The 72,089-nt window shown below is 40.2% G+C and overlaps 1 protein-coding gene across 1 annotated transcript; it reads right to left on the bottom strand.

The window, feature by feature from the left end:
• Positions 1-32,643: 32,643 nt before the first annotated feature.
• LOC124795212 (aurora kinase C-like) lies at positions 32,644-57,941 on the bottom strand. Its single transcript, XM_047259128.1, has 7 exons — positions 57,681-57,941; positions 57,494-57,589; positions 56,454-56,645; positions 56,246-56,380; positions 55,977-56,135; positions 41,336-41,567; positions 32,644-33,042 (listed from the first exon to the last, which is right to left on the bottom strand). The coding sequence occupies exons 1-7, from the start codon at positions 57,764-57,766 to the stop codon at positions 32,944-32,946; spliced, it is 999 nt and encodes a 332-aa protein (XP_047115084.1). The 5' UTR covers positions 57,767-57,941; the 3' UTR covers positions 32,644-32,943.
• Positions 57,942-72,089: the final 14,148 nt, after the last annotated feature.

Genomic DNA, 72,089 nt, shown 5'->3' with positions numbered 1-72,089 from the left:
GTCAATCCAATTAACATGATTTTTACTACAGTATGTTCTGCAGAGCCTTCCAATTTCCCTCATGTACCTTTCTGCTGGGTTACTTGATGGGTGACAAACCGAAATCAAGATATGTTTTATTCCTGTATCTTCAATAAAATTTTTCCATAATTTAGATGTAAACTGTGACCCATTATCAGACATGATGGCCTGGGGAATACCAACATTTGTGAAATAATGATTCGTCAGCTTGATGATAATTTGTTTACTGGTTGCTCTCTTTAATGTATACAATTTTATAAATTTAGAGAAAACGTCAACTATAACGAAGACGTAACTATACCCTCCCCTTGACCTTGGTAGTGGTCCATATAGATCAATAGCTGTTAATTCAAGGTTTTTATTTGGTAAAATGTTTTGCATCAATCCTTTAGATGTTTGGTTGCTCACTTTTACTCTCTGACAACGATCACAGGTTTCTAGTTTTTTCTTCACTCTCCTACTGATATTATAGAAGTATACATTTTCCTGTATCTTCTGTATACATTTTGTTGCCCCGCAGTGTCCGAAGCTTTCGTGTATGTAACTGATTAACGTGTCAATACATTGCTCAGCCCAACATAGTTTCCAATTGTCTAAGTCAGGTCTAGGTCTCCTAAACAAAATCCCTTTTTGTACTTTATAATACTGATCTACCTTTTCTCCTCCCTTTTTCCCTATATAACTTTTAACCAACTTCCAATTTTCATCATGGTTTTGGTTTCTACGAATATCATTACAGATTTTCAGTATTTCAGCTTCATCTTTTACACCCTTTAAGTACATAAGTTTGAACTCTTTCTCCTCTTTTCCATAAGTATTTTCAATATCTGCACCTACTGGTAGTCTGGAAAGGGCATCTGCAATGACATTATGTTTACCCTGAATAAATTTGATCTCGTAGTCAAACTGTTGAAGGAATAAAACCCACCTTGTTACACGGTCATGATAGAGTCTGCACTCCTGAATGTACGATAGAGCTTTATGGTCAGAGAAAACAATTACCTTGTGGCCTAAAAGATAACTTTTAAACTTATTAAATGCCCAGTGGATGGCAAGTAGTTCCTTCTCTGTGACTGTATATGATTTTTCATACTTTTGTAAAACCCGGCTAGCAAAAGCAATAGAATGGTGTTCTAATTTTCCTTCTACTTCTATGTTTTGAAACAAGTGTGCCCCTAAACCTGTCTCACTACTATCTGTCATTATACAGAATGGTAACGACATAACAGGTCTATACAACATTTGACTTTGGGACAGTTGTTGTTTTATTTCCACAAATGCATCCTGACATTCTTGTGTCCAATCCCAAACAGTATTCTTTTTTAGTAAGTTACATAAGCAGTTTGCATTTAAAGCTTGGGTACTAAGAAATTTTCTATAGAATCCAGTGAGACCAAAAAAGGACTTGAGTTGTTTTTTGTTCTTGGGAGTAGGGAAGTTTACAATGGCCTCAAGTTTATCCTTATCATGTAAGATTCCCTTTTCTGAAATATTATGCCCCAAAAATTTCAGTTCATTAACTCCAAAACAACATTTTTCCAATTTTACGGTCATTCTCCCTTCCCTCAATTTTGAACAGACTTGTCTCAGAAGGTTTAGATGATCTTCCCAGGTTTTTCCAGTTACAAGAATGTCATCTACATATACTATTAATTTTGAAGACAATTCATCACCTAATACAAAATCCAGTGCTCTGATAAATTCAGCCACCGATACATTCAATCCAAAAGGGACAACACAATATTGGTAACTTTTGCCACCATACAAAAAGGCAGTATACTTCCTAGAATCAAGTTCAAGTGGTATTTGGTGAAAACCAGATGTCAAGTCTAGGCTACGCATAAATTTTACATTATCAAATTTGTGCAGGAGTTCATCCATATTGTCAGGATGGTCATTTTCTCTAATCAAAAACTTATTAAGGTGCCTAGAGTCAAGTACAAGTCTAACCCCACCATTTCTCTTAGACACAACTACTAATGGGTTGTTGTAAGCACTTCTACTCCTTTCTATAATCCCCCAAGTTTCCATTTTTTGGATTTCCCTTTCTACATCTTTTTTCCTGGAGAATGGAATGCCATATGGTTTTAGGAAGAAAGGATGATGATCTCTGAGTTGAAGTCTGCACTGATAGTCTTTTACCTTCCCTGGTCTCTCACTGAATGTATCCTGAAATTCCCATAACACTTCTCTTAACTGATTTTTCTGACTTTCACTTAGATTTACAGCTTCCTTCAATTTTACTTCGACTAATTCTTCGAAATTTTGTTCATTTATAAGATCAAAGGATGTGTTATCACTTATGGCTTGACTATCTACCTTGCTTACAACAGCTTTGATATGGTTGCAAGAATTACTGCAGTTAAGGATGTACATTTCTGTTTTCAGAATACTATTTTTCTCAGGTTCAGTAATTATAACAATCTTATCTTCCCAAGAGAAGCTTACACCCACTTTTAAGACCCAATCCATGCCAAAAATGATATTTTCTTCTAACCTTGGGACCACAAGGCAACCCTGCTCAAACTCCACATTTTCAATTTGAAACGTTAACAATACTTGACTCTTAACTACCTTACTTTGCCTACCAGTGGCACCTCTGATTTTTACCCCTACAACCGGCATTTCTACAAAGTTCTTACCATCTCTAATTTTATCTCTAAATTTTTCTGAAATTGCGCATATGGGGCTTCCTGTATCAATAAGACAGTGCCCTTCCCACTGATTTACTCTTATTTTAATGTATGGACAGCCTAATTCCTTTTCATCTGCCTTCCCCTCGGGGACTTCATATAATAAATCTTTTTCAATTTCTTTATAATTTCCATCTCCTTCCTCCCTTTCAGTCTTCATCAGGTTTACCTGATTTTCAGATTCTAAGTTACTAGTGTAAAGTTTACACTTTGGCTGCACACAAAATATCTCCTTACTGTTTATGTACCTTTCACTCAGACTCTTTCTTTTACTCTCCCACCAGCGTGGGCATAAAACTCTACTAATTATACTTAGACGATACCAAAACACTTTGCTACTACAACTCTCATTATACTGGTTCCACAGGATTTCTAAGAATTGGCTTCCTTTACTTTCAATAATATCACGCAAATCTAATTCTTTCACAATATTTTCACTTTTGTTATCACCACTTTGATTAACCATGAGCTCATCAGGAAAGGCATGTAGCAATTGATTTTCAGCTGTCACTTCATTATTCTTATCATATTCCTGTACTTCGTCACCACAACTATCATCAAGTTCCAACACTTCATTATTTATTTCAATAAAAACATTGTACTCACTTACTGGTTTGCTTACCATACTTTTCACATCAAAAATACTAACATCATCACTACTATGGTATACTTTACTGCCAGTTTCATATATTTCTCTCTGTTTTTCACTTTCTATGGTTGATTCTTTTTCCTGTTGCTTAGGTTTATCATCAGCTGATTCACTATTACCTTCTTGTGTGAACAACCCCCCCAATTCTGAACTAAAACATTTGTTACTCTCTTCATTATTAGCTTGCTCTCCCCTTTTTGCCCACCTGTAAAAATCATTTAACATCTCCTCATCCAGAATTGAGTCAGAACTTTGGTCTCTCCTATGTTTATTTTGTGGTGGTCTACTGTGCCACATAGCATCCCAAAATTTTTTATCAAAATTTATATAATTCACTTGGTATTCCTGGTTTTTAACCTGTTTGTTAATGGTACAGTTATTTACAGTATTGGGTTTTGTGTGAAAGTTAGTGGTCCTATTATGTTTAAATCGGTTCGCCCCAAAGCTGTGGACCTTCATTGAGGCGGTCCGGAGTTTTCCGGATGTCTACCTCTATTGTCACTCCTCCAATTTGTATTCATTCTGTTGTTACCTTCCCATCTGTTGTTCCTAGTTACACCATTGCTTTCCCAGTTACTCCCTCTCCAATTAGCATTGTACTCTCTTGTTCTATCATATTGGTGTTCATTCCGAAAATCTCTATCATCCCTTCTAGGGTTCTCTCCACGGTAATCAGAATTCCACCTCCCACTGTAATGGTTTCCGTTACTAAACTGTTGCACATTTCTCTCCATTGCCCTGTCTAATTTGTCTATATATTTTAGAAACTGGTCTAAACAGTCGTCAGGTCCATGCACTAATTCCCACTGTATTCTTTCAGGTAACCTCCTTTTAAGGGCATCAATTTGCGTCATTTCGTCAAAGGGTTTATCTAGATGCACCAATTTCCTAAGTTGATCCCTGCAAAAGTCTTTCATTGAGTGGTTTCTGCCCCTGAAGATAGGCCCATTTAAAAATTCACTTTTTATTCTACCCTGTTCAGTCTCAGACCAAAACTTATTTAAGAAACTCTTCTTAAAATCATCAAACGTTTTCCACTCATCAAAATGTTGGTTTGCCCAAGACAAAGCTTCTCCCTCAAGAAATTTTTTAACAAATTTAATCTTTAGATTATCAGACATGCCAGTAACAAGGTTGTCAGAGCAGTGTTGCAAAAAATCTACAGGGTGTAAATTATCACAAGGAAAACTTTTTACAGGTGAATTACTCCACACACTTCCACCATTCATACATAAATTTCTAGACACAAAATTATCTTGCATTTCAGTGAATCTCTTGTCTATTACACTTAAATTACATGTTACAGACTCTTGTATCTTATTTAATTCAGCATCTAAGGAGTTAACTTTTGATTCTGTATCTAGACTTAATTTGTCTACCCTCTCCTCCACAGTTCTTTGAGCTGCAGTTAACCTTTCAATCTCTTTCCCTTGACTTGAGCTAACTGTGGCTAACTTATTTTCTAAGGTCACAAACTTATTCTCTATAGCTTCAATTTTGGAGTTCACGCCCTTCAAACTTTCTCCTAATTGAAGTTTTAAATTTGAGATCTCTTCTTTCAGTACATCACCGTTGCTTTTCATTTTTGCTTCCAGCACTTCACTAGATGCATTTATTTTCGATTCTAGGAATTCACTATTTGAGTTCATTGCCCTTGTTAATTCGGTCTGCATTTGTCCCATTCTGGCAAAGAGTAAACTTACCCAGTCCTGTTGATCCGGTTTTCTTTCGGTTTGTGAGTCATCTGGATCGTCACTTACACCACACACGTTCGAGTCTAACATTTCTCCAACTTCCTTTTTAATTTCTTCTGATAGCGTCATGATGGCACCACGTGTTTGGATACAGTTTTGACGAAAAGTTTAAAACACACTACTTTTTCTGGTCCAGGAAACGTGTACAATGTTATTCACGTTTTACGAATTATAAAGTTTGTAATGTTCCGCAAACGAAGCGCAATTAGTCCCATCGCATTTAACTGTAATATCCCGGACGAGCCCCCAAGTTTAACAGACCTCTTCCTATGATGTCCACTGTGTATAAGTTGTCCTACTCCTTTGTCCACATGGTGACTTCAGGTACTACAGGAGATTCAAATTTATAGTCCGAGGTCGTTAACAAGTACGAACAGTTTGGTACTTAACTCATATCGATCGCTGCGTTGTTGTCTTCGTGAAGTCTAGAGGTGATTCCACTGCGATGTTCCCGCGGTTTTCTTTGTGTTTGGATGAGACTAACTGGTTTGTAGGGCGATGTGGTATTTTGATTTTTAGAGAGCAAACGTTACATTAGTTATGCAAATCACTATTTAATTCATTTATTCACATTTAACACTTCTACAATAATATGCAATAAGACATTGTTTTACACCACATCTGTATTCGCACCTCCCCTAGCCCACGCTTTCTCTCCAAAGTCCTTTAACCACCTCCCCCAAAGATCGACCTCCTTTCCGCATGTCCAAAGATAACTGTCTCTTAGTCGTTAAACTCGCAGTCAAAGGCTATATTTACATAAAACATTACACGTAAAGAAATTACTGACATACACGAAAATTACTGACATACACGATCTTACGTTCTGTTACAAGAGGATAGTGCTTGAGATGTCTCTGGCACAGGTATCACAGGTACACGATTCTCGGAAGCTCTTCCAGCACACTGATTCGGAGCAGCCAGTAGCCAGGGCGATTTCCATCTGTTTATGAGCGTCAATCAACTCATCTCGTGTTTGAGAACATCATCCACAGTGGGGCAGCATTTTGGCTGGTGCAATGTATTACAAGGAAATGAACAAATAACTTTAAATTAAGTCCACTGATTAGCTTTTAATCTGTTGAGCTAAAACATTGCTAATTACCTATAAGACCCTAAGATTGGCGAACTTTTACAGAAGCTCGAAATTCAGCGCGGACTTCAATGCGAGATGCTTATAACAGTTTCCACAATGAAACTTTGTCTCGAAACCTGGCAGAAAAACCAAAGAGATTCTGGTCGTATGTGAAGTGTGTTAGCGGCAAGAAACAATCAATGCCTTCCCTGCACGATAGCAATGGAGATACTATCGAAGACAGTGCTGCCAAAGCAGAGTTACTAAACACAGCCTTCAGAAATGTCTTCACAAAAAGACGAAATAAATATTCCAGAATTCAATTTGAGAACAACTGCCACCATGAGTAACGTAGAAGTAAATATCCTGAGTAGTGAAGAAACTCAAATCATTTAATAAAAGCAAGTCTTCTGGTCCATACTGTATACCAATTAGGTTCCTTTCGGGGTATGTTGATGCATTAGCTCCATACTTAACAATCATATACGACCGTTCGCTCAATGAAAGATCCGTACCCAAAGACGGAAAAGTTGCACAGGTCACACTAATATTCAAGAAAGGTAGTAGGAGTAATCCGGTAAAAAGCAGGCCCATATCGTTAACGTCGATATGCAGCAGGATTTTGGAACATATATTGTGTTCAAACATTACGAATTACCTCGAAGAAAACTGTCTGTTGACACACAGTCAACATGGGTTTAGAGAACATCGTTGCTGTGAAACACAACTAGCTCTTTATTCACGTGAAGTGTTGAGTGCTATTGACATGGGATTTCCGATCGATTCCGTATTTCTGGATTTCCGGAATGCTTTTGACACTGTACGACACAGGCGGCTTGTAGTGAAATTACGTGCCTATGGAATATCGTCTCAGTTATGTGACTGGATTTGTGATTTACTGTCAGAGAGGTCACAGTTCGTAGTAACTGACAGAAAGTCATCGAGTAAAACAGAAGTGATTTCTGGCGTTCCCCAATGTAGTGTTATAGGCCCTTTGCTGTTCCTTATCTATATAAACGATTTGGGAGACAATCTGAGCAGCCGTCTTCGGTTGTTTGCAGATGACACTGTCGTCTATCGACTAATAAAGTCATCAGAAGATCAAAACAAATTGCAAAACGATTTAGGAAAGATATCTGAATGGTGCGAAAATTGGCAGTTGACCCTAAATAACAAAAAGTGTGAGGTCATCCACATGAGTGCTAAAAGGAATTTGTTAAACTTCGGTTACTTGATAAATCAGTCTAATCTGAAAGCCATAAATTCAACTAAATACCTAGGTATTACAATTATGAACAACTTAAATTTGTAGGAACACACAGAAAATTTTGTGGGGAAGGCTAACCAAAGACTGCGTTTTGTTGGCAGGACACTTGGAAAATATAACAAATCTAGTAAGGAGACTGCCTACACTACGCTTGACCATCTTCTTTTAGAACACTGCTGCACAGTGCGAGATCCTTACCAGATAGCACTAACGGAGTACATTGAAAAAGTTCAAAGAAGGGCAGCACGTTTTGTATTATCGCGAAATATGGGAGAGAGTGTCACAGAAATTATACAGGATTTGGGCTGGACATCATTAAAAGAAAGGCGTTTTTCGTAGCGACGGAATCTTCTCACGAAATTCCAATCACCAACTTTCTCCTCCAAATGCGAAAATATCTTGTTGACACCGACCTATATAGGGAGAAACGATCACCACGATAAAACAAGGGAAATCAGTGACCGTACGGAAAGATATAGGTTCGTTCTTTCCGCGCGCTATACGAGATTGGAAAAATAGAGGATTGTGAAGGTGGTACAGTGAACCCTCTGCCAGGCACTTAGCCGGCCGCGGTGGTCTAGCGGTTCTAGGCGCTCAGTCCGGAACCGCGCGACTGTTACGGTCGCAGGTTCGAATCCTGCCTCGGGTTCTAAGTTCTAGGGGATTGATGACCACAGATGTTAAGTCCCATAGTGCTCAGAGCCATTTGAACCATTTTGCTAGGCACTTAAACGTGATTTGCAGAGTACCCATGTAGATGTAGAAGCAGATCCACAAAAACGAGATTTCCATTAAGGCAACACAAGAACCAGTGGTGAAAATTTCTAGTTTCCTAATACGTCGTGAGGTTAATTATAGTTGTTACAAACTCGAAAACAGAGCTAATTTACGATAAACGCAGATATTATGGGTCTACGCCTCTGTAAGGGAAAATTAGATGTAACGCAATATCTTGCTTAGAAAATCTGCAGAACAACTAAATCATATACTTTGATTTGCTACAGATTGCTCGTAGATTACGCAAAGGACAAAGGTAGCTTCTGAAAATTCTGAAAAAAGCACGTTCATTTGCGTTGATATACACTGAAATTCACCAGTGATGTATTCTTTGGCTGAACTGTAAACCACAGTCGCTAATTGGAGGATGCTAAGTTCACCCAACCTGCATATGACGTGACGTCATTATGACGTAACACGCTTTAGTCGATTAACACACCTATCGACTTTTACGAACGTTCGAGATTCTAAACTACCGTCAGCTAGTGGTTTGTTTTGACACGTGCGATTCTGATAACAGCTCAGTGTGGCAGCGTATATGTATTTCACCAAAATAAAAGAGCTGGATATTAATAGAAATATTCCTGACCGTGGCCTTGAAAACACCACGGACAACACGTTTCGTAAAAAAGTGAAGTCTTCTTGTGTCCTGACCAGATTAGATTGTTGTATTGAACGCTTACGCCGAAAATAATATTTATTTATTATCAATATTTTAGTATGGTTTCATACAATTGGTCTTGTCAGTACATATTAGATTGTAGCAGCATACTCTTGCTGACTTTTTTTCTTAATTTATATAGCTGAAAGAGAACTCGTGCAAGTTTGTTAGCTAAGTAATTTATATGTCCATCCCAAGATAGTCTTTTATCAACCATAATTCCAAGTAATTTTACACTCGGACCGCAGAGACAGGTACCTTAGTGTCCAGTAATGACTGTTGTATAGAATTTCGAACTTAAAAAGAAAAATATGAGGCATTGTTGAAGAAAAATCGTCGACCGGAGATGAAATACGAGGGGAAGTGGATTTCTCAATGCAATCTTAACGAAAGGTTAGTGTCTTGACGCATCTAAAGATTTTGGCTGCTGAGTGCTTCTTCTCACCGAGTACAAATAACCGACGCACTTCAGCTGGGTCAGAAGTACATCAATTTTTGCTTGAGATTCACAATAACCACGCAATTGCCCGTCGTCATCGATGCTGAACTCTTTCAGATTTTCTCTCGTTAGTCTCTCGAATGCTGAACACATAATTAGAGACGAGCAAACGAAAAACAACGCACAGGACATAAACACAGTACAATACACGATTTAAACGCAAGGAACGCAAAACACATTTCAACGAATGGTGCAGAGCACAGCGCTACCCTGTCACAACCTCTCGAAAGCTCACAAAAGTCGAAATACGGTTTCTATCGTTTTCGATGTAGCGTGTATACGTCATAATGACGTCACATCGTATCCAAGCCCGGTGAACTTAGCATCCTCCTCGCAAATTCGCTACTAGCTAGAAAACAAATGGCGCATCCACAAGACTCGTACTGGTAACTTACAGTAATGTAGTTTTGTAAGCTACCGAAAATTCTCAAACTTACCTATTTCTCACGTAGTCGTACAATGAAATAAGAGAGCGATTGTTTTGAACGAAGATAGGCCTACTGTTCTGAAATTAAAAAAAAAAAGAGCAATTTAGTTGACGATAACAGTACTTGTTTTCTCGCGGCACTCGCGAATGTTCGAAATTACACAATATATCAGAATACAAACAGGTATTGATACAATCAATGGAAGATTACTCAGAATTCACTTGTTTACTTTTGATTTAACTCTGAGTTGTAATTCGTGGTTGTTCTCCCCTGCTAGTACATCGGTAGTAGAGAAATGATGCTGATGATCTCCTCAATATTCTCATTTGGTCTGTCTTAGGCTGGGAGAGCTAGGTTAATTTCTTTTCTCTGTTGGCAGATTCCCTGCTGGCAGACATTGTACTGGAGGTTTGGAAACAGATTTTTTATGTTGGAACTTCTGCTGTTGTCGGACAAGCTCCACTATCTGTTATAGTACTTTTAGGCCTACTGATACATTTTCTTTCATTGGTGATTCTTCTTGTCTTCTTCCTAGTTCCATTGACTTGGTACATAAGCTGTGAGTTCTATGGCAGATGAGTCTGTTGGAATTTCAGGTACTGTCAGGGCTTCTATTGTCTGACCAGCTCTATCAACTAGTTCTGCAATTATCACATTTTCTTTTGTTGCTGACAATACTTGTCTCTTACCTGATACTTTTTGCTCAAAACAAGATAGTAAAGAGACTGCAAGTTCTCCCGCCTATATACCTATTAGATCTGCTCCATTGTCTGATATAAATGTAGTATTGACGGTTGGTTTTTGTATACTGGGCAGTTCTGGACGCCATTTTCCTTCTCTAGGTATATCTTTGTGATCAAGCTAGGATCTAAAGGATGTATCTTCCCTCCTCCCTCTTCTTCTTCTTCTTTTTTCTCAGCCAGAATGCAGCCAAGCAATTACTCGTGCGGGATTAGCCGAGCGGACTAAGGCGCTACAGCCATGGACTGTGCGGCTGGTCCCAGCAGAGGTTTGAGTCCTCCTTCGGGCATGGATGTGTGTGTTTCTCCTTAGGATAATTTAGGTTAAGTAGTGTGTAAGCTTAGGGACTGATGACCTTAGCAGTTAAGTCCCATAAGATTTCACACACGTTTTGAACAATTACTGTTGTACAACAATAATTAATAGCAGCATAGATAATATGAAAATAAGGAAATTACACATGAAAAGAATTAAAAGATTATCTATAGATAACAAAAGTTAATGAGTAAGTTTATGGTTGCAGGTACCAACCCATTAATGCATTTGTGAATAAGGATGTAAGCAAACCCACTTGTTGCTGGCATTGCGGAATGTGACTGCTTCCTTCACTTGTTTTAAAGCTTCACTACTCTCATGATTTAATGAGGATCATCCATATAGGTTAAGAGTTAATGAGTGGACTTTTGGATAAAGATAGCAACCAATTAGAGCGTTCCTGAATAATAAAGTGGCCAGATACATTTGTTGCATTGTGCACAGTGTGACTACTCTCTTCACTTGTTTCAAATCTTTAGCTCTTCCATGATTTTTAACAATCTTTCAATAATACTTCTGGCATCTCTTACGCACTTCTCGTTGTCTTTCGTCTTTCTCTTGTATGACTGTCAGGCAATGGGGCTACATTCATTCTCAAACTAGTATATGTGGTTGCGTTAACTTTGGTGGCTTGCGTTAATTCTCAACATTCCTAGTATATTTCTTATGTATCCATCCTGAAGTTTATAATTTAGGCACAAACCTCATGTTTTCTTTGTTGGCTTGAAAAATGCATTTGGTAGCCTCCAAGAGAGTAGGATCAAAAGTCTAGATGACTTTGGTTTGTTTAAAAAACTTGTTCTGGAACCTCATAAAAGTGTGCTTATCTGACACCTCAGCTAGAATCAGAGTTTTAAATGGCAGAAGTTTTCAAAATCAAAATCGGTCAGTGCATGGTGATTGTCTTTGACCAGTACTATTCAACCTTGTTTCAGAGAAGATTACGAGAGAGATAACATCTAAAAACCTGAGACAATTTCCGAATGGAAACGAGAGCATTTAATGGCTTTGATATGACAATAATTTAATGTTACTAACTCAAGGGAGGAACTCTGCTTATAGCCTGCATCACGTAGGATGGCATTTCCGCAGATTGAGGCAGAGGGATATGGAAGCATCGAGGGGTGAGGTTTGCGCATGCGTAGTGGCAGAGAGCAGGCAAACAAAGTCCATGTTGCTGAAGTGTGTTGCTGCGGACAACAATTAGGTTCATTGGCCTTCGGTACATATTAATCCAAGAATTCAATTCGCTATGGAAAAGGAAATCAATGGTCACCTGAACTTCTTAGATGTGACTGTAATCAAATGAGAGAACGGATCATTGGGTTATAAAGTTTTCAGAAAAGACACAGACACTGATCGTTATCTGCAGAAAGACTATAACCACCACCCAAGACATAAAAGAAGGGTGATTAAAACATTAATAGGCAGGGCGCACGAAATATGTGAACCAGCTCACTTAGGTGATGAGATTGAACACCTTAGAGGGACCTTCAAGAAGAATGGGTATTCCAACAGTGAGATAGATCGTGCATTACGCCCTAGTCTGACAACCAGGATGGACGAGGATCGACACCATTTATCAGGAAGGTCAGTGATAGCATTGGAAAATTTTTAAGCAAGTACGATGGGGAAACTGTTTTCAGACCCACCACGGAAATAAAAGAATGTTTCAGGTTTGCTAAGAATAAACGACATCCTCTAGCTACACCAGGTGCCTATAAAATTGCGTGCCGTTGTGGAAAGGTCTATATAGGCGCAACAAAAAGAAGCGTCAACACCCGTCTGGGTGAACATAAAAGGAACTGCCGCCTCGGATATATTGATAAATTGGCTATAGCGGAACATGTGTTTCAGGAAGGTGATCATGAAATAAAGTTTAGTGAGATGACCGTCATAGCAAAGACGTTGCATTATTATGCACGAATGTACAGAGAGGCCATTGAGATTGCCAAACACGGCAATAATTTTAATAGAAAAGATGAAGGCATTAAGCTGGATAAGATAAGGATGTCAACATTGCAGCAACAGCGTGACAATCGATTAATTTCAATTCAGAAAGTTGGCAATATCAGAGATCATAGCACAGCCGACATCACCCTTCGACCATAGATATCTATGGTCGAAGACATCACCTGATTCTGATTGACAGCGGTGCCCTCTGGATGGCTTATATATACGGCACTCACTCGCGGTTGTGATGTAGTTTGCCATTTGTCCTCGGAGGATGCCTTCTGCAGTCGAAGGCGAAACGTCAGGGGAGAGTTTTATGAATGGACCATGGCATCTCAGCCCGGAAATGTTAAGTGATGACAACACCTTCCATGAAAGCCTTCATTCTATAATCATATAATGATTATTACTGAAATCTTCCGATTAGTAAGAAGTTTATGTATTTATGTGTATATGTAAAATGATGATGAGTGTAAAATATAAAAATTACTAACTACTAAAAATATGTAAAAATTAGTAAAAACCATACTTTTATGAATATGTAAAATGTATTTTGATGAAGCCAATTGCATGGTAAACATGCAGAACAGCTAATAAATAAACACATAGACAAACATGCCATTTGTCAACACCTCACCGAGTTTGAACAAGGTCGTGTAATAGGGCTACGAGAAACTTGATGTTCCTTCTGTGATACTGCAGAAAGACTAGATAGATATGTAGCCACTGTACGTGACTGCTGGCAGTGGTAGTCACAAGAATGTATGGTCACAAAAGATTGAGCTCTAGACAGCTATGTGGCACTATGGAGAAGGAAGAACATTGTGTTGCACATCATATTGCATTTGTGGCAGTAATTTGAGCAGCAGTTGCCACTGCAGTGACACAGTGAACTGTTGTTACAAACTGATTACTTCAAGGACGGCTTCAAGCCAGATGCCCTCTAGTATGCACCCCACTGACCTCAAACAGCTGCCATTTGCAGCTTCAGGTGTGCAAGCGAGAGCCCATTGGAGGGTAGGACGGAGGTCTGTTGTGTTTTGTGATGAAATCTGGTTGTGCCTCAGTGCCAGTGACACCCATGTGTTTGTTAGAAGTAGGCCAGTTGAGGACCTGCAAACAACCTATCTGCCTACTAGACACACTGGACCTATACCTGGAGTTATGGTCCGGGGTACAATTTTATACGACACCAGGAACACTCTTGTGTTTATCCCACTTGCCCTGACTGTAAATTTAATAATAATAATAATAATAGCATTATCCAACATCGAATGGTACACTGAACATGTACAATGAAACAGTAATGATACAGTTATTTGTACAATACACATTCTTCTGAATACGTCATTAATTTACAACAAAATTACAATAAGATGTTTACTGATTTCTATTTACATAATTTCACAAAGCATTTGTTGTTCTTCATATAAGTATGTTGCTCTTCTAATGTGTAGAAATGGTATTTTACTAAAAATTTATTAAGCTGATGTTTTAGTTTAATTGTAGAAACAGCCATGACTGCACTAGGCAGTGCATTAGCTAATTTTATACCTGTGTACTGAGGCCCCTTTTTGTAAAGTGCTGTTCTGTGGCTGCCGATTTAAAATATTTCTTTATTTCTAGTATTGTACTGGTGGAAAACTGAATAAGTGTTTGGATGCAGTCTTTTCACAAGCAATATGGCTTTTAGAATGTATGTGTCTATAACAGTTAACACCTGTTTCTGGAAACAATTTGCGACAAGATTCCTTATATTTTGCTCCACAGATTATTCTCTCACCCCTTTTTTGAAGAATGAATAGCTTATTTAGATTAGCTTTGGCTGTTGCCCCTCACATTTCAATACCGTAGAGCAAGTGAGAGGAGAAAAGAGCATGGTATGCAGTCTTTAGGACTACAGTGTCTTTACAGAACTTTCTAATAGTACTGATTGCAAATATGTTATTTTGATAACTTAGTTGCTAGTGAGTCAATATGTGTGTCCCATTTCAGGTTGCTTTGGATTGTTAGGCCAAGGAATTTTACACTAGACTCTTTCTTTACCAATTTGTCGCCAATGTATAAGGTAATTTCATTATTCAAACTACTTTTATTAAACTCCATCAAACATGTTTTACTGGTGCTTACATTTAAGTGGCTATAGGAATGGGATTGGTAATCAGGATATAGAAAACTTAATTCCCATATATGTCGTAGCTCATATATATTTACACTTGACACTGCGTCCGTACAGAATGAAGTATAACAAAGAACTGACTAAAGTAAAGTTAAGATGGAGGCTTGACAGAGCACTTAGAGTTCACAGATATTATGTTTCACGGTCGATACAAACTATCGACGCCTCATGGCTGTCACTAAAAAAACTGAACAATTTCTTTTGTCACATTATTACACTCAGCCTCTAGTTCATTACATGATTCCTTTTCACACACAATGGACGTGTTATTGGCATGCAGAACAATTTAGGAATTTATAGTACAGTATTTAATATCATTTACATTGATCAAGAACAGAAGGGGGCCCAACACTGTGCCCTGGGCACGCCATATTTTATGTAAGTAATCTCTGGTTTGTAGACACCACTTTCCATTTTAAGCAGAACAAACTGTTTTCTATTGCTCTTATAACACTTTATTAGATCATAAGCACCGTCTCTAATGCCCATGTTCCATAGCTTGTCTAAGAGGATGTCAACATTCACACAATCAAAGGCTTTTTCCAGGTCTAGGTATACACCCGGCAAATGTTCCTTGTTTTCGATACCCCCTTACACCTCTTCAATTAGTTGAGCAGCTGCAGTGCTAGTTTATTTACCTATTAGGAATCCATTTTGATTTTCAAACATTAGGTTGTGTTTGTTAAGAAAGTTTATAATCCTGTTGTATATAACCTTCTCAAATATTTTGCAAAAGACAGGAAGGATCAAGACTCATCTGTCCTTTTCTATTTTGTTATTTTCCCCTTTTTTTTAAAAATGGGTGTTACCTGTGCTATTTTTGGTCTATCTGGAAAGGTGCCTGATTCTATTATATTGTTGACTGCTACAGACAGAGGTACAGAAACATTTTGGCTACAGGATTTTAAAACATTAATGCTTAGGCCATCATGCCCAGCGGAATTGGAGGGTTTTAGAGAGCTAATGATGTCCATTATTTCTGCACAGTTTGTGAGGCTAGATATATACTATGGTCACATGCATTACCTTTAAACCTGTAGTGCATGTTTTTATGTTTGTCATTTCCTTCCTACAGAAGAAAAGTATTAATTAAAAATATTTACAATTTCCAGTTGGTCTTTTATGAGCATGCCATTGTGGTTAATAGTAAAGTCCATACAGAATTTGTCACTGCAGGTTCTAAAGCTGTTTATGATTGCCCAGATGCCAGCAGTTACGTTGTGTGAGTTTTGAAGCTTATTTGCAACATAGTTCCTCCTGGTTTGTGTGAGTAAGTCCTTATAGTGGGCTTGATGTACTTTGAAGGCTTCCTTTAGCTCAGAAATCTATCTATTATTCAGCATTGCTCTTTGGAGTAGTTTTAATTTTTCCCTAGCTTCAATCACATTACTGTTTATCCAAATATTTTTGTTTATTTTTTTGTATGCTTCATTTTTGTGCTTACGACTGGGCATGTGGCATCAAAACAATAATAGAAGTCAGCAGCAAAGCTATCATATGAAAATCTGTTATTTTCAAACCATTTTATATGTGCTAGCATGCAGTTTAGTCTATTTATGTTAACATTATACATTATTCTTTTAGTTACAAATTGTTGCTTTGTGGTGACAGTGGGAGCCTCATGGAGCTCCAATTTGAGCTGTACTGCATGGTGATCCGAGATGGCTAGTTTTAAAACAGATGCACTGTGGGATAGGTGGGCCATGTTTGTTATTATGTTATCAAGACATGTTTTACTATTGCTAATTTCTCTAGCCGGTTCCCGAATGAGTGGGGTCAGGTTAAATTCACACAGGAGATGTAACAGCAGTTCATAAATCTATATTTATATCCCCTGTAACTATAATATTTACATGACCATTTGGCCCAGAAAATATTGTCTCTATATATACAAGCAAGTCAGAAAGATTTACAAAAAAAAAGATATCTGTATCCGCTGCAGGTGGCCCGTAAACACCTATAACTGTTATGCTATCTCTACCCCATATTAGGTTTATTGCAGCAAATTCTGAAACTCCTTCCAAGCAGAAGGCACTCACATCACCAACATTAAAATTACTTTCATTAACAGTGAAAATTGCTACACCTCCCCCAGTCCCCGAGATTGATGTTACCAGGAACCCACATAAATATTACAGTGGATCTATCAAGAGTGAGCAAGTGACAGCTTTCCAGGAACCATTCCACTAAGGAAGGACGGTATACAGGACACAGGGACTTTGAAGGACACTGAGAGAGTCAGAGTAGATGACGCAATTGAAAAGCCTGTCGCTGGATGTACTTCGTGGCCTGATACAGGACGAAGAGCTCTGCTGTAAATACTGAGCAGTGTTCTGGGAGCCAATACTAAAAAACATTGGTGCCAGTGACGAAGGCACACCCGACACCGCATTCAGTCTGACAGCCATCACTGTACACAAAGGTACTATCACAAAGTCCCGTGCGAAGGTTGGGGAACTGAAGGCAATAGAGTGAGGCTGGAGTAGTGTCCTTGCGAAGCGAATGAAGGCCAAAGTGAACACAGGCCGCCATGCGAAGCCAATGTGGTAAAGAGTTCACACCCATCAGGAAAGTGGCAGGTAGTGTGAAATTAAGCTGCCCGAGCAAGAGCCAGAAGGGAGCTCCAGGAGCTGGAAGAGAAGAGGGACATGGCCCACACTGGTGATCAAAGGAGTCATTGATGAAGGAGGCTTAGGAGGGGTGCCCATACATGGTAAACAAGCGGTACACGTATCTGCTGAGGAGAAAGTCACAGCGATAGGACAGCAGCAGTTTGGCAGCTTCTGCATACAGACCCTTCACTGGGCTAGTGTAAACGGCCCCAGTGACCAATTGGATGCCACAATGATGAATAGTATTGAGACAGCATATGAGGGACTGATGTTCAGATGCATAAATGAAACACTCATAGTTGAGTTTTGAACAGACAAGGGACTGGTACAAATGGAGGAGGGTGGTTCAATCGGCTTCCAACAAAGCACCACTGAGGACACGCATACAGCAAGCTGCCATATAAGACACGTGAGAGGACCAGAAAGTTACGTATTGAGCATGCGCCCCAGGAATTTTGTAGTTTCAATAAACAGAAGAGCAACAGGCCCAAGATGTAAGGAAAGTGGGAAAAAAACAATTGCACCGCTAGAAATTCATACAAATGGTTTTGTCAGTGAAAAAACGAAATCCAATGTTGATGCTTCATGAATGTTGAAGATCCAGACATTGCTGAAGATGCCCCTCAATGAGACACATCCATGGAGAGCTGCAATAGATGGCAAAATGGTAACGAAAAAGGGAGCCAAAGATGCCCGGCAGGAGAGAGGCCATTATAGGATTAATGGCGACAGCAAAAACGACAACATCCAGGATGGAACCCTGCGGCACACCGTTTTCCTGGATAAAGGTGTCCAACAAGGCAGAAGCCCCCCGTACCTTGAAAACACGGTATTTTAAAAATTCTTGAAGGAAACGGGGCATGTGGCCACAGAAGCCCCACATGTAGAGAGTATGGAGGATACCAGTCCTCTAGCAGGTGTCGCAGACTTTCGCCAAATTGAAAAACCATGGCGACAGTCTGGGATTTCCACAGAAAACCATTCATGACATGGGTGGATAAAGTGACAATATGGTCGACTGCAGAATGGCGCGCTCGAAATTTCCACTGTGCGGTGGTTAGTAAATTGCGAGACTCGAGCCACCATACCAGCTTGGCATGTATCACATGTTCCATCACCTTGTAAACACCGCTGGTGAGAGAAATGGGGTGGCAGCTAGGAAAGTGTTTGTCCATACCAGGCTTAGGTAGGGATATGACAGCGTCTTCATGCCAGCCTCTGGGAAACATGCCGTCAGCCCAGATGCGGTTTCCTGTATGAAGGAGAAAGTGCTTGCCTGCAAAGGAAAGATGCTGCAACATCTCAGTGTGAACATCATCTGGCCCTGGTGTGGAGGATCGGGATGAAGTGAGAGCGTGATCTAGCTCCTTCATAGTAAAGGCAGTATTGTAGCACTCTCGATTCTGAGAAGAGAAGGGTATTGCCCTAGCCTCCTCCGCTCATTTTCAATGGAGAAAGGCAGGGTGATAGTGGGAGGAGCTCAAAATCGCTGCAAAATGGCGGCCCAGGGTGTTGGAGGCAGCAATAGTCTCCACTACAACATGGTCTGCAACTGTCAGACTGGAAACTGGGGAATGGATCTTGGTCCCAGAGAGCCATCAGAAGTTGGTCCACATGACTGAAGAGGGAGTGGAACTGTGAAAAGAATTAGTGAATGAAATCCAGCTAGTTTTTTTGCTATCCTGAAGTACATGATGACAATGTGCATGTAACTGTTTATAATGAATGCTGTATGCCATCATAGCATGACAGTTAAAAATGCGGAGAGCACGTCTCCATGAGCAAATTGTGTTGCGGTCTACCTCGGTCCAGCAAGGGACTAGGAGAGGGCGTGGTAAAGAAGAGGTACGATGAATGGAACATTCTGCAGCGGTAAGGATAACGTTTGTGACATATTCTACCTGGTCATTCCAACTGGGGAAATGTTCATTGAAGGTTGCCAGGGAGGAGTAAAGCCTCCAGTTGGCCTTAGTAAGCTGCCATTTGGGTGTTTATGTAGGTGGGGTAGGAGTCAGCAAACAGGAAATGGTCACTCGACTATGCGTCAGAGAGAACAGACCACTTGAGGTGATGGGAAAGATGGGTAGCGCAGAAGGATAGGCCCAAATGGGAATAGGTGTGCGTGGAGTCTAAAAGGAACCTGTCCGAGAGGTATCCTCTTGGCTGACCTACTCAATCAACTTAACCTCCTCTGCCTTAACACCCAAAGGGGATGGTGCACATTGATGTTACCTACTGGCGGAAAGGAGTGAGGTAGCTGCCCAATAAGCTGGAGGTGGTCTACCCTAGTGACATCGATTGATGGAGGGTACCAAGGGAAAAAGGCCAAGTGAGGAAGGAAAAAGCGAACTTTAACAGCTTGAAAGTGGGTAATCAGGGAGATGGGTTGACTATGAAAATCATCCCATATGAGCAGCATGACTCTCCCATGAGATGGGATGCCATCTTCAGGGGATGGGGGTGGGGGGGGGGGGGGGGGTGGGGGTGCCCAAACCGGACTGGGCTCAGAGCGGTTGTAAGGGTGCAATTTTGTATCCCGGAGGTAGAGAACAAGTGGATGCTGTGAGTCTAACAGCAGCCACAAATTCTCTTTGTTTGATTGAAGACCACAGACATTCCATTGAAGAAGAGTCATAACGAAGAAAGGGGGGGGAGGGAAAAAATAAAGGAGTGTTACCTCGGTTGCTTCCGAACATCAGCCTTTGAAGACTCACTGCTACAGGGCACAGAGGCTGGAGGATCCTGCTCCATGAGATCCACAGAGGTGTCGGCATTTCTCCCTCTGCCAATCTGTGGGATCCAGGGCAGAAAAACGATGGGCAGTGCACACCTGCGACATGTAGGTCAGCCAGGCAACGGTATCATGAGGTGACACTGTCAAAGAGGATCTCTGAGTCGGCAAAAGAGAAGACCATTTACCTTTGTTTGACTTCTTGGAGTCTTTACGGTTGGCAGAGGAAGACTCAGATGTTTGTTGGCTGGAGGGACATAGGAAGTCTTCGTGGGAGTACTCTTTCTGGCCTACCGGTTGTGTATTAGGTGACTTCACCCTGGGAGGCGAATTTTTGGTGGCTTGTTGTACAGCTCGATGAGGAGAAGGCGATGCTACCATGACACTGGGCGCCCTTCATGGAGCGAGATGCAGCAAGAACAGTACTGTAGGTGCCAGATGGTAGAATGCAGGGTTTGTGACTCATCAACAACTTTCGAGTGACCGGGTAAAGCACTTTTTCCTTTACCTAGATCTCCTGGACAGCCCACTCACTGAGATACATGGGAAAATCTCGAGAGAAGGCAGCATGGTCACATTACAGTTGATACAGTGGGGAGAAGGAGGTGGGCAGTTGTCCTCGTGTGCGTCCCTACCACAGGTTACAGGTTTGGCCAGGTGTCGACAATACATTCGAGTGTGGTTGAAATGACGACACTGGTAGCAGTGCATTGGGTTCGGAACGTATGGTCAGACTGTGATAACTTCATAGCCTGCTTTGACACTGGACAAAAACACCACTCTCTCAAAGGTGAGAAAAAGAGTGCATGTGGGCATTAGGGATGCATTTACCTTTTTCATCGCCTGATGGACAGCAATGCCACCCTGTCCAGAGAGGTATGTTTTAATTTCTGCGTCAGTCAGACTGTCGAGCAGCCTAGTGTAAATAACACCACTGGAAGAATTCAAAGTCCTATGGGCCTCAACACAAACAGGATAGTCATGGAGAAATGCAGTGGCAAGCAGTAGTTGTGCTTGAAAATCAGTATTAGTCTCCAAAAGCAAAGTGCCATTGTGTAAACGAGAGCAGGATTTTACAGTGCCGCCAATTGCATGAACACCTTTCTAAATAAGAATTGGATTTACCGTTGCAAAGGACTGACCATCTTCGGTATGTGAAACTACGGGGAACCATGGTATAGCTGGAAGTGTCTTTGAATTGGGAGCTTCATTCCATTTACATTTGTTAGACGTGGAGTGAGAAGTTGATGATTGGCTTATTGCTAGAAAATCCCCCATGATTGCCAGTGTCTCCAATGGCGCATTCAATCCAACTGAGGTGCCCCCCCTCCTCCCCCCCTCACAGGGGATCGCATCTGCAAGAGCCTTGTGGTCAGTATAAATGGTTAGAGGGCATCTTCCAGTGTCACCTGGAAATAGCGGACCACCTCATAGATGGCCAAGAGCTCTCTATCAATATCTGACCACTTCTTTGGAGTATTGGTCAACTTTTGAGAGAAGAAATGCAGCGACTGTGTTACGTTGGCCATCTCTTGTTGGTAACATGCCAGTTATGTGGTCGCTGGTGTCTGCAGCGATCACAAGGTGTGTGTCCAGGGACAGAAGGGTGAGGGTGACAGTCTGCGCAAGGTCGATTTAATCTTGTTTAAGGCCATTTGCTTTTCAGGTGTCCACATCAGGTGTTGTTTGCAGGTGGTTTCTTCCCATGCAGTGGTTCAGTAAGAGGCAAGAGCATTTCAGCAGCATATGGTAGATGCCACCTGTAAAAACTGATCACTCCAAAGAAACATCATAGCTCTTGATAGCCCGAGGGGTGGGGAGCGGGAGGGAGCACATGGATTTGTTCCCTTTTCTCTGGCGTGTGGCGAATCCCTGAAGTGTCAACCAAATGTCCAACAAAGATGACACATGATTGCCATAATTGGCAATTGTCGTTATTAATTATGAAGCTGTGTGCAGCTAAGTTGTCCATCAAGGTGTGTAAATGAATCTCATTTTCATCGGGAGACTGCAAGAAAATTATCACATCACCTAGGAAATCAGAGCAGAAGAACATGTTAAATAAGAGGCCATAAATAAACCTCTGCCAGGTCTGGGCTGCATTTTTGAACTCATACAGATCAAATTGCATGATTATTGGAGATTTTTATTTATCCTTGTCAGCCATAGGTATCTGTAAATATGCCATTTTACAGTCAACAACACTGAATGTAGTGGCACCAGCACGTTTGTGTGCGTAGTTTGGAAGTTCAGTAGAGGGTTGCCGTCTATTATAGTCCAGGCATTGAGGTACCAATAATCGCCACAAAATCATCAAGTATTATCCTTTTTGAGTACGAGCTTGATAGAAGCCCAGGCACTGTCAGATGGCTGTACAATACCAGCACGCAAGAGTTCATCCATGGCGGCTTTTGCCGTTTTGCATTTGTTGGGAGGTAGGAGGTGGGGCGATGTCAGACTAGGGTTGGCGTTGATGCGATGAACTGTCCCATCACTGACAGTACAAGTACAATGGAACCTCACTTAGTGAGCACCTCCCATAAAGCATAATTCACATAATGAGCAAAACAAATTGTAAATAAATTACTCACTTAGTGAGCACCTCCCATAAAGCATAATTCACATAATGAGCAAAACAAATTGTAAATAAATTACTCCGTTAAGGAGTGATGTTTTGCATAACAAGTGACGACGATTTCATGTGATGTCACCAGCTATTCGTGCACGGTGGGTGGACATTCAACAATATGAACATCATTCATTGTCGGCAGTGGCATATGGACAATGTCTTTAGTACATTCTGCAGTCTGGGTTTAGTGCACTTTCTGCTATCATCTTAGTGCAGCTTATGATCACACATTTTTCTTGACTTGTGTTCACCCTGTGTTTTTTGAGTGCAAAATTTTAATAACCTCCATAGAAATGCCCCTGAACATGAAGCCACAAGAGGATGACCATAAGAGAAAGAAAATGATCTTAGAAATGAAACATAAAATCATTGAAAAATGAGAACATGGTGTGGGCATTGCTGATTTACCACCCACATACATTCGGTCTACATCAACTATTTGTGCTATCCTCAAGAACAAGGACAAGGTTAAGGAGGTAGATACTTAAAAGGGAGTGACAAGAGTATCTAAAAAATGGTTTCATATTGTGATGTCAAAAGGTTGCTCCTTATATGGATAAACAAAAAGCAATTGCAAGGTGACATTATTAATGGTATCATCTTGTGTGAGAAGGTGAGAATAATTTTCGCCATTGTCGTTAAGAAAATGCCAGGATTATCAGAAGCCAAAGAACTGTTAAGGGAAGTAGTGGGTGGTTCAAGAAGTTTAACAGAAGAACCGGCATCCACAGCGTTTGGAGGCACGGTGAAGCAGTCAGCTCCGATACAAAAGCAACAGAAACTTAATCAGAAACTTCAAGATGCTCATAAATTTTGATGGTTATCTGCACCACATTTTTTTTTTTTTTTTTTTTTTTTTTTTTGATGGGTACCATCTGTTCCTTTATAACAGCAGAGGAGAATGCATTGCCCAATCACAAGCCAATGAAAGACGGTCTCACACTGCTATTCTGTGCCAATGCACATGGCGATTTGAAACTTAAACCACTCCTTGTTTACCATTCGGAAACTCCACGGGCTTCAAGAAGTGCAAAGTCCAAAAGAGGAGATTAATGTGATGTGGAAGCCCAACAACAGGCTGGTGTGCACATGGTCTTTTTTGTGATTAGATCAACAAAGTGTCTGGTCCTTCAGTGAAAAAATGTTTGCTTGAGACGAAACAGCCACTCCGTATCTTGCTCATTATGGACAATGCTCCTGCACATTCTCCAGGCCTACAAGACCACCTCCTTGAAGAATTTAAATTCATGAAGATTCAATTTCTGTCTCCCAACACCACTCTGTTACTCCAGCCTATGGACCAGCAGATTATTTTTAACTTTAAGAAGCTCTACACTAAAGCACTCTTCAAGCATTGCTTTGAGTTGACTGAAGCTACCGATCTCACTCTCAGAGAGTTTGAGAAATATCAATTCAACATCGTTGCCAGCGTCAAGATGACCAAAAAGGCGTGGGAAGGGGTTACCAAGAGAACTCTCACTTCTGCTTGGAAGAAACTTTGGCCAGAGTGTGTTGTCGAATGTGAGTCTGAGGCATTTGAGTCAGTAGCTTAGGAGAAGTGGATAACAATGATATTGATGAGCTTGTCAAAGATCACAGCCAAGTAATGACCACCGAAAGAGCTTAAGGTGTTGCAGTGTGTTTCACAGCAGGAAGCTGTGGAGAAGATTTCTTCAAAAGAAGAAGAGGAGGGGGAGGAGGAGGAGGGGGAGGAGGAGGAGGCGATAACAGCAAAGCAGCAATCTTCTGGTGCAATAAGAGAAATGCTGAAAGCATGTGAAACGGTTGCATTGTACATTGAAAATTGTCAACCCCACAAAGCAGTCGCTACATGCGCTACTTATTTATTTGGTGATAATGCTGTGTTGCTTTTTTGCCAAGTGTTGAAGCATCAGCAGAAACAAATGACTATAGATAGCTTCCTAGTAAAAAAGAATTCGTAATTTATCGGGAATAATAAAGTACATAATACAGGGTGTACATGAAGTCCAGGGACACTTTCAATTATTTATTGCACAAGATGTCATACATATTGCATTTTGAAGAGAAACTCTGAAAGCTTTATTTACAAACATTCGATAGGTGAACCATGAGTGACCCGGCAGACGTCAATACGGTAATCTAATTCTTGCCATACCCGTCGCAGCGTGGCATCGTCGACTGTGGCAGTCACTTCCCATATTCTCTCCCAGAGCTCAGTTACATCACATGGTAGAGGAGGTACATACATCACATCTTTAATGTGTCCCCACAAAAAAAAGTCACACGGAGTGCGATCTGGTGATCGGGGAGGCCATCTCATAAAACAGCTGTCCCCTTCTGTAGCACGGCCGATCCATCAGTGCAGCAGCTTCATGTTCAGGTATCCACAAACTTCACGATGAAAATGGGGTGGGCCCCATCGTGTTCAAAGATGAACGGAGAGTCCGATTGCATTTAAGGCATCAGCCCCTCTGCAGCGTGTCAAAGTAGGAATATCCAGTGACAGTACTCTCGGCAAAGAAGAATGGCCCGTACAGTTTTCAATGCGACAAGGCACAAAAAACATTTACCTTTGGGAAATTGTGCTCAAATTCAATGCATTCGTGTGATTGCGTTGTACCTCACATTTGACAATTATGCCTGTTCACTTTCTCATTAGTGTCAAAAGTGGCTTCGTAACTAAAAATTAAGCGATCAACAATGCCATCCCCATCCTCATTCAGTTGTTGCAACTGTGAACAAAACTCAAAACATTGTTGCAACTGTGAACAAAACTCAAAACACTTGTCTTTGTCATCATCATTGAGCTTCTGCACTAGCTCCAATTTGAATGGTTTCATAGACAGCTTCTGTCGCAGAACTTTCCACACTGTCATTGGAGCCATTTCAAGTTCAGAGGATGCACGAAATACCGATTTCTTTGGACTCATTATGCGTGTCACTTGTACGCACTCCACATTCACTTCACTCACATTGGGATGTCCACTTCTCTTTGGCGGGCACAAGCAATCGTTGTAACGAATTTTTTATGCCAGTAGTAAATGGCCTTCCTTGTTGGTTCTAAACATCTGTTGAACAGCGGTAGCACACTTGTTTCTGTCAACCTCCAACACACAGAAAGCTTGCTCCGCACATGTACCCGCCACGTTTGCAACTAGTGCTGAGTATCAGCAAATTATCAAACTATGCTGTGGCGGTATACACACAAAAAACTTTCAGGGTTTCTCTTCAAAATGACGTATGTATGATGTCTAGTTCTTGCGCAATAAATAATTGAAACTGTTCCCAAACTTTATGTACACCCTGTACTATATGTATAATTTTCTTTGAATAAATGGCATGAATAAGAAAACTTTTGGTAGTTTTTTCTGGATGGAACACATCATCATATTTTACATTATTTTATATGGGATAAATGTTTCACTTAATGAGTGTTTCGCATGGTGAGCAAGATTGTCGAATGAATTATCGTTGCTAAGAGAGGTTTCACAGTAGTCTTTGACCGGATGGGCTGTCATGAAGTGGAGGTGAGGGCACAGCGATATGTGTTATTGCAACATCATTTTCAACAGAGAAACTGGTCATGGAGGAACAGTCAATAACACTGGCTGTGGTCGGGTGAGTACAATTTGGCAATGGCAATTGACTGATCCATTTTGAGGCTGACATAAGGTCTTCGTTGTTAGGCAGTGGGTGTAGATGTTGCAGAATGGTGACTTGCTGTTGAGCCATATGAAGCTTGGTAAATATCTTGGCAATACTTGAGTGGGAAATGTCGCTGGTTCCTTCCATATTCAAGTTGGAACGCCAGAGTTTGGAGTACATGCCAGATATCATCCAGTAGCACTTCACATTTCGTCTTGACTGCGAAGTAGGAGATGGCGGCATATCATTGGCAGGAAGGGAGATGCTGATCTTGCCACTGATTGACCGTTGGCCGTAGTGGCACAGAAACAGAGTGTAATTTGGGTCAGGTAGTAAACGATAGTGCCCGAGAAAGTCAGCTGCTAAGACAGGTTCCAACGTTTCAGTCACCAAAAACATCCAGAGCATAGGTGTGTGTGTGTGGTTGCCAAGATCGAAAATCGAAAGTGGTGGAGGCGGTGTCAACCACCGCTATCATGGAATCATTAGCTGCACGGCACTGCACTGGCGACGGTGAAAGTGTAGCGGGAGCGAGAGGCGGTGGAATTGTGCTGATGTTGGCTCTGGTGTCGACTAGAAGATGAGACTTTAGTTGGGCATCAAACAAAGAGGTGAGAGCCATCTAGTCGTAGATGAGACCTGTGGATGCTATCACGAATTGCGACAACTTGAAGAGGACGAGCAACCTGGTGTGCAAGTATCAGGCTGCAAGGTCAGTTTGAGTATAAGCAAGGATGTCTGCAACATAGCTCATTGGAGCCAAAGTGAGCTTGGAACCGCATAGGTGGTGTGCGTGACTGGGCGTAGGCCCAGCCGACTTGCATTGTTACGACTGGCATGCATGGGTCAGTGACCGGGCAGAGGTGCACCATTTGTAGTCTGCACTGTAGGTGTTTGTTTATATGTTTGTCTCCCTGGAGACCCCATGGAGCAGTAGCGGGTGGCTGCTCGTCATTTTGGTGTTCCGCTACACATCGTGTGGCCTGCGTCTGTGCTGTAGGTGTGCAGTAGTGGCCGAAAGTGCAGGTGGGGCGTTAGGCTTGTGTGATGTCGGCGATGTAGGTGGGGATGCTGTCAGCTGTAGCATGGTCATGATGAGAATTAACCAATGAGCAGTGCTGTGCGAGCTCTAATATTCTGTCAACCAGGCATAGTTTGAAATCTACTGGAGCATCCTTGTGTGCAAGCATCACTGTTGAATGCTCTCTGAAGTTTTAATAGCCACAAAGTCCACAGGGCACAATCCAGGAGTAGGCCACAGGGCGGAAAGCATGCTGTGACCAAGTGAGGTTTCACTTATTACTAGATGAAGCTGTTGCTCTGGTGAGTGCGACAGGCATTTAAGTAGAAGTGTCTTGAGAGTTTCATACTTGTTTAAGTGCACACATCAAACAGCAAGTCGCTATTGAGATCAACGTTATCATCAATGTGGTTGAGAAGCACTGCAAATTTGTAGTTGTTCTAAGTGATGCCAGTGGTCTGCATTATGCATTCCCTAAGCGTAAACAGTAGCATAGGCCAGTTCATGTTCTACAGAGGGAGTTTCAGCTAAGGACATGTGGAGTGGTAAGAGCCATGGTTATGTGAGGCTGGCACCATCATTAGGCGAGTATTGCCTGGTACAGTAGCTGCAGCAGAAGCAGAGGCGTCACTCAAGTGGAGGTGTTGCGGAATGGTATGATGTAAAGCGACCAAGAGATATGCAGTATGGTAGGCGTGGCGCGCATGGAAGCATGGGGTAGCAATGCGTTGTAAAGCATTGAAGAGAAACACAGCACGGTAGACATGGAAGCATTGCATTCCGATGCTTCCATGCCTACTGTGGTGTGTGATGAAGGTATGTGCAGCGCTTTAGACTGAGCCGAGCATGAAGGTGGGCATGACCAGCAGTATGTGGTAAGTCGTGCTGGTCCATGGGAGCTGCCAGATGCTGAATCCAGGCATTAGACACGCATGGAGAAGTTGCAGTCTGTGCATGTTGTGCGTAGTGGTTGCAGCTGCAAGCGAACTCGGGGCAGGTGGCACAAATGTGAAGTCACTAAGGTGACATCGTGGCAGTCGCAATGATGATGATATGGGCAAATGCTGCACAACCACATAATCCACGTCAGACAGATTCCTTTTATGTCCAGAAAGATCACTGTAACCCATCTTAATTTTGTCCAGGAGGTAGTAAGTAGTTGAAAATGGTTTGAGGATAGTCTCACAGGGCCACTGTTGACCCACTATTGCAGTAATCTGGTGGATATCTTTATAGTTTTGCAAAACACAAGGAATGTTAATGCATGTAGATTCACTGGCACTAAAGAAGTGTCCATGGGAATAAGTGTCATTACTTCCCACTTGTAAGCTCAGAGCACTACGTGTACTGATAAATAGGGTGACAGGAAGCCAATGTTTGCCCAGAATCACTTTTGTTTTAGCAGAATTGCTAGGCAGTCACTCAGCATTCACAGGCGTTAGCAAAGAGGTGAGGTCAATGTCACTTGGAGCAGGAAACAGTTGAGCTGGAGGTAGCTGTGACATTGCAGGGCAATGGACTGGTGCAAGAGATTTTTCATTTTAAATGGTTAAAATTTCAGGGTCTCCACTGTAGGAAGTACAGTACTCATAGTTGTTATATGCAACAACTAGCAGGTGATACGATTCCATATAAATGTTTTATTGTCCAAGGTACAAAGCATTGTATCACAAACATCGATCAGAACGAACTAACTGCAGGTCCAGAGAGGTTAGTCAAGTTACCTCAGGGAAGAGTTCTGGGCAACTCCACCGAGTTACATCCCTACATACCCATTTTCTCCATGTAAATGATTCATTGAAATTTGTATCTGCTGATTAGTTATGAAGTATGTATGGATTCTGTTCTCATATTATGGAGATGTGATTAAATTTGCAGAGACTATTTATATATGAATACACGACTGCATTTGAACGTGAGTAGGTGTGTGACTTAGTATGATGAAGGTGGAATGTGTCAAGAATTATATTTTACTTTTATACAATGAGAAGAAAGTGCTGGTGTTTACAGCCAATTTACGTTGAAGTGAGAATTATTAAATGAGTGCAAACTAATTTGCAGGCCGGGAGGAAGGATTTAATAATGCTGAAATTGTATTTAAATTCTGCATTACTCCAGGGCAATTATTTTGGTCTACTTGACAATCTGTTATCAAGAAAATTATGTGCAGTAATCATCCTTTATCTAATTCTATCAGTTTTGCCTTTTCTCATGCAGTTAAATACCGTGTCTGCAACATTGGACTGAAGCGTAAAATTACATTGACACCATACAGCTGATGCCTTTATGACAAAAGGCAGGTGACACTTCACTTTGCACCACAAAACTATTACTTCCGCCATAACATTCACCGCTTTCCCGAAGATTAATGCAATAATAATGTCAGTGTACAGATCACCATGTGGTGATCCTGAAATTTTTAGAAATAAGTTAGAGGCATTGCTCAAAATATTATCATACCAAATGTACAAAAGAACCTTCTCCACAAATAGTTGCAGTCACTTCATAAATACACTGACTAACCAATCATGGGCAGAAGTACTGTTACAAACTAGCACAAACACTGCATATAATGTTTTTTCTTCCCTGTTTATGTTGAATTTTGAAATGTGTTTTCCTAAGAAACTTGTCAAAACAAACACATACGGGCATACACATCCTAACTCCTGGATCACAACAGGTATTAGAAATTCCTCCAGGACCATGAAAATGCTTAACTATAGACTGAAAAGTTGGACTGACCCAAAGTTTAAAGAATATGTAACAAATTACAAAAAAATATATAGAAAAGTAATTACAAAAGCAAAATTACTAAGTAATGATAAATTAATACGAAAATCAGGCAATAAATCAAAAACTATTTGGGAAATTGTGAAAAGGGAAACAGGTAAGGGCCTCAAGGATCAGGAAATAGTACTCAAAAATAGTGAAAATATTGATTTAAAAGATGAAACTCTGGCAAATTACATTAATAATTACTTTTTAAGTGTACCAGTGTCATTAAGCAAAAACTTTACTAAACATGAGAAATTAACAGCCCCAAAAGTAGACAGTAGTATGTTGTTAACTCCCACAAATGATAATGGAATACTAAAGGTGATAAAGGGTCTAAAATCAAAAATGTCTGCAGGTGTGGATGAAGTGCCTGTTTCAATAATAAAAAAAGTTGCCCAACAAATTATAAAGCCCCTGGTACATATTGCCAATTTGTCTTTCAGCGAAGGTGTGTTTCCTGGGGTTGAAAATCTCTAAGGTTAGACCTCTGTTTAAAAAAGGAGATCCATACAAGGTAGAAAATTATAGACCAATATCCCTTCTCCAATCATTTTCAAAAATTCTAGAGAAATTAATGAAAATCAAACTCATAAATTACTTAGATGCTCACAAACTTCTAAACTGCAATCAACATGGCTTTCACTCGGGCCACAGCACAGAATCAGCTATCCATGCCTATACCAAAGAGACTGTCAGGAGTCTCGACACTAAAAAATGTGTAGTGGGAATTAACTTAGATTTATCTAAAGCTTTTGATACAGTAAATCACAAAATTCTGTTAAACAAGATGGAGGCAATAGGTGTAAGGGGTGTTGTGAAGCAGTGGTTTGAATCTTACCTTCAAGATAGAACTCAGGTGGTAGAAATCATCGCAGAACATAAAAATCGGATAATCAAGTGGGTCTCAGATGCAAAGAAACTGGAAATAGGTGTCCCACAGGGCAGTGTTCTTGGTCCCTTATTATTCTTGCTTTATACAAATGACAAAAAAAAAATCCTAATATTTCTACCAAAATAATGTTGTTCGCAAATGACACTAGCATTATTATAAGTGATGATAAAAAAATCATTAACCACCACAACTGATATAGTCCTGAAATATATTGAACATTGGTTTAATGCTAATGAGTTAACAATCTAAGTAAAACAAATTATATACAGTATGGCAAAGCAACTCAAGATATGGACCTCCAGTTAAAACTAATGGATAAGAAGATGGAGAGTGTACAATCCACAAAGTTTTTGGGCATGCACATTGATCAAACTTAAGCTGGAAAGACCATCTCAAGAACTTATTCCACAGGCTCAATTCGGCATGTTTTGCATTGAGGATATTATCTAGAGTATGCAGCACAGACTGTACTAGTCTAGTGTATTTTGCTTACTTTCAGTCCATCGTGTCTTACGGCATAGTGTTCTGGGGTAAAACTAAATCAAGCTTAACAGATATCTTCAAATTTCAGAAAAGAGTTATACGAATCATAACACGTAACTCTCCAAGAACTCATTGTAGGCCCCTTTTCAAAGAACTGCAAATACTCAATACCATCACTGTATATTTTTAAAAGCATTCTGTGTACAAGAGCACATGTGAAAAATCTACGTACAAATGAGGACTGCCATAATTATAATACTAGAACTCGTAAGAATTTGTATGTAGAAAGGGTAAGGACAACACAAACCCAAAAGCATGTAAGTTATTTTGGAATAAAACTCTACAATGCTCTGCCAGTGTACATGAAGGCAATAATAGATGAAGTAATTTTTAAGCTCAGTCTTAAATTTTAACTTTTAAGCAAAACTTTCTATGACGTAGATGAGTACTTTGTGTGTAAATTTATTGCCAAAAATGTTAATTTATATGTCTAAATTTGTACTTTTAAAAATGCCTTGAAAGTGATATTCCATTATTGTCTGTAGTACTAGTATGATAACTTTGTTGTGACAATTCCTACATCATGTAAACGATATACAGGAAGATAATAAAATGAAATGAAAAGCTTTCCAGAGTTTAGTGGGAAGGAGCAGTTGGGACAGCAGGGAAGACTTCACGAATTAAATCATTCCAGCAAAATGTTAGGTTTTTTAATACAATGAATTCAATAAATTACAAATCAAACTTAAAACCAACATCTGCACAATGAATAATTCAATAAATACTTTTAACAAAATTTACATTTAATTGATATCTTACATTTGTATACATAATTAAAAAAAAAAAATTTCAGCTTGAAAGTTAAAATCTTTCGACAGTAGGAAGTTAATCTGGTGAACTGAAGAAATTATTACCTCTGTAGGAAAACAGACAACAAAATTGGGATCAACATCACATCCAAATATTATTAATAAAAACAAAAGTCAGAAAATTACAACGTTATTAAGTAAACAATCAATAAATCACATAAAAAGGGATTTGTTGTTAATCACAGTAATTCAGTGCAGTTTCAGTGTCCTAGATCCATTCAGTATCTAGACTGTACTGTTCACAGGTAACTGATTCATGTGCCTTTCACTTGTTGCACCAACAGCATAAATCTTATTTTACATTCTTTTCTGTAACAGCATTTTTAAGAATCCATTGGTGTTTCAATACTTCTTGCAGAGGTAGTCTGTTCTGTGGCACAACCACAAGTAGCTGCAAAAAAGAGATGAACTTTGTTAGCTCAGATGTTAACCTACAGCCAGTAAACCATTCAATTCCAATGGAAATAAAATTTAAAAATATCAAAATTTAAAAAATTTAGATGAGGCAAACTAAGACATGTCAGACTGATCAAAATGAGAGAAGGTTGCCAATCATCAGCTCATTTATATAATAACCCAATGAATAGCTATTTCTGACACATAGCATATCACACATTACTGCAAGACAACATTCATCTCATTGACTTTAATTAAAGCTTATACTCAGTTCTTTGTGATAGGTAAAATGTTGGAACTCTTCCATCTGTTATGTTTTACTGCCATGCATAATTTTTTTTCTATTTTTAGTGCAGTTGCATATGTTATATGTAATGTGTACATGAAAGTGTAAAATTGTTATTTAGGCAAAGTTCTATTTCAATGTATTGACTAGTTCACTATATTGATCTTCCCCATTACAATGATGCAATTAGTTTTACATGTTCACATAATTAAAAGTTAAAACAAACTGACAATTATAAAACAGAACATAGCAAAAAACAAACATTGTGACATGATAGGCATAATCTTAAAAGGTGTTACCATTCCTTTGAAAGTTGACAATTCACTCTTCTTGCGAGTATACTTTAATTACCTGGAACTAAAAAAAAAAAACACACACACACACCTGACATCAAAAGTTCAAACCTTCATAAATACAGTTGCCCATTTTGCCTCAGTGCAGTGTACTTCGACACTGTACTTTCTTAATATATTTTTTCTAAGTCAGATGATACCCCATTATTAATTGATGAGGTCGTTAACAAAAATTTTGCATGATTTATCATAAGGTAAAATTACTTTCAAGCTGGATGTCATACTTCTAGTTACAGTATTCCCAACATAGAAGCATAACAATTTTACTTTTACACTTTACAAGTCTTCAACATTTTTCGTAAACCTGGTAACTGAAATCCTATAATCCATCCAAAATCTAACTTAACCGATTGTTGAAACATTATGTAGTTCCTCACAACAAATATTTGCATGCCTTCTTTAAATAGTCCACCCAACCCTAAAATCACCAGACCAGCTTCAAATATGAAATGCGTATCACCTATTTGAAAGGGGGCAGTGGCCAGAAAGCATAGAAGAAATTACTATGTCAGTCCATGCAGGAAAGTTCACTGCAGTCATAACAACTCATAAAATGTAATGTGTTCAAGTCAAATATTATATTCTGTCATTTATTAACTCAATGACAGTATCTTGCAATTACTTCACACTGTAAATTTGCATTCAACTTTGATGACTGATTCACTTTGATGATCGCCACTTAAAAGATGTCGATGGCTAAAAAGACAGTGCCCTATCCGGAGTCTAGTTAAAATTACCTCCTCCCGACGACGCGTTCAGGAGGAAGAGGTCCAAGCACAAGGAAGAGCTTTCATGTCCCGCAATTTATTATGGGTAAGTGTCTACCAATGCGTGTGCCATAAATGAACAACACGTCGACATAAAACGCTCCGTAGATCGGCGAAGGGAATCGATTGAATAGCTGGCCGAGGAAGAGAGACTGCAGCCTTGGCTGCAATATCGGCCGCCTCATTTCCACAGATACCAACGTGTCCCGGGAGCCAGAGGAACGCCACTGAGACGCCCCCCCAGGTGGAGCAAGCGCACAGTCCTGAATCCGGTGGACCAGAGGGTGCACAGGATGAAGAGCTTGGAGACTGAGGAGAGACCTGAGAGAATCTGAGCAGATAACGTACTGTATCCGCTGATGGCGGCGGATGTAGTGGACAGCCTGGAGGAGGAGGAGGAGGAGGAGATTAGTGTTTAACGTCCCGTCGACAACGAGGTCATTAGGGACGGAGCGCAAGCTCGGGTGAGGGAAGGATGGGGAAGGAAATGGGCCGTGCCCTTTCAAAGGAACCATCCCGGCATTTGCCTGAAACGATTTAGGGAAATCACGGAAAACCTAAATCAGGATGGCCGGAGACGGGATTGAACCGTCGTCCTCCCGAATGCGAGTCCAGTGTGCTAACCACTGCGCCACCTCGCTCGGTGTCGACAGCCTGGAGAACAGCGTAAAGCTCCGCAGTATAAACCGAACACTGGTCGGGAAGCCGAAAGTGATTTGGGGTGTCGCCAACAATATAGGCACTCCCTACAACTAACGATGTTTTCGGGCCGTCAGTGTAAATAAATGTGGCGTCCGTCATTTGTGCACATAGAGCAGCAAATGCCCGACGATAAACAAGTGAAGGGGTACCATCCTTGGGAAATCGACAAAGGTCACGGAGCAGGCAGATCCGGGGACGGAGCCAAGGCGGTGCTGTACCCCAAGTTGTCAAGAAGGTTTTAGGAAAGCGGAAGGAAAGAGAATGGAGCAGTTGACGGAAGCGGACTCCCGGTGGTAGTAGGGAGGAGGGGCGACCTGCATACCCTACATCAAAGGAGGCGTCGAAAAAAAGGTCATGGGCTGGATTAGCAGGCATGGAAGACAGATGGCTAGCATAACGACTCAGAAGGACTGCTCGCCGATTGGACAGCGGAGGTTCAGCAGTCTCAGCACAAAGGCTTTCCACAGGGCTGGTGTAAAAAGCTCCAGACACTAAACGTAATCCACGGTGGTGGATAGTCTAGACGCCGAAGAATAGACGGCCGAGCAGAGGAGTAGACTATGCTTCCATAGTCCAATTTTGAGCGCACTAAGGCGCGATAGAGGCGGAGAAGGACCACTCGGTCCGCTCCCCAGGAGGTACCATTCAGGACACAGAGGGTGTTACGGGATCGCAGACAGCGAGCCGAAAGATAGGAAACGTGGAAGGACCAGCACAGTTTTCTGTCAAACATAAGACCCAAGAATTTAGCGACATTTGAAAACGGAAGGTTGACAGGACCTAGATGTAAGGAGGGTGGAAGAAACTCCTTACGTCGCCAAAAATTAACACAAACTGTCTTACTGGGAGAAAAACGGAAGCCAGTTTCGATGCTCCAAGAGTGGAGGCGATCGAGACATCCTTGAAGACGTCGTTCAAGAAGGCTGGTCCGTTGAGAGCTGTAGTAGATCGCAAAATCGTCCACAAAGAGGGAGCCCGAGACATCATAAAGGAGACAATCCATAATTGGATTGATGGCAATGGCAAACAGTACAACATTCAGCACGGAGCCCTGGGGTACCCCGTTTTCTTGGGAGAAAGTACGGGAGAGAGTAGTGTTCACCTTCACCCTAAATGTGTGCTCTGCCATAAATTCGCAAAGAAAAAGGGGCAGCCGAACTCTAAATCCCCAAGAGAACAGTGTGCGGAGGATACCTGTCCTCCAACAGGTATCGTATGCTCTCTCCAGATAAAAAAATATTGCTACTGTTTTGCGTTTCTGGAGAAAATTGTTCATGATATAAGTGGAGAGAGCAACAAGATGGTCAACTGCAGAACGATGCTTTCGGAATCCGCATTGGGCAGGTGTTAAAAAAGACTGCGGGATTCCAGCCACCACGCTAAACGGTAATTCACCATATGCTCCAAAACCTTATAGACACTACTCGTGAGAGAAATGGGGCGATAGCTAGAGGGGAGATGTTTGTCCTTTACAGGTTTCGGAACAGGAATGACGATAGCTTCCCGCCATCGTCTGGCAAAAGTACTGTCGGTCCAAATTCGATTATAAAGGCGAAGGAGGTAACGCAGACTATGGGTTGATAAATGCAGCAACATTTGGACGTGGATACCATCCGGTCCTGGGGCGGAGGAGCGAGAAGAAGAGAGTGCATGTTGGAGTTCCCGCATGGAGAAAACAGTATTGTAGCTTTCGCGATTTTGAGAGGAGAAAGCAAGAGGTCGCACTTCCGCTGCACGTTTCTTCGGGAGAAATGCTGGCGGGTAATTTGAAGAGCTAGAAATCTCAGCAAAGTGCTGACCCAACGAGTTAGAAATTGCGACGGGGTCCACTAATGTGTGATGCGCGACAGTGAGCCCAGAGACCGGGGAGAAACTAGGCGCGCCTGAGAACCGTCGAAGCCGACTCCAAACTTCCGAGGAGGGAGTGAAGGTGTTAAATGAGCTAATAAAGAATTTCCAGCTTGCCTTCTTGCTATCGCGGATGACACGACGGCATCGCGCTCGGAACTGCTTATAGCGGATACAGTTGGCCAAAGTAGGATGGTGGCAGAAAACGCGGAGAGCATGTCGCCGCTCACGTATTGCATCACGGCATGCCTCGTTCCACCAAGGAACTGGGGGGCGCCGGGGCAATTCGGAGGTGCGTGGTATTGAATGTTCCGCAGCGGTAAGAATAACGTCGGTAATATGTGTGACCTCATCGTCGACGCTGGGAAAGTGACTGTCATCGAATGTCGCTAGAGACGAAAAGTGTCCAATCAGCTTCGGCAAACTTCCAGCGTCGCGGGCGGATGTAGGGAAGTTTAGGCTGCAGTCTAAGGACACATGGAAAGTGGGCACTCGAGTGTGTATCATCAAGAGCGAATCATTCGAAGCGCCGAGCTAGCGGAACAGTACCGACCGCAAGGTCCAAATGAGATAAATTTGTCGTGGAGGCAGACAAAAATGTAGGGACCCCAGTGTTGAGGCAAACTAGATCTGCTTGGTGGAAGACGTCTAGCAATAGTGAGCCACGTGGACAAGGATGTGGAGATCCCCAAAGCGGGTGGTGGGCATTGAAGTCCCCAACCAGCAAATATGGGGGTGGAAGCTGACAAAGAAGATGAAGGAGATCAGCTCGTGCCATTGGTGTGGACGATGGAATGTATACAGTACAAAGAGAGAACATGTATCCGGAAAGGGAAAGACGGATGGCGACAGCTTGGAAGGAAGTGTTTAAATGGATTGGGTGATAATGGAGAGTTTCATGGAGAAGAATCATGAGTCCTCCATGTGCTGGAGTGCCTTCAACAGAGGGGAGATCATATCGGACGGACTGAAAATGAGGGAGAACAAAGCGGTCATGGGGACGCAGCTTTGTTTCCTGAAGACAGAAGGTGACTGGCGAGTAGGATTGTAAGAGGATCGACAATTCATCTCGATTAGCTCGAATACCGTGGATATTCCAGTGGATAATGGACATACGGTGAACAGAAAATGGAGGAATGTGACCAAGGTCGCTGTCAACTCAACGACTGCTCAGAGCTTGCGACCGACAGCATGGAATGGCATTCAGCCGAAGGCAGAAGATCCTGATCCATAGGTTGGTCAGGAGCAGCTCCTGCCACCAGCGATCGGCCGCCAGCAGTGCGCCTTGGCGACACAGAAGACGGCCGAGGGCGATTTCCGCCAGGTGGTGCTGTAGATGGGACACGCCTTGGCAGAGAAGGAGAGGAACTGGGGTTCTTTGTAGCCTTCTTGGAAGTATGATGTTTAGAGGAAGGAGGAACCGATGGTTGGGAAGTTGCGGTATGTAAAAACTCTTCACGAGTATGCTCTTTTTCGAAGTCTTGGTGTCTGACTTTTGGGCTAGAGATTTAGCAGAACTCGACGAAGGGCAGGCGAAAGTGGTGAGGTTGAACGGGCGATCTTTGCGCTGGCCGATCTGACGACTGTGGCACTAAAGGTGAGGTCGCAAGTCTGCGTGGCCGCCTCCTTTGTTGGCCGAGGAGAAGCAAGGACAGTGCTGTATTTTCCTGTCTGAGGCACGGTGGGCTGTCGACTGGCGAATAATTTTCGAGCAGCAAAGGTCGACACCTTTTCCTTCACTCTGATTTCCTGGATGAGCTTTTCGTCCTTCAAAACGGGGCAATCTCTAGAGGAAGCAGCGTGGTCACCGATACAGTTGATGCAGCGAGGGGATGGAGGTGGACACGCACCCTCATGGGCATCCTTGCCACACGTAACACATTTGGCCGGATTGGAACAGGACTGGCTGGTGTGATTGAACCGCTGACACCGATAGCAACGCGTAGGGTTTGGGACGTAAGGGCGAACGGAAATTCTCATAACCTGCTTTGATTTTCGATGGGAGTTGAACTTTGTCAAATGTCAAGAAGACAGTGCAGGTTGGAATGATGTTCGTGTCAACCCTTTTCATAACCCTATGAACAGCCGTTACGCCCTGGTCAGACAGGTAGTGCTGAATTTCTTCGTCAGACAATCCATCGAGGGAGCATGTATAAACGACTCCACGCGAGGAATTTAAAGTACGGTGCGGTTCCACCCGGACAGGTAAGGTGTGTAGTAATGAGGTACGCAGCAATTTTTGTGCCTGGAGGGCACTGACTGTTTCTAACAACAGGGTGCCATTCCGTAATCTGGAACAAGACTTTACAGGACCTGCAATTGCGTCGACACCTTTCTGAATAATGAAAGGGTTGACCGTGGAGAAGTCGTGACCTTCATCAGACCGAGAAACAACAAGGAACTGTGGCAACGATGGAAGAACTGTCTGTGGCTGAGACTCAGTGAACTTACGCTTGTGAGCAGACATAGTGGATAGTGAAGAAACCATTGCGGAAGAATCCCCCAAGATCACTGGCGTCTCCGATGGCGCGCTCCTCCCTTGTGGGGGCCTCTCTGAGGGCACTCCCACCTTAGGTGATTGTTCACACCTCCCGACAAACGGACGGAGGGACCAATCGGCACTTTCGGAAGGTATCAGCTCGGGTAATCACCCCTCCCTGGGTCTGGCCGTTACCAGGGGGTACGTACGTGTCCTACCTGTCTACCCGGGGCGGGGAATTACGCGTTACCCCGTCACCGGCTACGCATGGAAGTGCGTGGGTCGGCCTTCAGACACGCACAGGGAGGAAAAAAGAGACAGTTTCGAGCGTCCGTCTCCGGACGTAGGCACAAACCATACTCCCAGAGGGGGAGAAAGGGAAGGAAAGAGCCAGGGGTGAGGGGGGGGGGGGGGGGCGAAGATGGGGCACGGGGAAGGATGCGGAAAGGGAGGGTATGCAGCCCGGAAAGGAAGGAGGGCCACATTAGCTCGGGGTCCCATCACGTATCCACAAAAGAGTTGTGGACCCCCTGGGGGGGGGGGGGGGGGGATAGTGTGTTACACCTGTTAAAAGTATTTGGTCACCCAACATAGTTACTAATATTGTGACATATTGACTGTATTTTGCCACATTAGACAATTGCTGATTCTTTTGTCAAGTGTAGGTCTACTGCACTATAATCAGATAGAAAGAACTGTGACTAACTGCAGTATGTAACATTTCTTTAATAGCATTTAAAGAAGAACTATGAAATCTCAACTGGCTGTCAATTGTTAATACTTCTAATGTGTTGTTAAGAGTGATAATATTCGGCATTACATACTGTGTGGGCTACATTACTGGAATTATCCTTCTGCACTAACAGTTTTCAGCCTGTCACAATGACCAAAAGGAGAGACTCCAGCTACCAAGAACAATTAAGCACGTAAAGCAAATTAGTTATAACTGACAAAATAAAGTTCAAGCTGTCTTATGTTTGTTGCACGCTCTTAATTTTGTGTAATCTCCACATTATTGGCCTAGGTACTGTTTCAAATGGCTATTCTACCAATACGTCAACTGTCAATCCAAGTGCTTTATACTACTTGCGTGTAATAGTACAACCACCTTTCATAAAGCTATCATTGCCAACCGTTTTGCTCCCCCCTCACTAAAATAATTCAAAAGTCGCTCAACTGTAAATATATCTGTTTATCCAAACAAAACAAAATTGTGGCAAACTACTGGAAAAAAAGAGGAAAAAACATTACTTAAACAGCAATGGGAATCTTACTAATATTCTAACACAGCTGTTAAACAACAAAAGTTAAAATACTTCAACTAATTGGCAGATCTCATAGTTTAAAATTTTTATTTTTGTTTCACCTTAAGTTTCAAATTTGTATAAACATCCTCTCATTATGGAATGTACAGAATGTTACCGTTTCAAATAAAATACTGTGTGTGAGATCAAAGGTATTGGTGCTTCACATTTGTCATGAAGCTAAGTTTGAATTCATAAGAATTTGAAAAATTTCTCTCTGTTCTGTAACATTTAAAACAATGAGAACTTCATGTAGGAATATCAACAATGTAGGAAAAGATAAATTGCTACTTACCGTAAAGAAGACACTGCAACTGAGAAGACACTTACATAAAGCTTTCAGCCACAGTCTATATCAGCAAAAGAGAAACACACACCATTCATACACACAAGCACGCACACCTCATGCATACATTACCGCCACCTCCAGCATCTCGAGCCGGAATGCATTCCGGCCTGAGGTGCTGGTACTGTGCATGTCTGCAACTTAATGTGTATTCTTTATTATACCAACATTTCTTATTTAATATAATTATGAAATAAGGTCACCTTTGCAATAAGATCCCTTGCATTATTTGAAACAAATGGTGGGAATGAATATTGAGCTCTGCTTATCTGGCGACACATATCATCATAAACAGCAGATTCAAATGGCGGCTTGCCAACTAAACATTCGTAGCAAAGGACTCCAAGGCTCCACAGATCAACATTTTCATCATGAGGATGATCTTTGATCATTTCAGGAGAGAGATAATCCAGCGTCCCACATAATGTAGTCCTCCTGAAAGTGAAGATGTCAGGAATTCATGTGCCACAAACAAGGTGCAAACTAACAAATATGAACACACTTAAAGGCACAATGAAATCATGATTAATTATCTCAATATTACTGTGTCCCTTGAAACACCAAATGGTGTTCTTCCGTCGTCAAGAAGAACCTACTGCTTTGGCCTTTCACGATTTTATCAGCACATATTAGAAACCAGAATGTAGGGTCTTCAAAGTTGTAAAATAGTTAAGTTTGCAGACCATATTGCATTTAAAATGACTTGTTGGATTACATCTCCCAACTGTCCTACAGCAGAAGCTCAGACAGACAAGTACAGATGCCAATACTGTTTCACGCTGGAGTCAGCTATAACCAGTCGTGGGCAGCCCATTTTGTAAGTGATACTGTACCAGGTAAGCTGCTGATCATTACAGTAACATTGCTGGTTAACTGGCATTTTGTACAGGCACATTATCAATTGCTGGAAGTTTGTGTGTGGTATTGAGAGACGAGATTGCAGGAACTCAGTTTCAAGGTTTGAAGTGTCAAACAACATGTACGTTTATTCAAACTATACATACATATGAATATCAATTTAAAGAAACATACCATTATGATTCTATTCCATTTATGACCAAAATCTTCCATCTGTCACAAGATGGCACTCAAAATTTCTAGTTGAGCTTGCCTCTGTGGGTTTCGAATGGGCACCATTTCCATAGACTTCACTTTTCCAAACATCTTTAAACCTTGGTCTTTCACATTATGTTTTAGATTTATTCTTTGTCTTATTTGTTTACTCTTTGGATTTTCTGTTTTGGCCCCCTTGATTGTATCAAGTTTGATCCATCAGCAGTCACACAACACTCACTTGGGGAGTAACTCTATCAACAGATTTTAAATCACTAAGGAACTGGCCAATACTTGTAGAAGATTGAATTTCCATTAGAAGCAATAGAAACACAGATCAGAGCAGGAGGGAAATTTCAGTACAGCCGATAGACACATTTGTAAGTGAAAATGCTATTCCCACCTTTCAAAACTTAGTTTCTTCCTCAGACATGAAAGATGGATAGGTCTGAAGGACAGTTCATTCGAGTGCCAAGTTGAGAGGGAAACACTGTCATAATGAAGACAAGAGAAGACACAGATACGGGAAATTCTAAACGTAACACCTAGGACCTCTCCACTTCTTTACCAGAAGATTTCTCTCTCACATTAATTAACTGAAAAGCTAATAACATGTCAACAGCAATCCTAAGCATAGAAAAATATGGGAAATAAGTAATACAATAAGTATACATTGCAAACGTTTATTTAATCATCACATTTACCAACTACAAAGACTACATCGTATCACTACTGATGTAGTACCGCTTAAGGCGTGCTACTAGTGACTGTAATTAAGTAAACAAATCCTTCCAGCCACAAACAGTTTTGGGAGCCACTTTTAATTCAGACAGCAGGCAAGACTACAACCAATAAACCACTTAGGAGTTTTTCCAGCAGTAAGATGGCAATTACGTTTGGTTTACTTCTGGTTTCAAACAAACATGAAGCAGACTACTGAAGTTAATCTTATCTGCCCCAAGTAAAACACTGACAGTAGACTCCACATCTCACACTGTAAGTCTAGTGTTTTATATCCCTGCGTTATTCAAAGTAAAATTTAACCTGGTTTTTAGTACAGTTTCACAGTGTTGTAAACAACATGGGAATTTGGTTGGTTAGCTGATCATTTTGAAGAGAGAGGGAAAAAAAAATGTTTTTACGGTGCTCTAATGTCATTTCCTTGTACAGCAGTGATATTACACATTCATTCTCTTACAGAAATCCTAATCTTACAGCTTATGCTGTGGAACATTATGTTGTTTGAGAACTGGTGCTACGGTCTTTTGACACTGAACAGTAAGTGACGATTTGATGTGTAATCATACGTGGAACACTGACAGTGAGATTGTGTCTGTGACAAATTAACTGATGGAATTAAAGTGTCCACAGTGAGAGCCAAAATATAAGCTCCATCTATCTGTAGGTATCAATTCAGCTGCAGAATACCTCTTACTCTACAGCTAAAGTAGCTTAGGATAAGCTAAATCTAATATATGAAGATTGGCCTCTTAAATTTATAAGCATGGCTGAATTCTTGGTTTGACCTGGGAATGTAGCGCAACAGTGAGGTGAAGTTTTGTAAGCCTGGGCATAGCAGAGCACTGAGTACCTAGGCAGGTGGCTGTAGGCAGTGGCTGGAATTCCCTGAAAGGATGCTGGTGCTTGCAGCAGCTACAAACACATGGCTAGCTTCCAAGGTGTCCTTTTGTGGTTATGGAATATCACTTGGAGATATTTCATAGAAAATTACTAAGACTGAATCCACTAGAACAATGTAGTGAATGAGGATATCAAATTGTGTGTCTCGCATTACCAAGTTCAATGTAGCATTACAGAATGTTGTGAAACTAGTTTAATTGACAGTAGTTTTCATAAACAGGTTATGTAAAAATACTTTAGATAATGAAGCTGTCACATTCATAAACAATTAGTCAGAATGGAATGGAACTACAAAATTAACACAAATTACCACATTTTGTCCCAAATTTGATCCAGAGCAACAACAATTTTGATTAAAACCAATTATTTCGAACAGAACTAAATATACTCTACAACCACAAATTATGTCAGCAAGTGTTGCCCGATGGCTTTAACTTGTCCCAAATGCTTCTGTGCTTACATGTACATGAAATTCCTACTGCAAATTAAGTGTTATGCAATTTGAAGCAGGCCACAAATTAAATTGGCTGTAATTCAAAAGTGGTGTCCAATACATAGAAACCAAGAACATCGTGCAAACAAGCAGGAAATTGCTATGTTTTTATATGACATTTGTGCATGATTGCACCATATGTTATCATTAATGCTTAATACAATAGCTATGTTGGAATGTCTTGTAGGTTTGGTAAGTGACCAGCATGACCAGCAGGGGAGAGAGCGGGGGAGGGTGTTATTTCAGTATGTTTAGTTTCAAGAAAAACAATGTAATTTTTAACTATTGTCATTGTAACATCATTTTGTAAGACGTTCTTAAGACTATAGTGGAGGTGGCGTAAGACAATCCCTGACAGCTCAGCTTCTACCTGTGAAGCACTAACTGCTGCAGGCAAAAACAATAGGAATCTACAGACCAACTTTTCCATTCTGTGCTGCAGTTGAAAACTGTTTGAAGATGCATCATGGGAAGTGAACATGACAACTTATGAATGATGATTAGATAGGAACTAGTGTTAGACAAAAGTCATAATGATTGTATGAAATTACATGGCACAGAAATGGGATACATCTTGCGCAGAATGCTGTTTTTATAGAACAGAATATTTCTTAAAATATAAACTGTGCTCTTAGGTTTCAACCTAAACATCACTTCAGAAATCTGGAGATTCTGAATATACCCCACAAAGTTTGTGGTAAGATCATTCTATCAGCACAATTTTCTTGCACTCACATATATTGACTTCTACTCATAACCAATGAAACAATGGAATATGAAACAATATGCAAGGTAGTACTGTCACATTCTGAGAAATGTACAATTCATGAAGCAAATACGAAAACTACTAACCAATCTTATAATCCATATTTGCCAGATCAACAATCATCAATATCTAGCTATCCAAGTTGCAAACAAAAGTAATCAATTTGTATCTTCCACCACAACAAGTCATTAGAATCAGCAGTTTTCACTGACTACTATATTTTAAAGCTCATTGGCTATAATCAATAGAAAAAAAACTGATATCAGCAGCACGCAGTGGAACACCTGCTTACACCATAAATGGACTTTAGCTGATCTTTAAAATGTAGACTATAAAGCTAAAGCTGAGAACTTCCACATAATAGGTCACAGATGCACACTGGCCCAGGAACTCTTAGAACAAGAAATTGACAACAAGACACCTGTTTAAACCAAGAAGCAGCATTGTGCCAACAGCAGCCTCATCCACTGCTTTTTCAGAATATACTGTCCTGGCTTCAGCATTCCAGGAACTTCAAAGATTAAACAGTGAAATTTCTCCAAATACAAAGAACAATCCTACGAATTACCACCATATTTTACAGACTATAAAACACTTTCTTCAAAAAACTGCCTCCAAAATTCTGGCGCTCCTTTTACTTTAAATTAATATAAAATGTCCAGTGTGATTTAAAAATCCCACCAGTTTTAAAAGTAGCCATATATTTGATGCCTTGGGAAAGCTATCCTTATTTAACATTGGATTCAACTGGCAGCAACACTGCATTGATGAGACAAACATGAGTTGTGGGGATTCATAAGCTTGCTAACACTGTCTCCCTCTTGCGCCACCCCCCCCCCCCCCCCTCCCCATTGGAACCCAGAACATTGTCTAGCCTATGATGCATCATTGCTGTCTACGGTGCCAGTGAAAGGTATTCATATGATGCGAGCTATAAACTTAAAGTAATAGCATATGCAGAACAACATGGTGGAGTTTTGGCCCTCCAACAACAGAAAGCCATTTGTGATTGGCAGGTCAGTAAAGAACTTAGAAAGAAATGAGGAAGAATGTGGAAATAGAGAACTGAATGCAAAATGGCCAGAACTAGAAAATGGTGTATTGAAATGGATTGAAAGACACCATCAAAATGGCATCAGAATTAATACAAAAATGATTCAAATACATGTCCTTAAGCTAGTGCTACAGTGAAACTTTAACAGGGAGGGGTTGGCTGGTGCTACAGGCTTGTGAAATGCTACAGGAGTATGAAGAGAAATTATTACCTTCCCATAACTTTATTACTTAACATCAAAAGAAAACCAGTGTGGAACAAAGCCAAATAGTGAATATGTCGAGTAACAGAACAGTTTCCTTTAAAGTTGCTATAACTGTAGCGATACTGCTGTCCTTTAATATTGTGCTGCCAGTGCTAAACTTAATCCAATGATAATTTTTAAGTGCAAGACAATGCCAATACTTTCTGAAATACCGCCAGGTGGTGTTGATCATGTATAACAAGGGTTGCATGGAAGAGCCCGGTGTGAAACTATGGAGTTAATTAGTTTCATGTTCCATGGATTGTTTTGCATGATAAACTGTCATAATCTGCAACGATTCATTTTAATTTTCATATTGCTAACTAATTTCTACATCTATTTGTACTCAAAACATCACCATATAATTACTGGCTTAACAGAGTATAGGAGAGTTATTTTCTTGTGATAGATCAGTTTAGTAGACATTTGTAAAATTCTTTGAAAGAGAAGACAGGGAAATACATAATTTGTTGTTATTACAGGAGGACTTGCATCACAATTGCAACCTCTTGAAGTCTCGATAAATAAATAATTTAAAGTTTATATGACACAGGAATGGAACAAGTAGTAGTAGTAGTAGTAGTTGTTGTTGTTGTTGTTGCTGTTGTTGTTGTTGTGGTCTTCAGTCCAGAGATGGCTTTGATGGATGCTTCCAAGTTAATCTATCCTGCATGAGCATCTTCATCTCCAAGTAACTACTGCAACCTACATCCTTCTGAATCTGCTTAGTGTATTCATCTCTGTCTCCCTCTATGGTTTTCACCCTCCACACTGCCCTGCAATACTGAATCGGTGATCCCTTGATAGCGCAGAACATGTCCTACCAACCAATCCCTTCTTCTAGTCAAGTTGTGCCACAAATTCCTCTTCTCCCCAATTCTATTCAGTACCTCTTCAGTAGTTACGTGATCTACCCATCTAATTTTCAGCATTCTTCTGTAGCACCACAGTTTGAAAGCTGCTTTTCTCTTCTTGCCTAAACTATTTATCGTCCATGTTTCATTTCCATACATGGCTACACTCCATACAAATACTTTCAGTAATGGCTTTCTGACAAATCTATAATCGATGTTAACAAATTTCTCTTCTTCAGAAACATTTTCTTTGCCATTGCCAATCTACATTTTATATCCTCTCCACTTCAACCATCATCTGTTATTTTGCTCCCTATATAGCAAAACTCATCTACTACTTTAAGTATCTCATTTCCTATAATTCCCTTGGCATCACCTGATTTAATACAACTACATTCCATTATCCTCGTTTTTCTTTTGTTGATGTTCATGTTATATCCTCCTTTCAAGACACCGTCCCTTCCATTCAACTGCTCTTCCAGGTCCTTTGTTGTTTCAGATAAAATTACAGTGTCATCAGCAAACTTCAAAGTTTTTATTCTTCTCCATGGATTTTAATTCCTACTGCAAACTTTTGTTTCCTTTAATGCTTGCTCAATACACATATTGAATAACATCGGGGATAGGCTACAACCCTGTCTACCTCCCATCTCAACCACTGCTTCCCTTTCATGCCCCTCGACTCATAACTGCCATCTGGTTTATGTACAAATTGTGAATAGCCTTTCACTCCCTTTATTTTACCCTGCCATCTTCAGAATTTGAAAGAGTGTACCTGTCAACATTGTCAAAAGCCTTCTCTAAGTCTAGAAATGCTAGAAATGTAGGTTTGACTTTCCCTAATATATCTTCCAAGATAAGTCATAGGGTCAGTATTGCCTCGCGTGTTCCAACATTTCTACAGAATCCAAACTGATCCTCCTCGAGGTCGGCATCTACCAGGTTTTCTATTCGTCAGTAAACAATTTATGTTACTTTTTTGCAGCCGTGACTTATTAAACTGATAGTTCAGTAATTTTCACACCTGTCAACACTTGCTTTCTTTGGGATTAGAATCATTATATTCTTCGTGAAGTCTGAGCGTATTTTGCCTGTCTCATGCATCTTGGTCACCAAATGGTACAGTTTTGACAGAGCTTGCTCTCACAAGGCTATCAGTAGTTCTAATGGAATGTTGTCTACTCCTGGGAGCTTGTTTCGACTCAGGTCTTTCAGTGCTCTGTCAAATTCTTCACACAGTATCCTATCTCCCATTTTATCTTCATCTACATCCTCTTCCATTTCTGTAATATCGCTGTTAGGTACATCACCCTTGTATAGCCCTCTATATACTCCTTCCACCTTTCTGCTTCCCATTCTTTGCTTAGAACTGGTTTCCCATCTGAACTCTTGATTTTCATACAAGTCTTTCTGTTTCCTCCAAAGGTCTTAATTTTTCTGTATAGTGATATATGCCTCTAAATCCTTAGATTTGTCCTCTAGCCATCCCTGCTTAGCCATTTTGCACCTCCTGTTGATCTCATTTTTGAGACATTTCCATTCCTTTTTGCCTACTTCATTTACTGTATTTTTATATTTTCTCCTTTCATCAATTAAGTTAAATATATCTTCTGTTACCCAAGAATTTCTACTAGCCCTCTTCTTTTTACCTACTTGATCCTCTGCTGCCTTCACTATTTCATCTCTCAAAGCTACCCATTCTTCTTCTAGTGTATTTCTTTCCCACCTTCTTGTCAATCATTCCCTAATGCTCTCTCTGAAACTCTCTACAACCTCTGGTTCTTTCAGCTTATCCAAATCCCATCTCCTTCAATCCCCACCTTTTTTGCAGTTTCTTCAGTTTTAATCTACAGTTCATAACCAATAGATTGTTGTCAGAACTCACATCTGCCCCTCACTAATGACCTTAGTAGTTGAGCACCCTAAAACCCCACATCTGCCCCTGGAAATTTCTTACAATTTAAAACCTGGTTGGTATTGCTAAATCTGTCTTACCGTTATATAATCTATCTGAAACCTTCCAGTGTCTCCAGGCCTCTTCCACATATATAACCTTCTTTCATGATTTTTAAACTAAGTGTCTGCAATGATTAAGTTATGCTCTGTGCAAAGTTCTACTAGGCGGCTTCCTCTTTCATTCCTTAACACCATTCCATATTCACCGACTACATTTCCTTCTCTCCCTCTACCGAATTCCAGTCACCCATCACTATTAAATTTTCGTCTCCCTTCACTATCCTAATGATTTCTTTTATCTCATCATACATTTCTTCAATCTCTTTCTCATCTGTGGAGCTAGTTGGCATATAAACTTTTATTACTGTGGTAGGCTTGGGCTTCGTGTCTATCTTAGCCACAATAATGCGTTCACTATGCTGTTCATTGTAGCGTATTCATGTTCCTATATTTTTTTATTCACTGTTAAACTTACTCCTGCATTACCCCTATTTGATTTTGTATTTATGACCCTGTATTCACCTGACCAGAAGTCTTGTTCCTCCTGCCACTGAACTTCATTAATTCCCACCATATCTAACTCTGAATAGGTGCACTTTCCAAATAACTGTAAGTGATAAGACAATGAAATTTTTACTGCATACAATTTACAAGTAAAATTAACTTAATACCTATGATGGTTTAGAAGAAGAAAAAAAAAATACTCTCACTAGTAAAATTCAACTTTTTTTGTCCATTAATTATAATAAAACTGTTTCTGATTGTTTGGTGGTTCTCAATTTACTTGTAATAACTTATTACCATCTGCAGTACAAATTGACCAAATTTCATGTTTCTAATTCCATTAGTTTATCAAATAATAGTACCTGAAAGTAAAAAAAAAAAAATGTAGTTCTGAGAAAAATCCATTTAAAGTTTAATACTGCAATTCTAGTACAGTTATTGATGAGAGTTACTTACCACTAATATCTTCCTGCACCATACTGAGCATCATATGAATCATACTGATTTTTCTTCTCTTGGTCCCTCTTTTCTTTCCAGCTTCTTTTGTGCATTTTAAATTAGCAATATCTGCTTTGCAGATTCTCTCTCTCTCTCTCTCTCTCTCTCTCTCTCTCTCTCTCTCTCTCTCTCTCTCTCTCTCTCTCTCTCTCTCTCTCTCTCTCTATTTGCACCAAGGATTTTGCAGTATTTGAACTAGGTTTTATGCCCAATAATTCCAAAACCTCCGTTTTTCTAATTACACCATCATTGAAGCATAAAATACCATAATAAACACCAAATTTGAGGGTTGGAAGCTGAACAAATACAGTTTTGTTAAGTGGTTCCAAATGACAATTCACACATTCATTTAAATTTTGGGTTTTCCCATGAAGACATTTCTTCAACAAGGTATCTTTACAAAGGTCTTTAAATATCGGCTTAATTTCATTCATTACTGCTGCAGGTAAAGAATGTTTGTGGTCATATCTGGCACTTCTGTACTTGCACCAAGTGTCAGGATCATTCGGGCAAAGACCATGCACTGTATATTCATTTCTGGAAAGCTTATGGGAAAAGATAGCCCATACAGCTTTACTGATGTTTTCGAAATTCCCTACATTTCTTCTTATGGCCAAGCCATAATAATTCTGTAATCTATCTATTTCAACATTTGTCAGGTGACCTTTACCGCATATCTTCTTACCATCTCCCAATACTATTTTTGACCTTTCTTTCAAGAATCTTCTCAACCTCGACCCCATTCTCTTCTGGACATGCCCAATGCACTAATTTAGAAATTGTGAGATTAGGACCATAGGGTTGTTCTGCACATAACCGGTCATAAGCCTTGCTGTCACCGTCCCCTAAATGCTGTGTATCTGACACCTCTGTTTGCCACTGAATGATTAAAAATCCTGAGAACTCTTGCTACTTCCATGCCACCACTTGGACCAGTATAATTCATCTGACAGTTATGTTCATGCTCTTTCTCAGTTCACTGCCACAGGTTTTACAGTACTTGCTTAGAATATCTACAGCAATTACCTTGCCAGTATCAATTGATGTAGCTGTCACAACACCATTTAGTGAACTGTTGGCCATGTTTCCACCAGCTGCCATCAAAACATGCACAAATATCACCACTTTCACTGTCATCACTTTTCTTGAGTGCTTCTTCTACTGCTTCCTTCATTGAGACGTCACAAACTTCAGCAACATTGTTTTAAGTCATCAATGTTGCAGGATTTGGAAAGTCAGGTAATGCACGCGGGTACGTTCTGTTGCAATAGATCTGAGACCATAAACTAGCCGTATGTTCTCATATAAATTATTATTTGCCATTTTTGATGTCATCGTAGCAACTGCACCACATTTTTTGCAACTCTATGTCAAGTTTGACAAAATCCTGTTTACAAAGACACCAACTCTCACCCGAAGATACGTCATGTGGGCTTTCAAATAAAATGATGGAATGGTGTGGTGGACCTCAACTATGTATACTTTGACTCAGTGTTGAAATATTAAAAGTTTTGGCTGGTTTCGTTCTCTAGGGGTGGGATACATAGTTGGCACATTACAAGCCAAATACTGCTGAGTCTACAGTATACAGGGTGTTACAAAAAGGTACAGCCAAACTTTCAAGAAACATTCCTCACACACAAATAAAGAAAAGATGTTATGTGGACATGTGTCCGGAAACGCTTAATTTCCATGTTAGAGCTCATTTTAGTTTCGCCAGTATGTACTGTACTTCCTCGATTCACCGCCATGATTTCATACGGGATACTCTACCTGTGCTGCTAGAACACGTGCCTTTGCAAGTATGACACAACATGTTGTTCATGCACGATGGAGCTCCTGCACATTTCAGTCGAACTGTTCGTACGCTTCTCAACAACAGATTCGGTGACCGATGGATTGGTAGAGGCGGACCAATTCCATGGCCTCCACGCTCTCCTGGCCTCAACCCTCTTGACTTTCATTTATGGGGGCATTTGAAAGCTCTTGTCTACGCAACCCCGGTACCAAATGTAGAGACTCTTCGTGCTTGTATTGTGGACGGCTGTGATACAATACGCCATTCTCCAGGGCTGCATCAGGGATTCCATGCGACGGAGGGTGGATGCATGTATCCTCACTAACGGACGACATTTTGAACATTTCCTGTAACATCATGCTGGTACGTTCTGTTGCTGTGTGTTTCCATTCCATGATTAATGTGATTTGAAGAGAAGTAATAAAATGAGCTCTAACATGGAAAGTAAGCGTTTCCGGACACATGTCCACATACCATATTTTCTTTCTTTGTGTGTGAGGAATGTTTCCTGAAAGTTTGGCCGTACCTTTTTGTAACACCCTGTATTATAAGAATACACACGAGTTGAATGGTCAAAGGTCCCTATCACTCAGCAATTGCTATTGTAATGTAGGAATTTATAAATGAAAGATTGCAATTAAAGAAATTCTTCAGGTACTATTTTAACAACTTTAAATGATAGGTACAATAGCAGAAGTACCTTTAAGAATGCCCTTTATTGCTGTAGAACACTTATTGGTGTTGATGGTCCAGCAATTAAATAAAATATAAGTTGAACAATAGGGAAACAATAGATTCCTACGGCACGTAATTAGTTATGAACAACATAGTTCACGGGACATTCACTTCTAAACACACACCACGTCTTCACTGTAGAAGCCACAGAAATCTCACAAGTGCACAAGTCGGCACTCTTGAAGTATTTCTATCTGCCGCGACCACGCACAAACTGCTCCACATTCTCCAATGTCTTTCTCACGACCGTGCGTCCATCGTGCCTTACCGTCCCGGACTCTCTGTGACCTCTCCCGTACTGTTCTCCCACTTCCAGCCAGCCTTCCCATTCATGAGTGCTGCAATTGGCTCGAGCACTCCCACCATGTCTTCAAGCCAACGCACATTCACAAACATAGTGAAACACATTCGAAACACTGGATTCACATTTAAATAACTTGAAATTAAATAAATATTCCTACGGCTGGACCATAAACACACTAACACACATTACATACATAAACAAATTAAACAAACATTTATCAAAGGAATAGCAAGCAAGGTAGGCCAGTAGTCTAATGTCTCTGCTTTCTACAACAAAGTAAATATTTAACCAATTTCTTTATGAATAGGATGTATCTGATATAAACAAAGACAAAATGGTTCAAATGGCTCTGAGCACTATGTGACTTAACTTCGGAGGTCATCAGTCGCCTAGAACTTAGAACTAATTAAACCTAACTAACCTAAGGACAACACACACATCCATGCCCAAGGCAGGATTTGAACCTGCGACCGTAGTGGTCACGCGGTTCCAGACTGAAGTGCCTAAAACTGCACGGCCACACCGGCCAGCTATAAACAAAGACATAGATTAATAATTATATTTATAAGCATGCTGTTACCATTTTTTCGTGTAACTGCGGAGTACTTATGGCCTGACGCGATTGATAGTAATCTGCTACTTTGTCCTCCAACAACTCATGTACTATTCCAGTTACATGCCTGTAATTTATACTAATTTAGGTTTACACAAACAGCTTTCTAAAGACATGTCGATCGACAAAATCTGATGAACCGTTTAGATTTTAAAAATTTGTTGCTGTCAGACACTAAACTTTAAACTAATTAAAGATATTGAAAATCTGATTACACCATCAGAAGCATTGTGCAAATAATAGTAATGTACATGTTTCCTTTTTAGGTATCATGATTCATCTGGCTACTATTAATTTCTATACAAACTGTGCCACGATGGTTTCACAAAGTCCGCCATCTTTGGAACTCTTGGCATACAAGTATCTTTCATCAACACAGCGTCACCATGGAATTCCCGGCCACGCACTTGTGCTGGACCACTCTTACTCCGGCACCACGCGGCTGGCCCGCCGAGCGGCACATGCGAACTCTGAATTTAGAATATTTTCGGGGCGCCATAATTTGGCCGTTACCTCACAGTCACCACCACATATTCTGCAGACAGTATTTTTGGAAATGAAATCCCAGATCATTCTAAGGTTCATCATAATATTTCCAAACGAAAGTTCATCTCCACAAGCTGACTGGGAGGAAATGCCTTGAAGACACTGCAGTTTCTTTCTTGATTTTCTTCATGTCTGATAGTCTTGTGTCCTTTGACCCACTATCCTCATTTACCTTTACGTATTTATTTCCTCTGAATTTTAATTTAGACGAGAATTTCTTTATTCGTGGCATTTTTATGAAAACATGCAGAACCAGAGAAAACACAAATCAAGAAGTACTTCACTCACAACAAACTTCACTAAGTACAATGATTGACACTTGAAAACAATAACAAACACTATCAGAAAAATTAGTATTGATAGTAGATACAGAGTAGGAAACATTGAAGTGATAAAATAGAAGCATGAAATAATATGCAAGGAGTATAAGAATGCTGTGCATTATCTCCGCATGGCGCAAAAAGGAAGGTGTGGCATTTAAATGTCAGATTGCACAGAGTGTCAGGAAAACCATTACATGTCACAAAAATGTCGTATTTATATAAAAGAAAAACTGTTTCACACAGGAAAGACCAGGCATTTCAAATATGCTAAAATCTAAAAATCAAGTTTTTGAAGCCCACTTGTCTTCCGTCCCCCCTTAAGGGATCTGACATTCCATGCTCCAATCCATAGAACACCAGTTTTCTTTCTTCCGATAAAGACTTCCTCCCGAGTAGTCCCCACCTAGATATAAGAAAGGAGGACTATTTTACCTCCAGAATATTTTACCCAGAAGGACGTCATCATCATTTAACCACACAGTAAAGCTGGACGTCCTTGGGAAAAATTAGGGCTGTAGTTTCCCTTTGCTTTCAGCTGTTTGAAGTACCAGCACAGAAAGGTAGTTTTGATTAATGCTACAAGGCCTGATCAGCCAATCATCCAGACTGTTGTCCCTGCAACTACTGGAAAGGCCACCGTCCCTCTTCGGGGAACCACATGTTTGTCTGGCTTCTCAACAGATATGCCTCCATTGTGGTTGCACCTACTGTACGGCTATCTGTATCGGTGAGACATGCAAGCCTCCCGCACCAGCATCAAGGTCCATGGTTCATGGAGGGGAGGGGAACAAGCAGATAATGGATGAAACCCAACATGAATTCACACTGAAGGGAGCTTTAGTGTGTGTGTGTGTGTGTGTGTGTGTGTGTGTGTGTGTGTGTGTGTGTGTGTGTGTGTGTGTGTGTGTGTGTGTAAAATAGTGATGGTCTACAGTGAGGACAGACCTTGTTAAATTCCCCAAGAAGTGCATCTTAAGTAATAGTCTCCACGGCAATGAAGATCGCCTTATATATGAAGAGGTGGATGATGGAAGTTCAGACAGCAAATTTCAAGGGTTTTAAAGGTCAGTGCGGTTTTGTAAACTGAAAGCTTTTAGGTGGCTTTGCAATCTAACAATAAAAATTGTAAAAATGTTTTTCCAGTTAAGAAAAGTTGCTTAAAAATTGTGATGCATCTCATAGTACATAAAATGTCAACTCACTTTTCTAGGACAAATGGCTGCAAGGGTTGACATCACTTTACAATTAGGAGGGGGGGGGGGGGGGGGGGGAATGGGGAAATCAACCCAAGTCACTGCAGAGGAGCATATAGACCAAATGCAAGCAGACACGATGACAAAACTTATTGCGAAACTGTCAGCTGCTGATACAAAATATAGATTGTAAATTACTTTGTTAAATAAATATGATTCAGTTATGGTAGATAGCTAACATTAACTCTAGAATCATGTTCTATACACACCTTGAATGGGGTGAATGGACTGACCAGCCAAAGTCTGCAATTTTCAGTTCACCGTTAGCACCAATAAGCAAGTTTTCTGGTTTGATGTCCCTATGAATCACCCTTTTACTGTGGCAATACAGAAGAGCATCAGCCAACTGTGCTATGTAGGTAGCTGTTCTGAAAATTATTTTTGCTATTTTGAGAAGAAGTTGCAGAACAACACATTTAATCTCAGTTCTTACAAAATAACCTGCATCTGTGTACATTAACCCTCCACTGAATTTTACCTTCCTTCATCTAGCCTTTGTTGTGGCTGAGATTTTATTTCCTTGAAAAGTTCTCCTTTAGGAGCATATTCCAAAATAAGATATACTCTTGCTTTATCATGGAAATAACCATACATTTTCAAAATGTTTGGATGCCTGCAAATTTTGAGAAACATTATGAAGTAATGTATTTATGCTGCAACTGCAGAGTATAATCATTTCAACTTACCTTAAGTGTGACTGTATTTCAATTTCTCTTCTTAGCTGGTGCTGAACATTCGCACTTTCCAGCTGGGATTTGACTAGAACTTTAAGTGCAATTACATATTTCGAATTTTTTTCTCTAGCGAGGTAAACCTTCCCAAACTTCCCTTTCCCCAGTGCTCTCCCAATTTCAAAATCAGACAACGTCCAGCTCTTGCTGAAATAAATTTTATCATTTACTCTATTAATAGTTTTATATAGAGAAAGAAATTTGCTAAGGTCAACAAAGGAATCAAAAAGTCGAAGTAATATGAAAGTTGTCACGTTTGAACAGTCAATGTTCCTAAAATGTCTTAGTAGCTGTCAACCCTTTATTACCATATTACTGACAGTTTCAAAATGGGACTGGCCATTAATACTATTTTTGACACCATATGACCCGTATTGCACTGAAAAAGTACTTCGCCAATTTTTTTTTTTTTTAATAATAAAAGCTAGAAACACTTTCTGAAGGTTATAAAGAAATACCACAGTATAGGTACCATCAAATAGTTTATAACTATTCTTTTCTGAAAGATATTTGACAAGGAATTTTTACAGTGTAATTATATGATTAACATGTTCCATATAAGAAAACTTTCGTGGTTGCATATATGGGTGCAAGTCTAGGAATTGCAATAATACACATTGTAATTATAATGACCGCGATATTTGTTGTTATCACCTACCCATAGCACCAGTAACTACCCCTCTAAGAACATAAATAATGACCCAACATAAAGTTTTTAAAAAAAGAATCTGGTCCCAGAAATGCGGTGAAATAAAAGGCATTCGAATAACGCTACTGTTAAGAAATCTAAAATACACAAATGTACAGGGTTCTCCTTATCCATATGCCTTAACACTAACTAAATTAATATAAAAACACTATCATATTTAGGAATCAAGAAATTCTTCTCAAGTGTACAAACAATGCAGCATAAACGTAACCCAAGATTTCATTAAATAAATACATAAATAGTTGTTTACGTTAACAATGGGAGGTTATGCGGGGAAAAAAATTACCTGCTGGCCCGCGCATCTTTTGCAGCTTCTTCTTTTTTAAGTTCTACATTAGGCGCCTTCTGAGTAGCCGTTCCAGCTGCCTTTTCCGGCTTCTCACTGAAAACATGACCAAGTGTACCTCTGATATTGCTCCTTATGATTATAGTTGTATTGAAAAAGAAAGTAATTATTTCAGTAAAATATTTACGTTCGTGGATTCCGTAATTTTTCAGAAGTTTTGATGTCCAGGATCTTAATAACTTTCTTACGCGTTTCTTTCACTGTTGTTGACATTTCACGGTAAGTCCTACTTAACACTTAAAATTGAACTGTTTCGACAAGCACAAGTGCTCTGCGTACATTCAAATCATGCAACTTCTTACACGGTACCAGCTTTTACAAAACGCGCCAAATACTTCGAAACTTAATATTCTACAATCACCACATGTATCTGACAGAAGAGTGTTTTAAACCCAGATGCATTTAAAAGGAAACTGTGCCTGTTTGCTATTGGCTCTGTGTCGCAACAGTCATTTGTCTATACAGACCTAATTGGCTACCGCATGGTACCCAATGCAACAAGTCGATCTCGTAGTCGAACCTATGGTCGAACCACAGTCTAACAACTGTGTCTATCGCGGCCTAACACAAGAGTTTACTTGTATAAACGTTTCAAACTTTCAAAGAGGGTCGAGACTCGAGAAGACGATGACCGCCCTGGAGGTTCTAGCACATCGAACCTTCGTGTTCAAGCAGGAGATGATGATTGGGTTCAATCACACTCACTATGTGAAGCGTGTATCCGAATGTTACGACGCTACAGGCAAAACCCCTCTGATCCTTACACGAAAAAAAAAAAAAAAAAAAAAAAAAAAAAAAAAAAAAAAAAAAAAAAAAAAAAAAAGCCAGCACGGTAGCTCAGCTCAGCTCAACGAACATAAAATGGATGTCTTAAGACGTCCGCCCCGAGCAGATGCAACGAACAAAAGCGAACAAAATGAGATCAAATTGAGATTAAAAAAAAAAAGCACATCAGTTAGCGACGACAGTGTGGAAGAAGGAAAGTTATTAATGTTTTTGGAAAATCGCCGAATCACCACCAGAGAGGATGCCGATGATGTCGGCATATCATTTGACTCACGCCAATTTTTTTTTAGGATGTTTTGTTCCGAAATTGTTGAATCTCTACCAAAAATGGAGTCGCATAGACATTGCTGAGGAATTGCTGAATGAATCTGACAATGATCCAGGACTTACAAAGCAGGCTAGAACAGGTGACGAAACTTTGGCCTACGGGTATGACTGACGTTGAAACCAAAGCCCAATCGTCCCAATGGAAACTGCCTGAAGAGCCAAGACCGAAAAATACTCGACAAGTTCGATCACATGTGAAGGTTCTTTTCACTGTTTCCTTCTATTATTATGGGATAATGCATCATGAGTTTCTGGATTATGGTTATAGGATCAATGAGAAATACCGATACTACCCCGAAGTAATGCGCCGTTTGCGTGAATTAAGCCGAAAAAAGCACCAGGTTTATGGCAAAACAAATCGTGGAAACAACACTATAATGCACCCGCTCACACCACAATGCTCATTCATGATATTTTGGCAAAAAGCAAAATCTGAATGTTGCCTCAGGCACCGTATTCCCCGGACATGGCCCCCTGTAACTTCTTTCTATTCCAAAGGCTGAAGAGAACAGGAAGAAAGAGAACCATGAGAGGACGTCGTTTTTAACTATTGATGAGATAGAAACAGAATCGCTGAAGGAGTTGAACACCGTAACGAAAAGTGAGTGTCAGAAGTGCGTCCAAGATCGGAAAAAGCACTGGCACTAGCGTATTACATCTGAGCAGGAATATTTTAAAGGGGACAAATCTGATGCGATGAATAAGTAAAGATTCTCTAAGGAAAACAAAGTCTCCCGTTAATTTTTGATCGCACTCTTACTTTGCTGCTATAGCTCTTTAAATTGCTTACAGATTCGTGTTTGCTCACCAGTTGTGCACTCGCAACTAAGCGTATACTATTTACCGCTATACTTTGTTCATGCATTGTTGGATTCATTTGAAAAGGTACTATAGTTGCTGCATATTATGTCGCCCATTGTCCGATAGCCAATGAGCTTTCAGTAGTGTTCTAAACTCTGTGCTGTGAATGTCGTATCCACTGCGAACGTTAAACGTGATTTTTTATTCCATTTGTTGTGAGTTGTGATGGCGGAAGTTGGTGCTGAGTGATAAATTCTATACAAGCAAGTGAGAGACGTAATTTGCGTGATACACTCTTACATCAAGGGCAAAGCAAGTGTATGGGCGTACCGCAACTGTCGCTTGGAACCGGCAACAATGCAATCCCTGTCCGTTTCTCTACCTGCCAGAACTGCCATCGTTTATGGATCGGACCATACCACCCAATAGCCGCCAATTTTCCAAGATAGTAGATGAGCCTCAGAATTTAATTCACATTATATTTCAATAACCAATCTACATCAAACAATAATCTTAAATGAACATTGTGCAATACGAGTAAAGTTCGCATAAACTGAAAATTTTCTATACTTCTTGTTTGGTACTCTACTTCATGTTTGATTAACACTCCTTTACTTTCTGTAATCAGTACAGTATATAAACGTAACCGACAGTATGGGACACAGGTCTTTATTTCTCAATGTTTGCAATAAATCTTGGGTGATCAGTGAAAATTCACAATCAGAATCTATATAAATATCCACTTTTCAACCTTATATTTCCCCATTTGTTATTGCTTTTGTCTGACTTACTTCTACTATCTCATTCTCATCGAACAACCAATCGATTGATTTATTGATCCATTTTCATCTACAGCTGCACAATGTGCAAGAGATATTTGGATTTTTATGTTAATATTAACAGTTTTACATATAATATACCTTTGTACATAATAACACACATTAATATATCAATTAATGATGAATACTTAAATAAATGTTGTTACGCTATATACAGATAGATAAAATACGAATGTTCTTCTGAATGAGACTACATTGGGTTAACACAGAAAAATTTAGTTTTTTAGGTATTCATTTATTGTGTAAAAGCAGTGATCAACCAAGTACGACTTCAGTTTAGATTTAAAGTGACCAATGTTTTGTATGTGTTTAATGGTAACTGGTAAGGCATTGTATAGTTTGATACTAGGATGGATACGGCCGTTTTGAAATAACTTTGTGTTGGCGCTTTAAACATGTACATCCAATTTTTGTCTTGTATCATAGCTGTGTGTTGTGTGATTTTGAGTGATGAGTGGTCTTCTTGTATGTAAGTTATGCTTTAAACACATTATATTTTCAAATATATGAAAGGAAGTGGCAGAATCATCCTTTTTTGAAACAATGGTCTACATGATTTGCGATTATCTACTCCTTCCATTATTCTTATAGTTTATTTATTTTGAATGTTTTGATGGCATCTCCAGAATTTCCCCAGAACATAATCCCATACCGAAGGTGAAAGTGTACAACTGCATAATGTACACACGAAGAGTGTTGTAGCTGGTACAATTTTTTAATGTATGTAACACAAACCAAGAAGTACTTAATTTTTTGGTCATTTGCTCAATATGTGCTTTCCATTTCAAATTGTCTTGTAGATGAAGTCCAAGAAATTTGGTACAGGCTGTTTTGGCAATTGTCTGTCCATATAGTTCTAGATTGGGTGATATCATATTTTTTGTTTGTGCTGTGTGTATATCCATAGCTACAGCTTTTTCGGTGTTTATTATTAAGTCATTGTCATCAAAGTAACATGGTAGCCTGTCAGTGGCTCCTTTTATCTTTTTTCAAAAGTTTCTTCTGAGTTTCTTGTAATTAGAACTCTCGTATCATCAGCAAATTGAAATATTTTACTGCTGTCATTGCTTAAGTTTAGGTCATTTACATAGAGTAAGAACAGAACAGGACCCATTACTGATCCTTGTGGCGTTCCATATTTAACAGTATTAGCTTACAATTGTATTGTCACATCCTGGATACTGATCCCTGTTCCTAGAAAATCCCACATTTTCTGTTATAATGACAGGATAATTCATTTTTATTACTCTGTTATTTCACGTAAATGTATTTATAGGTATTTTATTATCCATATCATTATTGACTGTGTTTGGCACAAGCACTTGAGATTGTATATTATTCCTTCTCTAGTCTTCTGATTGTTGCCTAAGTTATTTCCTTTCTTAAATAGTGTGGTAATCTATGCACCAGTACGTCCACAAAGTTTGATTCTTCTAATGGGTTATGTAAATACTTAGATTGAGTTCCATGCCATTCAGTGTACTTTTTATTACTCCCACAAGAGCTATTATAGTATTTTGGGTCTGATAATGCTAGCGTCAACCTTTCTTGTGCACTGGACAGCCAGTACTTACTCCTGAATTTTTCCTGACAATCGTCCCATGATCTAAAGACTGAACAAGCCGTTTCCCGTTCCAGTGTGTCCTCTACAAAATAAAAAAATAAGTTGGGTGTACCCAGTGGTGGATACAGAAAAACCTCAAGGAGGGAGCACTAAAGATATCTTGAGCTACCTTTACTTTTACCATAGTAAAAAATAATCAAGCTACATGCAAAGTTTAAGAAAGTTTTATTTAAACTGATTACACACATATACAAGACAATGCCACCTAATGATATAAAAAAGTTACACTTGTAGTTCTATTCCTTGAATGATGATTTCTATGCGCCTATTTTTCTTGGCAAACTGGTTAATTACATCGTCAATAGGACAATCAATGTCAGGGTGTGTGTTCAACAGAGCTAAGCCACTAAGTTGATCCTCTTTCATTGTCGACCTCAGCCATATCTTTGTATGCCACAGTGTTGAAAAACTTCTTTCTACTGTAGCAATAGATGCAGTTAGACAAGCAAATATTTTGTGCAGCATGTGCAAAGTAGGGTAGTCAGATCTAGGACAAATAGACAACACGTGCATAACAGAATCACGATCATTAAGGGCGTAACATGGTCCAGTGTTGGAATACAAAACAGTTCATTCCCAATATGACATAGCATCATCATTATGATTGCAGTTTTCCCTGTGTCTTTGTCTGCCTGTAAGATGAGGAACACTCATCTCCACGTCTAACTCTTCCATAACTGCCTTCACCTCTTCAGCAATGCGAGCAAAGTGGCTATCAGCATTAGCTCTCACGCCGTCATACAGCTTGAGAATCGAATCTAATTTTGCTATTGTCATTGCGACATATTACGAGTTAGGTATGGGAAACTGTTGTTACGTTATTAGCAAAAATATTGTTATAAGTCTCGTAACAATATTTTTATTGCGAAATAACTATGAATTGCTGTTATTAATACTTCACAATTACCTAATCACTCACACTCTTCGACTAATCTTCACATTTGCGCTTGCTACAACTAGGACTTTTTACTTATTCATTTTTCAGTCTTACGAGGTGCATTCAAGTTCTAAGGCCTCCGATTTTTTTTTTCTAATTAACTACTCACCCGAAATCGATGAAACTGGCGTTACTTCTTGACGTAATCGCCCTGCAGACGTACACATTTTTCACAACGCTGACGCAATGATTCCATGGCAGCGGCGAAGGCTTCTTTAGGAGTCTGTTTTGACCACTGAAAAATCGCTGAGGCAATAGAAGCACGGCTGGTGAATGTGCGGCACGGAGAGTGTCTTTCATTGTTGGAAAAAACCAAAAGTCACTAGGAGCCAGGTCAGGTGAGTAGGGAGCATGAGGAATCACTTCAAAGTTGTTATCACGAAGAAACTGTTGCGTAACGTTAGCTCCATGTGCGGGTGCGTTGTCTTGGTGAAACAGCACACGCGCAGCCCTTCCCGGACGTTTTTGTTGCAGTGCAGGAAGGAATTTGTTCTTCAAAACATTTTCGTAGGATGCACCTGTTACCGTAGTGCCCTTTGGAACGCAATGGGTAAGGATTACGCCCTCGCTGTCCCAGAACATGGACACCATCATTTTTTCAGCACTGGCGGTTACCCGAAATTTTTTTGGTGGCGGTGAATCTGTGTGCTCCCATTGAGCTGACTGGCGCTTTGTTTCTGAAATGAAAAATGGGATCCACGTCTCATCCATTGTCACAACCGACAAAAAGAAAGTCCCATTCATGCTGTCGTTGCGCGTCAACATTGCTTGGTTACATGCCACAAGGGCAGCCATGTGGTCGTCTGCCAGCATTCGTGGCACCCACCTGGATGACACTTTTCGCATTTTCAGGTCGTCATGCAGGATTGTGTGCACAGAACCCACAGAAGTGCCAACTCTGGAGGCGATCTGTTCAACAGTCATTCGGCGATCCCCCAAAACAATTTAATCCACTTTCTCGATCATGCCGTGAGACCGGCTTGTGCGAGCCCGAGGTTGTTTCGGTCTGTTGTCACACGATGTTCTGCCTTCATTAAACTGTCGCACCCACGAACGCACTTTCGACACATCCATAACTCCATCACCACATGTCTCCTTCAACTGTCGATGAATTTCAATTGGTTTCACACCACGCAAATTCAGAAAACGAATGATTGCATGCTGTTCAAGTAAGGAAAACGTCGCCATTTTAAGTATTTAAAACAGTTCTCATTCTCGCCGCTGGCGGTAAAATTCCATCTGCCGTACGGTGCTGCCATCTCTGGCACGTATTGACAATGAACGCGGCCTCATTTTAAAACAATGTGCATGTTTCTATCTCTTTCCAGTCCGGAGAAAAAAATTCGGAGGCCTTAGAACTTGAATGCACCTCGTAATATTTCTGCTTCTGAATGTCAACTAGCTTCTTATTTGGCAAATAGTCCGTATTTATAACTGTATGTATCGAAGGTTCTCTGTACAAGGAAACAGCAGAATATTCGCAGCTTTTCTCAAACAACTGCCAGACAGAATATTGTATCGAGATCACTAGAATGGCCATGACTCTTCTCATAGCTGTGTGTTAGCTATCTGTGTCCCAGACAGAGACATATAAAATATGACGACGTGAACACGCGTGCTACATAGGAAAGTACAACTACTCGATAACTCAGTTCAGTCGAGTTGACTAATGAAAGAAATGAACAAATAGCATGCAGGCTGACTGGCAGAGGTGGCGCGGGTGGCAATGTGTGGCTCGCAAGGGGGGGGGGGGGGGAGGGGTGCCCCCCATATGTATCCGCTACTGGATGTACCCACCCATCAGGTTTGAACTTCAGAAACTGTTTCTATAAATTTATGCAATTTCCGAGTTGCAGTTCTTCTGATAAATCCCTAGATACCCCAGTATTATTGATAGTCGTTTTCCTGCTAAGTTCTCAAGGGGTATTTTTAATGCTTCCCATGATTTATGAAATTCTTTCTTGTGTTCTACAGTATTGCCAAAGGACTGGTGGTAGCACGAGTAGACTCTCTACTTTCTCTTGTTCTTATTTGTCAGCTAACTCCTGTAGACATTCCACCTAACTAGTCAAAGTGTTTGGGGCACAAATTAGTTTACCAAATTCTTTACTTTGTTCTAACACCTCTACTCAGCCTTGCATATCTGAGATTTGACTATGTACACTTTCTATTTCCTGACTGGACAATTCCTCCGTTTGTTGCATCTTATCACTTACTCTTTTAACTATTCTTGTACCTCATTCCTGACTAAGTTGCATTATTTGTTATCTCAACCCATAAGGTCTCATCTATATTACAGATTCTATCTACTTTTGTAGCTACCTCCTCTAATACTTGCCTTGGTTTGTAATACTATTCGACAATCCATCCATCTTGTTTAATTCCTCCCCTTGGGTTTTTAATCTTTTCTCTGCTTTTAATTCTTCAACTCATATTTTTAAATCTATAATACTATTAGACAACTCATCTAACTTATTTAATTTCTCTCCTGGAAGCTTCATGAGAGCTGTTAATTCTTCCATCTTCTTAGTGAAAACTGGTGTAGCACTTAAATCATGCCACAATGTTTTGATGCAACTACACAAAGTCAGTGAAATGTGTTTTTAAAGTTCTTCACAGAATAACCTGCTAAAAAAATCTCAGGTCGGTGCTGGTGGTTGAAATTCTTCTCTACTCAAGTGTCAAAGGTTACTTAAGCATGTGAATAACTTTCACTGTTGACCCCATTGCTATGGTCGACTAACACCTTTTTTCCTGTTTTTCATAATAATTAACACTTCTTCAGCTGTAACAAAATTAAAATTATTTTTTCTGTTTACTGCGTGAAACTTGGTGACAGGGTCAAGAATACACCTTCTGTTCTGCACATTTTAAGTAGCTATTGCGCATGCGCAACTTGCATGACATATTTGCCTTATGGACCAAATATATACGGATTTGATTAATAACATGGACGATTCACAATGTGCACAGCTAGCCCTTGCCACTCAACTAGAAGTTTATATCAGTGCTACCAGGTGGTAGCACACTGCGGGATACTTTTATCCCCATTCGCTTGGCAGAACTCCTAGATGATAGCTCATTGCTCCGATATGCTAATTCACTTGCTACATACTGTAGTAAAATTGGATTGGATTTCAGTATATGTTAAAGTTTTACTGAAAGTAAACCTATTTTGTGAATTTCTGAATGAGTTATAGTATATGACGTATTCTATCATACAGTAATCCATTTGAGGACTGGCAAAGGAAACTCCCCATAGTACCCCCCTCTGATTTTGTGGTAAGAGGGCCCAGTGGACAGCCTGTCAAAACCTGAACACAGATCAAGCATGAAAACAAGAAGTAGGTGTACTGAACTGCAAAAAAAAAAAGCGAAATAGAAACAGTGAACGGTCCAAGGACAAGAAGTGCAATATAGAGCAAGCTGAGTGACGGCGTCACAGACAACCATACAGGCGAGTTGTGTTCTAATTGGGGCAATTTTTGTTCCCCCGCTGTTTGCTGTAATCAGATTTGTGTCTGTGTCATGGTGTAATGTCCAACTGCAAAAGCAAGATGTAAGAAAGGGACCTATAATAACAGTTGATTCTTCACAACTACTCTATTAGCAGCCAAAACGAAGTGGCTTTTGAATGAGAACCGCAGATGTTTGATGACAAGGTGACAAGTTGACCGAATACTCCACTGGTAAACACATCTGGTGTATCATATATGGCATTAGTAACAGTACATGTGTCATATGATTGGAATCTTTTACCAATGCAAATAATTTGTAGGCCTGGTAAGCGAGTGAGATATGCTTCCCTGCCTGATTTCGGCAAATATAAAAATGCAGAATTTGTATGATGTGCTCAATGCTGTGAAAATAATTGCTTTTCATGTTTCTACAACACTTGTCACTGTGGTTCATGAGAGATTACATCTGTGGTATAGAACAATGTATTCCAAATAAAGAGCATTTGTTTTTTATTTTTGTCATAAAAATTAAATTGTTGTGTTTTATTAATTTAAACAACCTTTATTAACAATCTTTCATAAAATATCAATTATTAATGACTTATATTTGAAATGAAAACAGGAATTTTGTGTGCAATATGCAATTAAAAACGAGAAGACATGCATTATTCATAAAAAAATGAATGAATTTTAGAATTATGATTTGCAGGTATTTCATATTGAATGAAAAAAAAGGATGACCAATACGAGACTTGAACCAGTGAGATTGTCACTTTCACAATGCCACTGATTCTGCTATATATCCATTGTGTATTTCTATCTCAACTGTATAATCCAGTCCCTCCGAAAACTTGAAAGCTGATTTTTCCCGTAAATTTATGAAAAAGATTGAGAACAACCTATGTCTCAACACTTTTTAACCATGTTCACTACAGAGCAGTAAGCAGCTTCAGCGTTTTCATACTGCATATTAACAACGCGACAATCAGAGCAAATGGTACAGATTGTGAGTATACACAAATTTTGAAATAAAAAGTACATAGCTAAAGTGTGATTAAGAAAGATGTTGATGGCTGTTAATACATTAGAATATCTTAAATTCTCATATAACGTAACTCAGTAATAAGATATCGTATACGTAAGTAGACATACTTCCAAGTGTGTAACAACACCAGTGTATTAAACGCACAAACAAAGTTGACACTTGGCATGTTGGCTGATGGGAGCAGCTGTAAATGGGAAATGCCTTTGCAGTTGTTCCCATCAGCCACCATGTCGAGTGCCAACTTTGTTTGTGTGTACAATTCTTGTGCCATGGCTTCTGACCAATCATCACATTTGTGTTTGCTTTATTCTTAAGATGAACAGAGTATAGTATAACAACTGCAAAGGGTACAGAAAGAGAACAAACATTTCAGTGACCAAATGGACAGTTCATAGTGGCGTGAAAATAAATAAATAAATAAAAACAACTGGTATGAGAGAGTTTGAAACATGGCTCATCCGCTTCACAGTACAACACCATGACCACTTAACCACAATGCTGCACCTCTGAATGTGCGCATAATGTTACACTTGTTGAGCTTGGATCGTTCAGTGTTTCTATTTTTCTTTTTTCTTTTACAGTTCAGTACATCTTATTTCTTTTTTCATGCTTGATCTGTGTTCGTCTGTTCATGGACTACCCACTGGACCATCTTGCCACACTAAATCTAAGGGGGAGGGGGTTGGGGTGCAATAGGGAGTTTCCCTTGTGAGAATCATGAGGGCCTAAAGCACATCGCCATCGATTGTGAACTTGTGGGACTTATTCACACTTCTGAAATCTGTTGATCTTATGGTGAGTCAGGTTTATCTGGGCTGTAGGCCTACATTGCATATTTGAAAATTCACGAAAAGCTGTATCACTGGTTTCTCTGATATTCACTTAAAGGGGGGATCCGTTGTGGTGTGCTTTAGGCCCTTATGGATCTCAGCGCCTCATTTGTATTCTAATCAAGTGATAGTGTTGGTAGACATTACTACTTGAGTTTAATCATGTCCACAAATGACACATTGTGTGTGAAGTTGGTTGTTTACTGTGCAGGAATTGGCTTTCATGTGCAGTGTAAACACGAACTATGTTGAATCTATCTTGAATGTTAACAGGAAAGTAAAGCTGTGAGTACGAGTAGCGATTCATCCTTGGGTAACTCAGTCAGTAGACCAGTTGCCCCCGGAAGGCAAAGGTCCTGACTTCAAGTCTCAGTCCGACACACAGCTTTAATGTGCCAGAAAGTTTCATATCAGTATACACTCCACTGAGAATGAAAATCTCATTCTGGGAACAGAAAAATAAATTAGCAGGAAAAGTTAGCCACAAAGGAACTAGGGCCTCAGAGAACAGATTCTTTGATTGAGAGAGTGATGAACAGGCGAACATTTAATAAGGATGTATACAGTTAGCACAAGCTGTTGAGTGGGTGCAGCATAAGAATATCTGATTTTTAGGCCAGAAGTAAATTCATGTACTAATGCATCTCTTAGTGATCTTGTACATTTGTCCAAAAAAATGTAAAAAGCACAAAACTCCTACTTACACAAAAATGCAAAATGGAGAGCTGCGAATGCTTAAACACTATTTTGTTATTGCCCTAAACTGTACTTAATTACATGCAAAACAACAAAATTCCACAAAAATGATTCTTCCTTTTGTCAGATGAGTATGCATCTTATTATTATTGTTATTATTATTATTTATATTGTTGTTATTATTGGTAGTGGCCGTAGTTGTATAAATTTGTTGGTAAGCACAACTCTTATACTGAAGATGCTATTAATTTCACACTCTCAGATTTATCTGAATCTAAAAATTTGTGAACACTCAGAATGTATACTCATGAGCCGCCACTGCTAATATATCATAGCTCACAAAACATCACTCACAAAATATCATAACATGTAGTGCTGTAAAGGTTTGACATTAGATACTAGGATGGCATGGCAGATCGAATTAAGGGATCTGGTTCCATTCAAGAAACCACTCTATAGATTGTCACCTCTGAGTATGAAAATATATGAAGATATTAAGGGAACACATGGAAAGAATGCTAGAATTGGGAGGGGGAGGGGGGCGGGGGTGTAGCTCAACCATCAAATCCCCGTATGCCGCTCCTATGTTGTTGTTCCTAAATCTAATGGTGAGTGCCATCTGGAAGTGGACTACCTGTATTAAACAAAACTAAGATAAAACTGAGATATTGAGATCAGTGCCATTACTAGATTTGCATTCATGTTTCAGGCGGTTTAAGGGAGCACAGGTATTTACTACATTAGATCTTAACTAGGCTGATAATAAAATACCTTTAGATGAAGCTCCAAAGTCAGTTGCTGGGTTCATGATGGACTGGAACTTATTTGAGTTTGGGATTGGTGATAGGGGCAGCAGTTCCTTCACAGCTCATGGATGCTGTGTTTTCTGATATAAAATTTAGGTATGTTTACTATTATCTGGGCTATCTTCTGGCCTGTAGTAGCTAGATTCAGGAACATATGCAGCACTTGAGTGAGGTGTTCAAGCATTTAAGAAAGGCAGGAGTGAAAATCAGTACTCTGAAGGTTGTTTTTGCATATTCTTTCATGAAATTCCTAGGACATATAATTTGTAGAGGAGGAATTTATATTGACACAGAGAGTGAAAGCCATTGATGAGCTCCTGCAACTACAGAATGTCAAGCAGGTTGCCAGGATGGTCAGTTTCTTCAGGAAATTTAGTAGTGGCTTTTCAGAGAAGGGAGCTCCCCATAATGAATGACACAAAAAAGGGTGTAAATTTCCATCGGGGCCTACCCGGGAAGTTACATTTTTGACCTCAGAAAAAAGCAGTACTGTCAGAACTGATGAAATAAAGCATGGGCAGTAATGGGTTCAAGATAGTTGTGCTTACTGTTCCACTACTTTCTTGAATCTCCTGTGGAAGAATATTTAGGGGTGTGGAGGAGATAGCAATTTATTTGGTCTGGAGTGGATAGCAAGATTTGTAAGTGAATAGTTATTGTGGGCTGTGTGCTGTTAATAAATAAGCACAAAATGGCAAAATCAGATATTTGGCATCCAAGTTAGTAGGAATTATTTTAGTTTGTGTGGATGCATTTATTTGATTTCACTGGTTGCTGCCCACCAGTGTGGTGACAGCTCAAGCAGTTATCCAAAACTTATAGATAATTTTTGGCACCTCTGGCCCTCTTCAGTGTATAGTGACAGATAATGTAACCACATTTACCATTAGAAATTTAACAATTTTGCCTTGGTGTGGGAGTGCGACAGATAACAACACTATCTTATTATCTGAACTCCTTATACACAGAGTATATCAATAGAAAACTTAGGTTGGCCCTGATAGCCTATCACAGTGATAATCAGAATGGATGGGATTGATAACTACCCTTGTTAACAATATTATGAAAAGGAAAGTTGCTACTTGCTACATAGCGGAGGTGCTGAGATCCAGATAGGCACAACAAAAAGTCTCTCACAACTATAGCTTTCTCCCACACACAACTGCAATCTGAGGCAACTGAGACCACACTGCGAGCAGCAGCACCAGTGCATGATGGGAGTGGCGACTGCGTGGGGGTAAGGAGGAGGTTAGGGTGGGGAGAGGGAGGGATAGTATGGTAGGGGTGGTGGACAGGGAAGTGCTGCAGGTTAAATGGAGGGCTGGGGAGAGGTGGGGTGGGAGAGGGGAAGTAGTGGAAAAGGAGAGAAATAAAAAGATTGGGTTTGGTGGTGGAATGGCGGCTGTGTAGTGCTGGAATGGGAACAGGGAAGGGGCTGGATGGTTGAGGACAGTGACTAACGAAGGTTGAGGCCAGGAGGGTTATGGGGACGTAGGATGTATTGCAGTGAAAGTTCCACCTGTGCAATTCAGAAAAGCTGGTGTTGGTGGGAAGGATCCGTATGGCACAAGCTGTGAAGCAGTTATTGAACTGAAGGATATCGTATTTGGGAGCATGAACAGCAACGGGGTGGTCCACTTGTTTCTTGACCACATTTCATCAGTGGCCATTCATGTGGACAGAGAGCACTTGTTTCTTTGCCACAGTTTGTTGGTGGCCATTCATATGGACAGACAGACATTGTTAACAATAGTGATTAACACTGCACACCATGAAGGCCATCAGTCCACACCTGCAAGTTTGCTTCTGAGATATTGGGTAGCACTGTCTTGTGCAATTTATGATCTATCGATGACCTCTTGCATGAGAAGAGACAGATGGTCAAACAATGGAGACTGACAAAAAGGAATATCCTTCTTACGAGGGAGACCATGTGCTGCAATGTGGACCAGCAGCAAAATAATTACCAAGTTGGTGACAAGGTTTTTATGAAGAGTTTTTAGGGAGTCAGAAAATCCCCTGAAAATACTACCAGGAAGTTGTTGCCACAATTTAAATATCTGTTTGAGTTTCAAACGTTTTTGACCACAGTCATTGTTCTGTTAAAGGACTCCAAACAGTCAATGAAGTTAGGACTCATCTGTCTGAGATTAAGCCAGTTCTCAGGGCAAATCTAGGTTTCTTGGAAGGTTGTCAAATTAACGGGGAGAGTATGTTTTGTGTATGGAACTGTTGCCTAGGTTTGCGTTATCAGACATAAATCGTAGTTTGGCCATACTTCCTTCTGCCTTGTGGTCTGCTCTCTTTGGTTGCAGAAGTGTTTACTCGGTGGCAATTGGGACATTCACAAGCTGTGAATGTGATTTATTTATGTGGGCAGCCATACA

Source organism: Schistocerca piceifrons, chromosome 4, assembly GCF_021461385.2.
Source record: "Schistocerca piceifrons isolate TAMUIC-IGC-003096 chromosome 4, iqSchPice1.1, whole genome shotgun sequence".
NCBI lineage: Eukaryota > Metazoa > Arthropoda > Insecta > Orthoptera > Acrididae > Schistocerca > Schistocerca piceifrons.
The sequence above is the reverse complement of the archived record's forward strand: the minus strand, read 5'-3'. Positions and strand labels throughout refer to the sequence as shown.

Coding starts and splice junctions, on each gene's coding strand:
- LOC124795212 (XM_047259128.1), bottom strand. CDS start 57,766: ATGTCAACAACAGTGAAAGAAACGCGTAAGAAAGTTATTAAGATCCTG. Junction 56,646..57,493: donor AAAGATGCGCGGGCCAGCAG/GTAATTTTTTTC, acceptor AATTTATTTCAG/CAAGAGCTGGACGTTGTCTG. Junction 41,568..55,976: donor GTCCATTCACCCCATTCAAG/GTGTGTATAGAA, acceptor CTTCACTTTCAG/GAGGACTACATTATGTGGGA.